The sequence below is a fragment of the Leuresthes tenuis genome, unplaced genomic scaffold, assembly GCF_036924035.1.
Source record: "Leuresthes tenuis unplaced genomic scaffold, fLeuTen1.0.hap1 SCAF_22, whole genome shotgun sequence".
Taxonomy (NCBI): Eukaryota; Metazoa; Chordata; class Actinopteri; order Atheriniformes; family Atherinopsidae; genus Leuresthes; species Leuresthes tenuis.
Genome location: NW_027325376.1, coordinates 7,489,451 through 7,547,624, shown reverse-complemented (window position 1 = coordinate 7,547,624; position 58,174 = coordinate 7,489,451). Strand labels below are relative to the sequence as shown.

Below are 58,174 nucleotides of genomic sequence, written 5' to 3'. Positions count from 1 at the left end.
TTAAACAGAACCATAATGTCTGTAAAAATGAAGGGTTCTTGATTGTGCTGTACAGCTTCATAGACTTACTTAGCTTTGCTTTTGACACTGTGATGATGCAGGATTATGTGTACTTGATATGAATGATATAAACGTTTCAGTACTTTCACGATGCACATATGATTAAGGTTTAGCTTTCCTTTCATGACTTCACGCGAAGCAGCTTTGCAATCGCAAACAGAACATTGTTGGATGTAATAGATGTCTTAAATTAAATGAAGAAAATATTCAGCTCATAAAAGGTTGCACATCTCAACCCTGACTTCATGTGTAGAACTTGATTAAAGATCATAATGTTCATGATGTGTATTCTAAAAGAAGCCATTTTCCTCCAAGGTATATATGTAATTCAGTGTGGTAGATGTTGTGTTTCAGAGAGTTGGAACTTTGAGCTGGGAATGATGTCACAACTATTGGAAATCCAGAAGGATTTGGTCATTGTTGAGCTCACTCACCGGGCCAGACAGAGATTCAGTTATAATTCAGTGATATTAATATAGCCAAATCCCAATAAACGTCATCTAAAAGCACTTAAAAGATACAGTCTAATTCAAGTTATAACTTGTTATAACTGTGGAAAACTTATCAAAACTACAAACCCTTAGTTTAACTGGCAGCTTCAGCACAGGTACATACCAATGTCAAACATTTTATTCCATCATGGTCATTAAGAAAAAAAATACATTTAAATAGTTTTTTGAGGTGTAAGAGGCTTGGGTTACTACGGTAGCTATAATGTTTGCTATAAATCTGCAAGAATATTCAAACCTCTCAGAATATTCAAAGTTCTGCAGTTATTTATTTTTTGTGAGGACTGGATAGTAATATGTATGAAGAAATCTTAAAAACCCAAAGAAATAAATCAGCAACAGCTTTCACATAAGTGCTCAGACAGTCAAAATGTCACAACAGGGGCAAGAACTGACAAAAAACAGGTACAACCCAGATTTAAGCACCAGCCAAAGGTTTCAAAGATTTATGTTACATCCCTGTCTTAAGGCAAGCCTCTCTAACATTACCGTTCAAACTGAAATGTGATTAGAAAAAAAACATGGACAGATTATCAAATAACAGGGCCTTGGGCAAATCTGTGCAAAAGGCCCTTCAACTGTCCTGCTGCAGATTCAGACAGACGCAGACTGAAAGTGACACAACACATCATACAGATCTTTTGCATCACTTTGCTTCTCCTGCTGGTTGTTTTCCCCACATACTGCTAACGTTTTGCCTCAGTCTGACGGCTCTTTTGTTGAATATTTCGATCAGTCTTTGAGACCTAAAGACATAATCGTTCAACTGGAAACAAAGTTGAAACTCGCATGCATCATTGAAACGGTTTCAGTGAACACTTTCAAGATTTTAGACTAATATTCCTGCTCTGTTAATCATCTTGTTCCATAAGCTGTATTGTGTTGCTTTCCACTGCTCTGTACCAGCTCAGAAACGATTATGTGTCTGCTGTTCAGCGGAACCGGAAAAGGAAAGCTGATGGATTAGTGTTTACAACTCCGAACATCCTGAGCGCACCCGGCATTGGCCTGCCGTCCGAAATAGACCCATGCAATTTGCTTTTACAGGCTGCTGCAGCTTGGGACATAGCGTATCTTTTTCTTTAGGCCTGTTTAACTTATTTTGGCAGAGGGTTGGTGGGGATCTATTGTTACAGCTTTGAGATATCTGTCGCAGCGTCTGGCCACCCACCATCTGTGGAAGTGGGACAAGGGAACAGATGGCGCATCCAAGCCGGGCTGCATTGCTGCTGACGCTGACTGTTTGTGCAGCACCGAAGACGAGTTTCAGTCGTTAAAATAAACGCCTGCTGTTGCTCAGTACCTTTTCCACAACCAGCTATGTCAGAGGCACTACAATAAAAAGGGGTGACGGGAAGCCAATATTGACTGAATTGATGCGCGACGACTCTACCGCTGGCATCAACTTAATCCCTTTTGACGCGAGTCTGTCTTGGTGAACAATGGTCGACAACCGCTACGCCACAGCTCTGGTTATTGCCTGCGTGCTGAGCTTACTGGCCACCGTTTACCTGTCGGTGGCCATCGGGACGCAGCACTGGTACCAGTACAGCAGCCCCACCGTGCGCGGAGAAGCCAACGTGTCCGAGCTGCGCTCCCTGTACGAGGAGTTCATGGACGGAGAGTTTGATGAGAAAACCTACAGCGACACCCTGTTCCGCCTCAACGGGACTGTGGGCCTCTGGTGGCGGTGTGTGCTGGTCCCCGCCACCGCTCACTGGTACAAGGAGCCAGGTATGTTTATGTAACCGGCTTCACCTTATATGCAGTCATGCGAGTCTCAGTGTCAAACCAGCCTTTCATCCGATATGGCTCATTGCCAGGTTAGACTGGAAATCCATTTGTTTCGATTGTTATCACAGTTGACTTGCGGATATCAGCTAAAGATCACATCTTTCATGCAGGCTGCTGCCAAAACGCTTCGCAATGCCATGACCAAATGAAACAAGTAAAATGTTTAACTGATCAAGTTAAACTCACTCAGTATTATTCCACTAGTAACACACTGTCCCAACAACTACTTGAATTATCCGAAGGTCTGGCAACAATACTCTAATCTACTGCTCTTGTCAACACATGAAGCTCAAGTTAGTTCAGACTCCCAATAGGTGTATAGTTTACTTTCATAAAAAGCTAAACTAAAGAGAAATTATGAGCAAATATTTTCCCAAACAAGCCAATAAGTGCACACAATTAAGAACAATAAGATGTTTAAAATAAGAATGCAACCATCTACAACCCTCATTTCAAGAAGACAACCGAATAGTCAATATGAAATGGATTCATTCATGTAGCTCTTCATTTAACAGACACAGGTACAAGATAAATGTTTTGCGGTCCTCACTATCGTCATTAGATTTACAAGATGGTAACAAATTTGAATTTTAAGCCAGTAACACATTGAAAAATAGTTGGGAGAAGCTAAGAAAGGCAGAAAAGTTTGTAGATTGTGCAAGAAACATCTGTTCTAGCAGATTCCAGGATAATCAGATTAAGTGGTGACAAATGAGAGTGTCAGGATTGGTCATTAAAGGAAAATCTACAAAGACCAGACTGTCCAAGCATGAATGGGTTGTGTCATCGCTTTGTCCTAAACTGGGTCAGAATAATCATATTTGCAACATCTACAGTGTATAGATGGACCGTATATCAATGCAGCAGCAGACCGTAGCAGCCAAGTACCCTTTAATCAGTATTTTGCGAGTTTCACCCCCACCAGTATGCATAGATTTAACAGACCACTGTTAAATCACACACACACACAAACACACACAGTACTGCTGCACCCAGAACAGAGAGTGGTGTATGCAGGCTGCTGTTAGTGGATTACAGCTCTGCGTCATCAAATCCAGCAGATTCTTCTTCAAGAAGTCAGACTTAGGCCTCCAACACTTCATCTGCCATCGGAAACAGGACTTCTGAGTGGGCCCAGTGAGGATTCTATATTTGTTTAGATTTTCTAAATACATTAAACATTTCTGGGTATGAGATTAGTTGTGGCTAGTACTGGGTGGGGTATAAAGTGCTAAGTAACTGACTCTACCGACTCTTTCAGATGTCAAGTTGGTGCTGGAGTGTCGAAGCTTCACTCTGCTTGAGCAGTTCACCCCTAAATACAAAGAACCAGGGAACCACAACAGTGGAGAGGACATGCTGCGTACCTGTAAGTTCAACCTCAAAGTTAGTCCTTTTCAGCTTGTAGAGAGCGCATCAAGCTGCCAGACAGCTGACACCAGAGTCCGCCTCTTCTCTGAGATGTTGATAAATTACGTGTGATGTTTAGTAATACATAGGTGCCAGTTATGGCACTGATTTCTGTTATGGCCTCATTTACTAAGAAGTCACATCTCCCTGTGTCTATCTGTGAAGATCTATGGAGGTGCCAGTTCCTGCTACCGCTGGTCTCTCTTGGTCTGGTGGTGCTGGCAGGTCTGACGGGGTTCTGTGCCTGTCTCTGCCAAAGCCTTGCCCCAACCCTGGGAATTGGAGTGCTTCACCTGCTAGCTGGTAAGAACTGTTCCACTGCACAACTCAACCATTATAATGATAGAGTGTAGATAACTGTGAGATCTAAATCTAAGGTTAGATTTTTATCTTTATCTTTTTTTTCCCTTCTCTTGCCTTGAAATCACGAGAGCTAGTCACAGATTTTTTTAAGGGGTTATTGGATGAAACACAGCATGTCCAGAAAGTCAAATTACAGCTCTCTTGGAAAATCTATAAAAGCTTTGTCTCAAAATAGTCATTTTGTGGAGCATTTGGTTTTCCAACATGCAATTAACCAATGGTGCAGAGAGATCATTTCCGGTTGTTCACCAACAGCAGAACAACATTTTTAGCTTTTGTATTTCCTGCCAGATATGACATATTCCGCTTCTGTCAGGGTTGTAGTGTTTCCCACACACGCACCTATATATGGGAGATATATACAGGAAAAAAAGTACAGTTTGACAATGAAAAGCCAAATCCTCTGAAAGGACACACACAAAGCAAATACTGGTGTAACGTTTCATGTTGTACATTAGCATTTACTGGATTTGGGCTGAAACATGCACAGATGGATTTGAGAAGCTGTGATTTCTAATGAAGAACAAATAATTATGTTCCTGAGCAGTTCTGATGAGTGTCTGCAAAGAGTTGGACGCATTAAAGAGACAACAGCTAAAACATCTAGTTTCTGACGGCAGATAAACTGAGGCGCAGTCAGTGTAAGGAAAGAAGGCTGCTTTGAAATGTGAGTCGGGCAAAGCCTCTCAGGTGGAGTCCCAAAATAATTGGAAATGAGCACAATAGGTCCTCTTTAAAAAGCTTGAGAAATCTGATTGCACTGATCCACATCTGATCATTTAGAGTTTAAAGTTTGAACTGAATCTAAGATGGTTCTGAGCCGCAAGATTAAATTCACGAGACTCAAAGTTTAAAAAACAAAAAAGAAATCCAGTAAATGAATGTAGAATACACAAAGAGTATTTATAAAGGTATCGCTCAACCTGTTTCATTGTTGTTGTCATCCATGAAAACAAGGTCTACATGATGCTTGGGAGTAATTGTACTAATTCTGTCTGACAAATACAGACTTTATGTTTGTGTTTATGCATTTGGCAGATGCTTTTATCCAAAGCGAGGCAGATAGGGTAAGGGGGTCTTGCCTAAGGACCCCTACTGGAGGTAGTACGTTTAATGCAGGGGATTACCATCATACCACTACACTATCCAGTCCCAAATTAAGTGCCACATCAGGAGCCTATGATGAAGTTAACATCTGAATTTAATTCGGCTGCTTCAGTTTCCGGGTCTTGGTTTAACCTTTGTTAGTTCTCAGTCCTGACTTGCTTGTAAAGGAAAAGAAGAGCCATTGTTACTGTTATTTGTAACACTTGTGCTGTGCCCAACGAGCTGTGATGGAAGCAGTGTTTCTGTGACAAAGAAAAGATAAACACATTTTAAAAAGAGATTACATTTGTGCTTGTTATGTTAAGAAAATATGCACCAATGGAAATTCTCAATCACAGAGACTACCATCTGGTTAGTAAGGAAATGCTGAGCAAAACTCTGCACACTCCTCTTTATGTGCCCTGCAGGTCTCTGCACCTTAGCCACAGTGTGCTGCTACCTGGCGGGGATGGACCTGCTCCATAGGGTGTCGATGCTTCCGGATAAGGTCGATGGCTCCCTGGGCTGGTCCCTCTACCTGGCTCTTATTTCCTCACCTCTCCACATGATGGCGGCTGCGCTGCTGGTGTGGGCGGCACGCAGCCACAGTCAGAACTACTACCGCATGACCGCCTACAGGGTGGCATAGTCAGAGATTCATCTCTGGATGTCAAAGCCCGTTTATATTCATCCCCCACCCTGACGCCAAGATGCATTTTATAATGATGTCAAAGGAGCAAGATGTAGGTTAATCTGCATTTTTCCCCCAATAGATTAAAGTGCACATACTCGACAAAAAAATGCTGCATTAGTATATTTGCTCTTTTTACTGATCTCTCTCTGGTTGGTATGATTTGAAAAGCCAGACAGAAAGAGCTGTGCAGTTCAGCTCAGAATTACTGACACCCTGAAATAAGTAGATGTTTTTCAGGAATGAATGCAAATAAACCAACTCTACATCATCACATCATTTAAGAAGAAAACTCAGCAGCAACAAAGAGGCTTTGCTATAGTGGAATAAAATCTGCACCTGACACAGTTAGTTTCAGTTTTAATAGTTATTCTACTAGAAAAAGGCAAAAAGACTCAGTTAGACATAATAATCCGTGTTCACGTGACCTAAATAACCAATACACGAAAGTTGTAGTAATAAAAATGGGCCGATTACCTCAATTTTTTTTCTTTTATCTACAATGGTGAAGACAAATCTGTCCAAAAAGCTACAAGATAATGTGAGAAAGAGTTCGAAGTCCCTGTTCGAAAAATGTACTCTTATCAAGAAGCTTTACAGGGAAATTGGCTGCAATAATATACGCTTGAACTTTACTGTTTTTCCAAAAAGATGCAAATACGTAAGCCCATTTCAGTCCAGTTGACAGCTGAATGAGAGATTCAACCCCCTACTGCATTATCTGGGTGTGTTTGTCCGGTTTTGAGAAACCCAGTTTAGTACTTTTTTGCACATTAACCAACGTGTTTAGGTTAGACTAAAACAAATTTTATTTTCTAGTGTCGTGTAAACGTGCTCAGTGTCAGAAACAAGAGTTGAAGTGAAGGTCTTTTCTCTTTTCATCAGGGCACACTTTCAACAGCAAGAATATGGACTGTTTTCAAAGAGCCCTGCAATGAGTCCTGGCACAAATCTCACTGCAGAACTTTAGAGAGAGCTCAAATCTGCTGTTGTAAAAAGGAGAAAAAGGGTACAGCCGCTGATGAGTGACAACTGCAAGCAGAAAGCTTTTAGGTAGCTGCAAGAAAAGTTTACAGGCTGTTAATGCGGCCAAAGGCTCTGCGACTAAATATGTATGAAAGGTGCCAATAACTGTGCTGTTTTTATATCACCGTCATGCAAGCCTTTTTTGTTGTTGTCTTTCAATAGCTTTGGGTAGCTTTTGGATTGGATTATTTGCATTTATTTCTGAACGTGTTCTAAATTCTGTGCCCGTATGATAGGTTCCTGTTAACGTAACACCAAGCAGAAAGTGTCCCAGTTTCATACTACACAGAAGTTCAGTCAAATTAGGAACTGCAATCTTACAGGAGACTTTTCAGCTCTATACCCCAGTTTTGGGGACACAGGCTCAGTTAACCTTCCCAGTCTTTCATGTCCTTTCGTATGATTACAGGAAAGTCACTGCCTCCTTTTTGTCATTTGTACAGTAATAGAGCAGTAGGTGTGGGCAATGTGTTGTTATCAATCCAAAGAAATGACAAATAACTACACAACGTGAGTTAAGCATTATCAAAAATTCATGTTTTAAAACGGACCGACTGATATCCGGTTATATCACCAGTTGACTTCTACCGCTGGACGTTTTCTTCGTGCTGCGCCTCCAATCATGTCGCAACATTACAGATGAGCATTTTCCCCCTTTGTTGGACTTCTAACACCATCTGTCAGGAAGACGTAGGTGTACCAGACACACCCAGAGTGTGTTTGCAGCAAAAGAAAAATCCCTTGGCGTTTTCTTTCTCTGACAGCAGTTCGCTGCTTTTGTGCTCACTCAGAAAACGGGACACCAGTGAGAATATTCCTGTATTTATGTTTCTGTTACGACACAAGATTTTCATTTCTGCCATGTTTTTTTAAAGGAAAATGTATATATTCTTTGCAGTTCTCAATGTGAGGCTGTGTTTCTACGTTGTTTATCTGGTGTTTTGTTATTTTCATGCATATTTGTAATATTTTCACAGGTTTTTGTAGAAAAAGGAATTTTTGATCATTTACTCGACAGTTGTGCTAAAATACCAACATTTTTTTTTTACCTCATAGACTCATTCATCTCTTCTTTTTTTTGTAAATTTGGTTTCTCATCTGTTCTTCATGTCATTTTATTTTTATTTATATGTTACGTTCTGTTATTGTCATCAGAAAAAGTAAAAAAGAAAAATAAACCGTTAATTTCAACAGGCTTTAAGGGAAACTTCCCTTCTTGGCATTTTGAATGTACTACAAAGGCCATGTTATGATAAGCTACTGTATTCCTTTGCACTTAATGAACATATCCTGAATATTGCTCTTGTGGTCTGTAGTGAATTTCTATTTTTTAAAATGTAAATATCTTAGTAATTAAAACCCACACCATTTTAACCCGTGAAGCCATGCTGCGTGTAAATAGATTAGCAAGTTTCATGTAATCCATGGATCCCTGTGAGCGATGCCCTGTTTGTAAGTGTGACAGGTCCCATGAAGAACCGGACTGCATTTCATGCATTCAGCCCTCAAACACAAGAAACTCTTCTCTCCCCGGATGCGTTGTAACATTTGACGTTTGTGACTCTCCGGTGGAAGTGATGCTGAAATGGTTAATCACTGTACATGTGCCGTCATTTCAATAAAAGCTTTCTCGAAAGTTTATTTCATATCAGTCTCATCATGTTGGCAGCGTCTTTTTACTCCTCTTCCTCTGATGCAAAACCCCGCTCACTGGCTCGTCTCTCCTCCTCTGCTGTCTGCACCCGGATGGCAGGAATCGTCACGCGCCTCTTCCTGGCCAGAGAGAGCGCGATCCCCTTCTCATAGTAAGCGCATTCATTGATGAAGAAAGGGTAAAGAGGTTCATTGCCTTTGTACCTCAGGGTTTCCCCTGAGAATGTCTGAAACAGGGGTTCCTCAGGATGGAGCAGGCAAAAGTCTCGGTCCTGGGAGGAGAAGCAGACGATTAGGTTGATTGGTAATAAGATTTTTACACTGTAGGGACATCCCTGCTTTTTATAGGTTGGGTTTAACAGCACTGGGGAACAGCTAAACACGAGTCACGTAATGGGCAAAGATTACAGCATAACTATTCCTAAATGTTTGTGTGCCAGTTCTCATTATTTTTCAGTATTCAGCTAATGTAAGAGGACAACACCAGACTTAATACCTTAAAGTGAAATCCATCAACACACTCTTGATGACTCTCCAAAAATGTCCCTCGACTTCCATGCAAATTTTTTCCCTTTAGTGAGTGACTCAGTTGCTGCATTTGGTCACTAATGAAAATAAAAAACAGAATGCAACGATTTGCAGATAACTTCAACCTCTACATTTAACTGGAAATGGTACAAAGACAAGATTTCAAATGTCGAAACAGTTTTATTGAGGTGAAACATATCTGCCAGAAGCATGTTTCCAAACAGTTTAGGAAACATACCCATCTCTAAGTTTGTCTTCTTTTAACAACACTCTGTAAGTGCAACTGATTGTTAGGATGTCATTTTGTTTAGCTCCAAGGTTCAGCAGCAGAGACAGCAGGAAGAGGAAGAGGAAGAATGTCCATATTTGGCAGCACACTAGAACAAATAAGGGCAGCTCTTTCTGTAGCAAAGCTAGTGTCAAGATGCTCAAAATTTAGATTGACGACTCACTTCACTATATATAAGTCATTAAGCATCTGCTATCTCAACTCGAGGTGTGTTCTTGTATTAAAGTGTCCCAGTTGAAGCCTAATGATATCTTCTCTTCATTCTTTTGAAAGGAATCATCCATAAATATTCTCAGGGGCAGGATAAAACTCCTCTTTTCACTGATCAGTAGGCGCTGTTTTTAACATTAAATATTTTTCAATCTTGTTTCATGGCGTATTTCAGCTGTTCTACTTCCTCATATCTTGAGTCATCGGACCTTAGGACAGTTTACCACTTCACTGCCGTCCATCTTCGACTCAAGTCCTGAGAGGACAGCAGCGTTTCCATGTAGACTTTGAATTAACTGGCCACATATCAATTCACAGAGGGGAGAACTCCCCCAAATCTCTACTTCTAAAGGACTCATACTCTCCGGGATGCTCCTTTTATAACCCAATCATGACTACTGACGCACAAGTAGTTGTGGGATGTTTCAGCAGGTGATTTGTTTTTGCTGTCTTAGCGTTTTCAAATCAATTCATTAAACTCAAAAAGAAATTTCAAAGTGATATTTTCTCAGTTTTGACCTTTAATATGTTGTTTTTGTTAAACGTCAATAACAAAATCATTGGAAACCCAACAGATTGCAGGTATTATCTGAATAATATCAATAATACATCAAATGTTGAAAGAGGGATATTTCAAGATAACTATCGGATCATTTTGAATTTGAGGGCAGCAAAAATGTCTCAAAAAGGTTGGTAAAAGGCCACGTTCACCACTCTTGTGGCGTCATACATTATGATAGGTTCTTCTACCTTGTGGAGATTCAGGTTAAAGAATCTCCACCCTAAGGTGGAGTCCACTCTTTCAACTATCTGTGTAAACTACCAGCTTGAACAAAAGATTCCTGTAATTAAAATCATGTAACAGATGTCATTTGGCTTCATTGCTCTATAGTATGAAGCCATTCACATGAAAATGTCCAACCCTGTGTTGTAGACAACATGATTCATGATGAAAGTGCTTCACAAACTGACTCACAAACTCAAATGATTTGTGGGCGAGACACTGAATTATTACCAGGATTCATAGGAGAACCTTTTAACAAAGGCTAGTTGTTATATCTGGACTAAAGGGATTTGTCTGTATTCAGTTGTGTCAATACAATATGCCCTGTGATAGTTTATAGTTTCTGTTTATTTTGTTAGATGTTTATGTTATCTTAAATAAATTTAATTGTAAACTACATAGATAGGTTAAGTTGTAATTAAGTCTTTAAATCCTAAAGCCATAAATACTTGTCAGGCCATACCTGGAGTTGAGGATGAATGGCTGCTGTGATGTTATGAGTCTCGCTGTCTCTCGGGTAGTCGATGTTTTTAACCATGGTGAACACGTCCACAAATCCTCCTTTAAATACAGTCCCTGATGGGTAAAGACAGAGCAAGCATTAAACTGTTAAGGCCAACTCGATCTTCAAAAACGCACAAAGCTGTCAAGACTTGTGATCTTTCCGAGTTGCACAGCAAAAATACTCAGCTGCTAACCTGGCACCAGATGTACCTGAGTTAAAAAAGCGCACCCAATCCAGCATGTGCTGCACTCCCACTCTCATTGCTGTGTAGATGTTTGACCTCACCACGCCGTGGGGCTGGGGGCCGATCTCCATGGCTGCAGGGAGTGGGAAAAACATCAAACTTTTTTCTGCATTTACATGCCTTTATTATGTTTTTTAAAAAAAGGAAAAAACAAAAGCAAAACACACCAAAGCCGTGTTTTCCTACTGAATCAAGGGAATATGATTCTTTATTGGTGACATCAAAATTGATGAATCTCATTGGTGTGTCCGGCATCTGCCTCTGAAAAAGTATGATAATCACTTTTAATTATTTGCTTCCTCCCCCACCAACACACACACGCTCACTCACTGAGTCCATTAGTGCTGTGGGTGTTAGATTGATGACAGTCTCTGTTTTAGTACAGAGTATATGTAAAGAAGTGCTCTGCTTCCACAGAAAGTACATGTAAAGTGGCAAAAAATAACCCACTAAACAACCACAGGAATGACAACCATAAATGTTCCTCCATACAATTACATGATTTTAATGGTGATAGTGACTTGGTCAGATAACTTATTACCACACAAAGCAGTGGTGTTTAAAAAAAGGCTGTTTTTTTACTTTTTTGTGTATTGAATGCAATGAAAGAGGCAGATTATTTTACCATTGTTTGATAAAGTATACGATGCTAGTCCAGTAAATGCCGTGAATATAGATATCCTAATATAGATATCCAAAAAGGTACTTACGCTTTGGCTCTAGGTGTACACTATTAGGGTTTAGCTTGAAAAATGGTAAATCTTTCGACCTTTGAAGGAACTATTTAGCAGCCTGACGCAAACGTTGCTTCATATTTATATTCAGCTGTATGGATGTGAAAGAAGCACGTTTTTTTCTACCTGCAGGTGATGGAATATGTGAAGACATATCCAGTCGCTGTCAGAGTACGCAATGAAGCACAGGCCCATGTTGGCGGTGGTGTTGTGGAGATCACAAACGAGATCCACTGCCTCCTGGCTTCCTTTGGGGCCCAGCAGGGTGTTCAGTTCTCGGGACCGGATGATCTCGTAGGGAGCCATGTCTGATATCGGGCCACTGGGAGACAGACAAGTTATTACGATCAGACTTGTTACCATGAGCAACATCACCTCCTCTTACTGCCTTACTTGAGAGATGCGTGGGTGAAACAGCGGTTCAAATCCGTGTTTATGTATCTGCGGCACTGCTGTATTGCTCTCGGGTTGGACAGCACCATCCGCACAGACATGGGCTCTTCATCCTCTTCTCGTCTCTTCTCTGTCCATTTCCTCTTCACTTTCAGAAGCTCTCTCACCAAGTACACTCCAGAGAGCTCATTGCCATGGGTACCACCACACACAGCGACCCGGGACAACCTCGGCAAATGCACCAGCTCTTCTACCTCCATCTGACTGAGGGCAAGCCCAGTTACAGCAAATAGAAGTATAAAAACAGGGAGATGAAACAAAATAACAGTTTGGTCCCTACAGTTTAGATGTCTTTTTATAAAATGAGCTACATTTATTTCCCTCATTTGTTTCACTCTGTGGGATGTATCAGCTGTGCCATAACACTGCAACACAAGCACAGATATAGATTTGTGAAATCTTACCTCACCTCACTGGCTTGCTGGAAACAGTAAATGGGGCAGTTCCGACTTCAAACCATAAAAAGTACTGTACTCAAAATCAGCACTGAGATTAAAGTCAATTCAAAGTCTCTTTGGGAAATCTTGAAGTAAATCAGAGTGAAATTGCAGCTCCACAGATAATCGATGAAATGAATGACAAGGAATCATGCCGTGCATCTTTCCCAGTCTGCCCTGGCTGTTACCTTTCTCTTCCCTCCCCGTGCCGTTCACCCTCTTCCACCCTCTCCCAGGCTTTCATGCAGTTTCACTGATTCAGCATTCCCATCCCTCCCTCTGTACAGACTGTGGCTGCCTGTTATGCACTCTCACCGTCTCTCAACCAACTCTCACACGGCACTGCACTACACCGTACCGTAGGAAGGGTGTGTCCCGAGTGTGATGTGGTGCATCGGTCCCTTCCTTTGGTCACAACAGCTGTGAGGTTAGCCGAACCCTAAGCCCCTCCCCCAACTTCCCCCAACTCCCCATTTCTCTCTGCACCATGTATAGGATGGTAGGTTCCAGTCTGCCTTTCAGAAAACTGGCTGAAAGTAAATCTGCTGGCATGACACAGCAAGGGGGGGGCGCCTGTGATGTGTACAGTGGAAGAAACAGCTCTCCTGCAGGGAGAATAACAAGAGCAGCACGTGAGGATTAAAAGACAACACTTATTCAAGCTCACTGAACACAGAGGTTGACAGCTGCATGAAAAATTTAACTTTTTATGAAATGCCAGCTACATTTGCTTCCACTGTCAAACAGTTTTTACATTTAACAATTCACATCAAGAGTATTTTATTCAAAGTGCAATTTAGTTGCACTTACCCATACACATTCAAATGTTTTTTTATTAAGGAGGATGTCTTGATTTGGCTTTTTAACATCCACCCCAGCTGTTAATAAATCCCCTAAAGACCTCAACTGTGCTTCCCAAAATTGGAGATTTGATAGTTTCTTTCATGAAAAAAACTCCTGTGGCCTTAGGGTTGGACTCCATACCTTTTATCATAGTGAATTCACCTCATTAGAATCTATGAATGGGCTACAGGCCAATACTGGTGTGCAATACTGTAAAATCTGTTTTTTTATCCATCCATACATTTTCCATACCTGCTTAGTCTAATTCAGGGTCACAGGGGGCTGGAGCCTATCAGGCATGAGGCCGAGTGCACCCTGGACAGATCACCAGAAGGCCAACACAGATACAAACAGCCGTGTAAACTCACACCAATGCGTGTTTTTGAAGGTGGGAGGAGGCTGGATTAAATACAGGGTTATTATCGCTCATACTGATGCCTTTTCCAATACTTTCCAATATGTTTTACTGTTAAAAGCAGCTTATGCACTTTCATGAAGGGAAGATTTATGGATGCATTTTCACCTCATGCCCACTGAATGATTTAGATTTCACTGTAATTTAGTTAAGTGTGTCCACTTTTAAAAGCCACCGCAGAGTTTCAGTAAATGAAAGGGCACCATGTCCACCACTTTGTTTGAGCATTTTTGCATGCAACCAACTTTTATTAAAGTTGTAAAGTTCAAAAGAGGTTTTTAAGAATATCATTCAGTGATCTGGTGTTTGCTATAAACAAAAATGTAACACAGATGTAAGATTTGACCCAGTGATGGTGCAATTGTTAACACCTCGCACAGAACTATTTGCTTCACTGATGGCCTGTTCAGATACTTTTGAATAAGCCACAAACTGAGGCCTCGATTTTGGAATTTGGTCATCCATATTTTGGAATAAGGGACGATACTTAAACAAGAGAGTGGAGCCTGAGAGCCTGAGAACACTGAATGAAAAATGTAATGATCTTGCATTTTACATGAGTAGTTGATGCCTTTTGAATGCGGCCATTTGAGCAAAGGATGTAGGAGACGACCTCTAGTGACCGTCTGACGTATTACGTCTGGGTCAGTGAGTAAATTCACATGCATCTACAGTTTATTTTAAATGTGTATTCATGTTTTCCTCAGCTAAGAGATATCTGTGTTGCCAGATCTCTCAGGCAGGATTTAAATAACGTTAATCTTCCACATACATTTTTTCTAAAATAAGAACTCATAATTAAATTGCATAAGTTACATAATTTGTTACTAAAATAATAATCACTATGAAATAATCACTACTTTGTCCTTATTTCAGACTTTACTATCGGTGGTGTTTAGAGGATAAACTACGCAACAGCATCACTATTGAAAAACATACACTTTTGTATCATCAATGCTAAAATTTAGCAGTGATATTAGTTGATATAATAGCCTGGTTAGGCTTTGTGACAATGACTCTGCATGGTTCAAACCAGGTTTTGCAAACAATGTTGTACATAATTAGAATGATGTACTGATCTGGTAAAGTACAACACTGATATACACGAGAAAAGTGAAATTAAAGAGCAGCATGAGAAGGCATTTGTTCGACATCACAGCATTTATTACAGATTTTTTCTGTTTCTGTTAATACAAAATACTGAACAATGTCATGTCTCTGCTGAATCAAGAACGAAAACTCCCTTTTTTCTGAAAATGAAGACAGTCCCCTTCCAAAATATCACAAGAGGAACCAGAATTACAAGAAAAAAAAACTACAAGTTATCCATACTATATGAATTTCTATACATTTATAAAATCAGTTATTTGCAATGACTTTTAAATTCTTTGCTTCTTTATTCTTCATTTTAAGTACACTTACAAACAAAATGATGATTTTCACACACACACACGCACACATAATTCATGTTTTTGGTGTTAAAAAGTACTTGCATATGTACGAACTCCTCAGCAAAACACACGGGGGCGTGATGTTCATTTTTACTACTGAATTAGCGTTTTGTTTTCCTAGCTCGCCCGTCTTTTGTCTGACTTCGTGAAAAACGATTTTAACTGCAATCCAACTTGGTTACTTTATTGGCAAAACGTCCTTCCGTCTCTGGGAGAAAGCGTCATCTCATTATGAGTAATTTAACACGACTACTTGTGTGATAATTTCCTTAACACGTCTGTACACAAAGCCAACTATGAATTGAAGTCATTTGCTCACACGGGTGTGACATAAATGCAGAGCGGGTTGCTCGGGTTTAAGGCAAAGGTACATGATGTCAGTGTCTTGTATTCAGACCCAAATTTCTACCATTATTTCCATTAGGCCTACATGAAGAAGAAAAAAAGAACCTAAAAAACATGACAGTGTGGGTGGTCAACCGGTAATTCTGGATTCTTGAGCTCGCTGTGAAGCACATTGGCCGTGTTGAATAAAGATGGAAGAGCAGATAAACAGTCATACACACGGACACATTAGAACCTTCACTTCATTACATTAAGACACTAAATCAGAGATAAACAAAAACTTCTCGCTAATATTTTGAAGGCCACCAGTTGACATTTTAATGATGATTATTTTAAGCATATTTATATTTCAATGTATATATTAACCAGCTTCCACCCAACCCACCTTCTTTTTTTTTTTTAGAGTTATGACTAAAGCAGACAACTCTATGGATGACAGTAGGAATACTACATTATCACACAGGCATCTGCTCCAAACTTCTTTTGCTCCTGATACCAAGTTTGAGTCTCTCCTGAGACTCAGAGAATCATGTGCAACAGATTTGGAAGCACTTGCTTTTTTTTTCTTCTTTTTTTTTTAAAATCTCCTCCTCTTTCTGCTGACCCAACTCAAACACACCATTTTTTTTTTATTCCAGTCCTTTCAGATACGTGACAGCGACAAAAAGGTAGATGCTGAGGCTCAAGGAGACGACAACCGAAATGGGATGCATGAGGGAAAATACTGCTCTCCCACTGAATCAGACAGCAGCGACTGTCCGGAAGATCTCTTAGAACAGAGAGCCGCTGGAGAGAAGCAGCCATCCAATTAGGGGACAAGCAGGGCTTTGTGTAGCCGTCCAGCAGGCAGTTATGTTGGTTAGTCTCTTCTGGGCACTTTGCAGTCAGTGACGAGGTCAAAATATATCAGGGCAGTTTTCCCAGCTGCCTTGCTCCTTAGCTTCCCAGTAGCCTCCTTTATAGATGTGAACTTGCTCACCTGTGATTCGGTCCTCGCAGCGCTCAAACCAAAGTGCTTTGTAGCTGTCATGAGGTGCGCCTGGAAGAGAGGAAACTTATGAAAAACAAGAAACTCAAAGCCGACAAAGGTGAATGAAAACGTGAAGAAGTGACAGCTGATGAGATTAAAGAGGAATACTTGCTTTTCAAGGAAGGATCAGAAAGAGGGTCTTCATCGACGGCTTTTAGAAGAAAAAAAGAGGAGGGGGGAATCACAGTTTTTTTTTTTTACCCCTTAATTCCAGGATATTGCCCCAAGCAAGGGAGACAGGAATACTAACACGCATTAACGCGATTGATTCTCACCTTCTTCCGATTGGCTGGAGGTGCGTTGGCTCACTGCCTCCCGCTCCTGCCTCTCACGCCGGGCGATGCGCTGCTTCTCCTCCAGCCGCTGCTTTTCAGAGTTGGCTTCGTCCCAGCGTCCGTCCTCCATTAAACGCTGGTCAGGCCTGCGCCGACTGTCAGTGGGCGCCACGCTCTCCTCAGACTCGTTGAGGGTCAGAGCCAGGGCGGTGAAGTAGTACATGGTTTCTGTTCCCTCGCTGAGCACAAAATTAGAGGAAAAGCAGCACGGCGAGTCAAAACTCGCTCAAATCTACATCACACATAACTGCACACAATCTTCAATGCTAATACTGCTAATACATACACAAAGTGTGGAAAGAATCAAATTCTGAACTATTAAGTAATAAAATAGAACTCTCATAGAACTTTAGTATTTGTAGTAGAGCTTCTGTACCCACTAACGTGAGATGATTTTCTTACTTAACAACCCGAGCATGAATGAACTCCCACAGAGGTAATTACACTCTAAAAGTCTCACTCAGGCTACAAGACTGCATCAGTGGCAACAAAAACTAATCACAAGAAACAAAAACATGAAAAGAAAAAGGAATGAAAAAGAAGAAGATTGACAAGGCGCAGCGCATGTTTTGAAAAGGGTTGACCAACAGAAATCGACATATTTTGCAGCATTTTGCTGCATCTCTGCTGCTTCTTAGGATGCGCCGGCTCATTAAACAACACGGATTATGTATGTAAATGAAAGCTCAAGTTCAAGCTGTTTCTTTTTGAAACAAGCATTGAACTGAGCATTGAAACTTTGTGTTCCAAACTCACTTTCGTTGGAATGACACGTGGCATGACTTCAAAATTAGAACTGGATCCAAAGACATGCTAAGTATAGTAATAAGTCATTTATTTAAGATGGTCTACCTGCCAATTATCAACTTAAAGACTACCCATGGTGTGCAAAGTACTCACGGTAAAGGGTTCCTCCTCCACACCTCTCTGGCTTTCAGAGTTTGATAGACTGTCTTCTGTTTGCCTTCTGTGCCATTCTCGCCTCCACGACTGCTCTGCATTACTCTGGAGAACTCCATCTTTTCATCCCATGTGCCCGACAGAACGTAGTGAGCCTTTCCGTCCTTGTCCATCACCACACCGGTCACCTGAAAACGGGAGAGACGGGGTTAACAGAAAACAGATACAGGCAAAAGCTTATTAACCCAAAAAGAGTAAGAGACAATGAGGAGATTTCTTTGTAAGGAAGAAGCAAAACAACGAACACATAAAATAAGATGGCCAAAGGCCAAAAAAAGCAGGAAGGACGCAGAAGTGTGATAAAAGACAACAATATGCATGAAATGAAGTGCCAAGCTGTGTAGAAAACTAAGCAAGTCTTTGTCGGGGAGGGTATAAGATAAATAAATTTGTGCTCTATTTTTTTTCAGCACAGTTTCCGCTTCTTTCTCACCTTTCTGGCTACATCTCGAGAGAAGTAGCTGTAAGGTGCAAACTTCAAGTGGCAGCGGTCTCCCGTGGTGTGGTTCACTACGTCGATCTCTCCAGACTAGAAGGGGAACAGAATGAGTTTGAGGAGAGCTGCGGCGCGGACATTATCCTTCTTATTCAAAATAAAACAGCGCCGTAGTTTTATTTGGACGATGGCAGGTTATAGCTGAAAGGAAAAGTGCTTTTGTGTGTGGCAAAGAAATGTTGCCACGGCAATATGTGTATCTGCTGCAACGAAGCACCATTATGTGTCAGGTATTCATTGATGTTTGCCATGTCTTATTCGAATTAAAACCATTTCAGATGATTTTGAAGCAACTCTCCTGTTTCATATGCCATGAGGGTCCAGCGGTTTATGTCTTGTACAGGCAACTCTCAGTCCTACCTGGTCGATCCAGAGTTTTCCCACGATGATGTTGTGCACTGTAGTGGTAACTTTCTTCCATGTGTAGTGATTATTGCCTTTGTCAAAGATGGCATGAATTGTGCCTGCGTGAACAGAAGTGATAAATCAGATCAGGCACAAAATCAACAGAAGCTTTCACATTCAACCGTGTGGTCACACCCATTAGAAAATTACGCAAACTACTTCAAAGTCATAGGTGTGACTGACCCCATTCCAAAAGCTTTTGTCATATGTGCTTAGTCATAAAATGTGCCAGTGGTTTGGTATGTTTTAAAAAACCACAACATTCATACCACACGCAAACCGACTGCTAAAGGAGCCATAACAATATTATTAGTCATAAATCATCCCTCACCTAAAGGCATAATGGAGAGATATTTTCCCCTGAACTTGCTGGCAACGGTGATTTCCTGTCTCAGGGTCCAGCCACGATCAGAGATCACATGATGTGCTGCTGCAGGGGGGTGGTGACTCACCTGCAAAAGGAAAAACGAAAGAAAAACAACGCGGTACTTTGATCGTCGCGCTATTGTTTGTAGGTTTGAGCCGATCCCTTCTGGGTATGACAACAGGAGTGGTGCATCACTAACAACCAAAGCAGAGGATATCTAAATTAAAAATATAGTATACTTCTTCAATTAATTGAAATTATTAGCCATCCTCTTACAAAAACAGGCTTTAGTCCAGTGTGCATCACATCCAAACGAATGTTCAAATTGTTTTACTTGCAGTTAAACCTGTTGCTACCTGAGCTCTCTACAATCATGCATAAAATGACTGAATGAACGAGAAAAACAAAAGAATCACCACCACTGCTCCACATGAACTCAACTTCTGGGTTAGTATGTGCTCACATGTCTCAAAAAAAAGGAAGCTAAATTCTCCCTAAAGGCTTAGTCAGCGGGATCCTTCAAGTCATTTTCCCTGACGCGGATTCTTTTCTCACTCTCACCTCCTGGCTCAAAGCCCTCGACACTTCACTTTTCTTTCCTCTTACCTGCTCACAGAGGGAGCGGTAGCCACTTTCTCTCCTGCGATCCAGCTCGAACGTCTCTCCCAGCAGAGGGTTGAAGGGCTTTCCTGTGCGATAGACGGTGGTCGAGTAGGCGGACACGCAGAAAGCCGCTACGTAGCACATCTGCTCCAGAGAGCTGTGACTTTTAGAGGCTTTATCCAGCAACTCGTGATACTCGAGGTCTTCCGACAACCGCTGCAGCATGGAAATCGGCTCGTTGAAGTTTACCTACAGGGCAGGGAAAAAACGTTTATCCATACTTATTCTGGACAAATGCATAATCACGTATGGGCAAAATGGACACTGAGCAACTATGGGGAGAATAAAATGTCTGCACCAGACAAGTGAATAGTCGATTTGGTATTGAGCCATATCCTATAAAAAGGTTAAAGATACAAAGGTATAATAAAGGTTATCGAAATAAACCTTTGAAAAAGTCTTTTAGCAAGTTTATCCAAAGATAAATACAAGTGAGATACAACAGTCAAGCCTCAGCACAAAAGAAACTCTGGTCTATACATGAAAAGATTTGTTTATTATCATAGTATTATAAAAGCAAAGCTTTCAATTGTAGCCTGGCATAGTTTCCTAAATGCACAGTGACATGACACTCGCCCTGCCCCAAGTGGCGCCTGTCTCCGTCTATTACAATGGGAGACATATGACTTTTATTTGGCCTTTTCGATTTAAACCAGTCCTGCTGGTGATTACTGGTAATTACTGGTAATTTGCATCAATGTATTCTTAGCGTGAGAGATTAATAAGAACACATTCAGGCCTACAAGTCTTGTTAGTCGGTGTTCCTTTCAGGTGCTCAAAAACCAACCTAGAATTCTTTGTTAGATTTAAGGTTTTTGTGATACCAGCAGAAGCATTAAAGAACCAAAGAAAACACCTCATATTAAAACACCAATCAGCAATAGAGTCTAATACATAGTGTAATACAAATCTTTTCACGTGATTTTCTAGTCCTTAAAAACACATCAATCATGCAAAAGAGAAAACCCTTTCTGCCCTTCACTGTTGCACCCAACTAGCGTTTAGAAGGAGTAGATTGTAATATTCTAATGTGAGTCGTGTCACTTTGTCAGTGAAATAACTGCTTGACAAAGATGACAGTGAATATCACTTGGTTTTTCTACACAAACGTACCAGTGTTACTGGTTCCTCAGCATCTTTGTTTAAGTTCTATTCATCACACATGTAGAAGAATGCTGTCGGACCCGTCTTGCAGGAATAAGGATCAGTTTCATGACGATGGTGAAATTGTAGTATGACACAGCTGCTAAAAATGTTCTGAGGTTATTTCTGATGCAGTAATTAGCTTGTCAGGGCAGTTATAGTTTTGTTGTAATAAAAGAAAGTTGTGACTAGCCCAACTGATGCATTTGGAGATAGACTAGGTTAAACAATACAAATCTTCCTGCTGCTTCTTGCACGATCTATGCATAGAAGTGTGTGCCATAAACTGAGTTACAATGAGCAACAAACTGCGCTGACCCCTAAACGATGTAGTTCATGCAAAATGTTGATGAAATCAACAGATTTTCTTCCCGTCCAGCTTCAAAAGCCAAAGGAAGAACGAGTCATTTAACTTTGTAACATTCAACACAATGAAGAATGCCACGCTGTCATTTAGCATTGTGCAAATGTTGCAATGGCTTTTGTTAAGGCCACAAAAGACATTCTCCACTGCTCTGAGGAAAGAATACTGAAAGCGTTTTTTTTTTTAATTGCTCAAAAACTCACTGGCATCGGGATCTTGGACAGTTCTTTGCCTATGCAGTTCTTCATGATGCTCCAAAGGTTAAGTGAGTAGTTGGGCTTGTCTGGGATGCGTGTCCGTCTTTTTTTCAAGGGCACCAACTCCTGGGTGGAAGACTCCTGGTTCATTGCCAGAGGCTCCTCATTAAGCTAAAAACCAGAAACGTTATCAATAAACAGCATAAAAGTTCCTGGAAACAAGCTTTAAAACACATAATTCATGGTATTCAGCTGAGTCGCTGTCATCAAGTCTAATCTGATTCATCACTTTAGTACAAGACTCACACCCAGGTATTGATTAATACCTCCCAACGCAACTTTTCTTCACAAATGTGCAATTAAAGAGCAGAAATTATTGGAATTTAATTAAACTGGCAGGAATGGGACCTACCGACTGATCATCTGGACACATTTCACTGTTGAGACAGCTGGCGTTACTGCTTGACCTTCTGAAAGAGATTAAAAAAAGAATTCAAAATTAAACACATTATCAGTGTCTTAAGAGCAACTATTTCAAGATGCACGCAAAAAAGCAAATGGTTGAGCACATCTTTAAACCAAGAAAATACGACTTCTAACGGAGGAAACAGAGCGACAACTCTGCAAGACTTAAGCACGCAACAAACTGACATGTCATAACAGGATGTGGGATTAATAGATAAATAAGGGCTGAAAGAGAAGACACTGACTTGTGGAACTGTGGGTCTGCAGGTACAGTAATAAACTCTGGAGCCTCCTCCATGGCATCAAAAAACTCATTGTCATCATCCTCATCGCTGGCTTCGCCTTTTCCTGGCCCAGCAGCACCTTAGAAATAAGGTTATATTTTCTATTACACACTCTTTAAACCTTTAAACTGCTGCCATTACTCCAGCAGCTAATCACTTAATAATTGTTTGGCATATAAAATAACAGAAAATAGTTTGCAATCAGAGGCAAAGGAAGAAAAAACATATCACAAGTGACATGGTGTTGTCTTACTAAACCACTGAGACCTGATGTGACGCATTAGCATACCTGTGTCAAGAGTACAAGCTAATTAACAAAGCTATAAATATTTGTTGGCAGTGATCTAAACACATTGTGCGTCTACTTTTAAAGGTAGTAAAAAGAAGAAAAGTGAAACCGTACACTGTAATTATCATTCTGTAATTATCTCTGAGCTTTTGCCCTGTTTGAATTCCCAGACAGCTTTCCTTCAAGTTGATCTAAATAAATACATATAAAAAAAATAATAATTTAAATTTTTTTTTTTTTTTTAAATAAAATAAAATAAAATAAAATAAATCGGCCATTTTCCAGTGTGAAGCGTTGGTGTCACAACTTACTTTTATTATCAGAACTAGCGTTAGCCTGCGCGGCCCCTCTGAACGCTCGCTCCAGGTGATTGTGTTGTTTAGCCAGCTGCTCTAAAGTCTCCTCCAGCCTCACTCTCTGCTCCCGCTCTGCCTGCAAGGCCTTCTGCCACCGCTTGCTGTGAGCTTGAGCCAGGGCGAGGAAGTCTCTGCACGCCTGAGGGCACCGAGATAAGAACTTTTAAAAATCAAAGAGCCAGGATGTGTGAGCAGCTCTGACCAGTACATTCGACCTGCAAAGTAAACTGGTCAAGCGTGCTCTGGAGTATGACCGAATGAGGCTTTCTCTCTGCGATATCACACGACAACGAAAGAGCGGCGAGGAGATAAACTGCGTAAGGAGGTTACACTCACGTTAATCATGGCATTAGAGGTGATGCGGAACAATGTGGCTCTTTCTGTCACCTGACGGATCTTCTCACCGGCCTCTCCAGTCAGACGTAAACTGTCCAGTTCAGATAAAGACCTGAAAGAAATAATAAAATGCAGCACATGGATAAATAGTTGAGACAATATTCAACCAATTTAAAAGAATAAATGACCACAAACATCAGATTCTATTAGTTTATCAACAGAATTAATATAGTTTTGGCTTTCAGTTGCAGCATGCTGATTATGCAGCAGCCTCCTTTGTAAACAACTGACTTAAATTCAGCATCTGAATGTCAAAAATTACATTAATATGAGTTTTTTTAATTTCATTATGAGCATGTGACGGCAGGTGTAGAAAATAGATGGATTATGAGCAAGTCTGAGTCTTGAATACTTCAATAACAGGTAAAAATCACATGAGTCATGCGATAAACTGTGCAAGTCTGACCTCTGGAGGGCAGAGCCATGCTTTAAGATCAGGTCATTGCATGTGCTGAGATCCTCCACCTTGCTGCCAAGTGTTCTGAGAGCAGACTGAACTTCTGAATTTTGTGACCCCCCACCTTGCCCGGGGGCCACTGGTGGAGAGAAGTCGTCACCAGAGTCATCTGTTTAAAGCAAAGCCAGAAGGAAAGAAAGAAAACATTTGATAAATTCACTGCCTTTTGCTGTTTTAAATAAGAAAATAACTGATTGTTTGTTTTTAAAGTAGAGGGGGTTCACACAGCAAGAGCCCCTACCCTCTGGGTAACTTCCTCCCCCACGTCTGTTTTACCTGACTCAGCCTGCATGCGGGCTGCTTTGGCTTTAGCCAGCTCCAGCGCTGTGATCCATCGTTGACGCTCCACCTCGCAGCTGGCCTTGAGGTGATATGTCTGAGCTCCGCCATTGGATATGACAAAGTTGCATGCGTCATCCACAGTGATCGTTGCTGTGGCCAAGTTGATTGTGCCCCGACAAGTGTGACCCATCTCTGCCTGGGTCCTAATAATCAGAGGAGCTCCGCTTAGATTTTCTTTTAAAAAAACAAGCACTTAAAAGAAAACAAAAGAGGTTTTCTTAAACCTCACTATGCTGTCCCTGCAGAAGAGTGTGGGATTGGTGTGCAGTAAATCTACTCAGCTTTACTCCGATGGGTAAATTAAACTAAAATAAGGCTATTTGTTTAATGCTTCAGGTGTGATAAATCAACCTTTGCAGCAGACCAACTCTGATTTATTTTTATCTGGTGTAATAACAAAGGTTATAGCCCTCCTTTGTGATATCAGCGGAAAAAAACATACCTGTAGTATGACAAAAGCCCATTGCTCAGGACAAACCACCTCCGCTGATAACCCTTGATGTAATTTGTCCACTTGAAGACCCATCCTTTGTATGTGTCGCCAGCAGGGGTGGTAGTGGGGGTCTTCGGTTCTGACATCACACCCCCCAAATATCAAGATACAGATCTGAGGAACCTTGATAGAAATGGGACAAATCATTGCATTTCACAGTTCACACAGAATAGAAGACCTGCACACTGTCATCACTGTGAATTTAAACACCACCGCTCCTTTGTGAGTGATAGAGACATTTTTTGTCTGTCACCTGAAAAACTTTTCTTTTTGAGTCAAAAAAATCTATCTGGTTGTCAATCCCTTCACAGACACAAAATGAATAGATAAACAATTTTGATCATGTGAAATTTACTAACTTTTGCTTTTCAAATGCAAAACAGAAAGTGTTCTTCTGCCATATTAAGGTGGCCATTTTTTTTAATGTGGAGGACACTTTCATATTAGCTCAAGTTTTGTGACATTGCTTTCTCATTTGTCAAAAACAGAGAACAGACTATACTATATTTAACTGCTAATTATCATAATTGTAAGCTTACTGTAACCCTGTTACTATGAGTCATGTCTGGGCGTTTAAGTAGATTTTTCAATGTGGTATGAGGGGTCAAAGGTCAACTTCAGTATTAATGCACGCTAACTGTGAACACATTTTTACAAACAAAATAATTATTTCAACTTTGATCTTTTATTTATGAAGGAACGGACGAATAAAGAAAACATCTATTACTGTCCTCTTGATTACAAATTATCTACTGACTGTCCTGCTATTTGAAGACTTATAAAAAACTGTTTTCCTTTTTTTTTTAAGAAAATATGATAATAGATCAACTGTAACAAAAAATAAGCTGAGAATAACAACACACTCATTGATGTAGTGTTTAATATACTGACGAGCCTGACAGGAGAAGCTAGCCTTCGCTGGCTATTTTGACTACAGATAAAACTTCAAATTGCAGTAATAACAACTCACTACTGACAAGAGACAAAGTGGAGAAAGACAAACTGACACGTCTGTTCAAAGTTTTATCTGTTGACGAAAGAAGTGAAGGTAAGATTCGCCGCTGAACACTCGTTTGCTTACTAGCTAGCCTTCAAATTAGCTGATAGCTAAATGTTTACCTTGACGTGTCCAAAATGCGAGATGAGGAAACCAGACAACCGGTGAAGTCACTGCTAACTCTGACACCCATACGCTACTGTACCTAGCTAAGGAGGCTAACACAGCTAACTAACCAGCACGGGAAGGCTGATGCTTAAAATAACTAAACCGAGGCCGTCGGCGACAACTGTAACTTAATTGAAAAATTAAGAGGCGATACCTAGTGTTACCACTATCGCTCAATAGTATTGCTTTTTTTCTACATCTGCGTAAGATCACAATTACCTAAAGCTAGCTGGCTACATCTAACTAGCCTAATATTAGCTTGTAAGATACATCCGGTGCAACACGATTAGATCCCGTGTGGAAACTCAGCTAAGGCTAGCTACTTTGTTTTCCGATTGGCTGCATCAAGCTAGTTGGTAACTACACTTAACCGGCCCAAGCCGGTGTTTTGCTAAGAGTATGATAACACATTATGTCCGTATTTAACACATGATGTCGCTGTAGACGTTGACAGTATCCAAACAACTCTTGTGTAAACCTTTGTGATACGTTAACTATGGAAAAGCGTAATTTAAAAGCGTAATTGTCATCAAGTCAGTTTTACGATTGTGTAATTTTTGTCTAGCACTGATGTCGTCTAGCTTCATGGTAAAACTGGTAAGATGATTCTTCCAGATGCAATTCTTTTTTTTTTTGCTGCCACGTAGAAAGAAAAATGCGACTCCGGTGGGACTCGAACCCACAACCTTTGAATCACTTCGTTCATCTCCTAGAAGTCCAATGCGCTATCCATTGCGCCACGGAGCCACCTGTTGATATGGCGTCGTACAAGTCTATTTGAAGTAACCCTAACCCTAACCCTAACCCTAACAGACGTGTTTTTTTCTCATAATTGAAATTATTCCTACTCCAGTACTATCCAATTACTTTCCATACTTCAGAACATAGTTCCATGTAGATGTTAAACTGAATTTACTTTGTACCTAGCGCTTATTAGTCACTAGGTGGCGCTCGAGTCATGGCCAAAGGCCGTTAGGAAATGTATGCAATTACGCACTTTCTGTAGTAATTGCTTATACTTGTGATAAAATGCAACTTGACAAAATGTACATAGTCCTACCGTAACTCTAAATGTTTTTTATTTCTATTTCATTATATTCAGAAATAGTTTGACGAAGTTGTTACGAGTAATGTAGTCAAAATAAATCAAAATTAAAAAGTTGTAGTTGTACTAACCTCAGCTCCATTCATCCATGGGTTTCAATATATATATATATATATATATATATATATATATATATATATATATAAATATATCTTTAGCATTTGTATGAAACTTGTTTTACGCATTTTTTCATCGGTAAAGCTATACACCTTTTCTGAGTTAAATGCCATCTTTTATTTTAGGCAGGTGCGCACACATATCCCGGCATGCCAAACAGGGCTCTGGGAGTAAAGGGAGATAACCATCTTGTCCCCTTTGTGTCTTTGACACATCCTGCCATGAGCGGAAGTGTCTGGGATTCTGCTCAATCCATCGCTCCAAAAGAGGCGTCTGTAAAGGGGGACGAGGCGAACAGCATCTACATCGCTTCCCATACCATCACCGTCCATCGGGCTGCATTCGCCGTCGCCGTGCATCGCTTATTGTGGCGTTTATTAGCGCGGGACATGCGCTGTCAGGTTAGACTTAAACTGCAAGAGACATGCGCAGTTACTAGGAAACCAAGAGGAGGGCAGCCGGGAATTAACCAAATGTAATAAACAAACAAATGAAGATAGGTTATTTCATCCTTAATAATCATATTTTATTGCAGGTCTGTGCAATCGCCGTGAACGCTTGCCTGGACACAGGAGAGGATTAAGTTACTGCTGCTGGCGGTGGATTATTTTATTGGCCTGCTGTCACGCCCGCGTCTCTGGTGATCCCTTTTCCAATTAAGAGGTCGCTCAAAACCCAGGTATGTTGTTGTACTCGGGGAAAGAAAATCTTTTGAAATGATTGTGGGGGTTAGCCGCGCCGCAGCGTCCATCTTTAATTGCTCACTCGTGTAGTCACTCTTTGAAAGCGCAGTTGGCGTATCCACTCCTCGCATTATGAGCAGACAACAATAGACATCCAAAGGGGAAACGCTGTTGAGAATGCGGCTCATTCTGCAGGAATGTGCAGGAATTCTTCAGGCGTCACCGCACAAACAACACATACCCAAACATTTGGGCTGTTGGGCTCCTCTGCGTACACGTTTAGAAGCGATTGTTATCCTCGCTCGCAAGTTGTTTTTCTGCATCCCTCTCAATATTCAATTTGCTTTGACAACTGTGAAGCTTTATGTAGATGCCATATAGAGTTACTCTCCTGCCTCAGCGGCTTTGGCTGCCCAACCCCCTTCCCCTCGGTGCCTCGGCATGTTTTGGTTTCAGGCAGATCATGCCCTTTTGTCCGCTGAAGCCTGGCTGTAATTTTCAGGACGGATCCAGTATGAAAGAATTTCCCTGTTATTTTAACAACCTCCATTTGTCTCAGTGATGCTGAAATGATGACACCGATTCACTGAATCAACTTTGAACTCATTTCCTTCCTTTTTCTTACCTCTAACATCCAACATGGTCTTCCTGAATTGTTTTAAAAGGCAAAATTTTAAATTGTAAATTTTATTCATTTTCAGAAGGCATATTTGAGCAAATTGTTTCTCTATTTATACCTTTTATTGGTATTGAAATATTGGAAACTTTGATCCACTTGATAGTTAAAGCAAAAAATGATCTCAAAGCTGGAGATGACTTTATATGCATTGTTATTTTGGTCAGTCTGCCATTCAAATGAAACACTGTCCATAAATAGAGTTAAACGTGACATACTCCTTGTTTCTTTACTTATAAAAACTCCCTTTTTGCCTCACTCAGGAAGCAAGAACTGAGCAAGTTGTGCTTAATACCTGACTCAAACAGTGATTAATTTGTTGTGAACTTCTTTGCGGTCCGTCAGTTATTTTGCTTCAAGTCACGTTTTACTCATTTAAAGAGGTTACGCTTGGGTTAATAAGTACCGTTTTGTTCCTTGTTTTTGTCTGATCAGTGTTTTTTTTTTTTTTTTAATCTAATTTTGTCTTTCTTTCTCTTTCTTTTAACAGATATGTCTTTCCGAAGAGGTGTGGTCAGGCAGAGCAAATTCCGCCACGTCTTCGCGCAGGCCTGGAAAGCTGAGCACTGCATCGACGACGTCCGAGTGTCCCGGGTGACGTGGGACAGCCCTCTCTGTGCCGTCAACCCCAAATTCATTGCAGTTATCATCGAAGCGGGCGGAGGAGGTGCCTTCCTCGTTGTTCCGATCAGCAAGGTTCGACCTCCTACTTCCCATTGAGCGTCAGATGAAGAGCGGATCAGTAGTCGCAAAGCCGACTGAAAGCAATGTGTCGGCCGCTCTGACCCCTCGCTGCATGTCTGTGAAATGTATATGCAGCAGTTTTACACGTCTGGAACAAAGTACCTCCCGAAGCCAGATGATTTAAACTCCTTGTTTCCTCCCACAGAGCGGCAGAATTGACCAGTCCTGCCCCACAGTCTGCGGACATGCGGCGCCTGTGCTGGACATCCAGTGGTCCCCTCATGATGACAATATCATTGCAAGTGCCTCAGAAGACTGCACAGTGAAGGCAGGTTACCAGTTCAGGCTTCCCTACCTACTGTGGCGGCGGTTTTTGGCCACATATCAGATAAGTGTGTCATCACCTGGCACAAGCAACTCTGACCACAGATATGTAAACCAGTTTTTTTAGATTACTCTGAAGAAGAAAAAAAAAACATCTGGTTCTTTTGAATAGCTGCCAATTTGTTAAGGTGCATTAGTTGAGGTAAAGGAAGGCTGCTCAGTGACCACAAGAAAGCAGATAAGTGCTATTGATGAAATGCCACATTGGTCTTTTAAAGTGCTCCTGTAGGAAAGAACGGTTGAACACAGAAAAGAAAACATTGTTTAGGTTGTGCTGTGAGGCAGAGCGAGGAGAAAAGTCCCGATAGAAGCTTTTTTTTCTGCGATCTTTCCCAGGCTTTTAGAGGGTCCTAAGGAGGGACGAAATGGCTTGATGGAATATCCTCAGCACTGTATTGCTTCTGTCTCAATCGTCTCACATTTAATCTCTTCCTAGGTCAAAGAATAATTAATCTCTAGCCCACGGACATGTGTAACATTAACAGGTTTTGAGTTGATACAACTGAAGCTCACTTCCTGGTTTTGCTCCCCACCGCAGCATGCTCTAACTCAAACTGCCATCCTGACACTCCAGCAAGGAAGGACGTTTCACATTTCAACAAACATCATTTGCCTAATCTACCCTGTGCTTTAGAGCGGAAATGCAAGAGACCCACGACTGGAATAATGCTTTTAGCTCCTTGAAAAAAGCTCTGTGCTGTTAACCTGCTGAGAGCTCAACCTGCCTCACCAGACCTAAGGCTAGTTTTAAGACATGGAACCTGTAGGATGCAACAGACTATAAATGGGTCTGAGATTTGGATCCGAATGCTGCACCTCATTTGTCCTGCTTGTTGTTTGAAGGTGTGGCAGATCCCAGATGGGGGGCTCATAAGTCCAATGACTGACGCCATTGTGACACTTGAGGGACACAGTAAAAGAGTGGGAATCCTGGCTTGGCACCCAAGTGCCTTCAACATCCTCCTGACTGCAGGTGAGATCAGTTACTGTCCCATATGGAAAACAATCTGGATTGTCATGTTTCTCTGCACTGCAAAGAGGGCGTTTTGTAAATGAATCAGATGTTGTTTTCCATATATTTACATGAAAATATGATGTAAAAGAAAAGCTTGTCCTTGCAAACCATATGAAATTAGTCTTCTTTTAGTTTTATATAAGAAATTAAGGTCATATTGCCTTTTCCCAAATTTCTAGGGATACTTATCCTTTTTTGTTAAGCAACATGTAACCTCAGGTTATCTTGTAAAAAGTGACAGTTGAAGTTCTCATCTCATTGTGTTCGATGACAGCCGGTTCGAATACTGCTGCATATATACCCCCCCCCCCCCCACCCCCACCCCCCCGCCGCCGCCGCCGCCCCCTTCTCAGCAATTCACTGCGGCAATGTTTCTCCCTTATTAGGGAAACGTGGTCATTGTTGTCAACAGAGCGTTGTCTGCAGCAACTTAGTGATGCAAACTGACATCTCTTATATGAAACAATCAAAGCTGTTTGAACATGTGCAGCAGAATTATGCGGTTTATAAGTGACCGTGTTGCATCAGCGGGACAGATGGAACTTTCTGCGTGACACCTGAGCATGTTGTTAGGAGATGACTTGCTTAATGCACCCCCAGTCATAACACCACTGAAGAAGAAGCTTTAAACCAAAGCGCATCTTTGCACTGACTCATCCTTACAGTTATTGATTCATAAAGTGCTCTCGTTCTGCATCTCTGCCTCAAACTACTTGTGTCTCACTCCACAGCAGTAAAGGCTTATCTTTCAGTCTGTCCTGTTGACTTCTTTGGATGTTGTCTGTTCCCCCTCTCAAGGCTGCGATAATGTGATTTGTGTGTGGAACGTGGGCACGGGGGAGCTGGTGTACCAGCTTGGTGACATCCACCCAGACCTCATCTACAGTGTCGGCTGGAACAAGGATGGCAGTGTCATCTGTACTGTGTGCAAGGACAAGGCCCTGCGCGTCATTGACCCACGAAGAGGCACTGTCCTTAAGGTGATTTACATTCGTAGCTTGTGTGTAGAATATGGCCGTCAAAGGGGGGACTTACTGAAGTACTCGTATAGTCCTTATTTCCTGGACCTATGTGGTTCGTCTTTAACTTGTTATTGTTCTACCAGGTCAAAGAGAAGGTCCACGAAGGTACGAGGCCCATGAGAGCCGTGTTCCTGTCTGATGGAAAAATCCTCACCACAGGCTTCAGTCGTATGAGCGAGAGACAGCTTTCTCTGTGGGATACAGTAAGTCTCCATTACGTCCGTGCTTTGCCTTTTCCCTCTGCTCAGAGCGCATCCTTAAAGTTCGAATGACGTTTGCGTAACAAAGAGAATCAAATGAATGTCTTTTGTCTTACAGAAAGATCTCTCAGAGCCTATGGTTGTACAAGAAATGGATACTAGTAATGGAGTTCTTCTACCCTTTTATGACCCTGACACAAACATGGTCTACCTGTGCGGAAAGGTGAGACCTCACAAGCACACGGAAAACATGAGTTAAGCTTGTAATGCACAGCATCATTTCACGTTCCCGCTTGACTGAGTGTCTTTGCTCGTCTGTCTTTTAGGGGGACTGCACCATCCGATATTTTGAAGTGACAGATGAATCCCCGTTTGTTCACTTCCTCAGTTTATACAGCAGCAAGGAGCCTCAGAGAGGCGCGGGCTTTCTTTGTAAAAGAGGTGTCGATGTCAACAAGTGTGAAATTGCCAGGTAAGCATGGTGTCTTTGCTCAAAGTTATTCTAAAAGATAAAGTGGCCCATCGGACCACCGAGAGTGGATGTCCTACAAAGTTCAGCTCAGGTTCAGACCGTGCACGACATGGACCCCTTGCAATCACCACCATGAACTCCTCTGTTCACCAAAGTGTTCTAAAGTCAAATGTGAGGCCATCTGTCCGACAGCTAAAGCTGGGCTGAAACTGGCTCATTACCAGGACAATGATCCCAAACACAGCAGCAGATCTACAACAGAATGCCTGAAAAAGAGAAGAATCCAGGTGTTCCGGTGCTTCAGTCAAAGTCTAGACGGGAACCTAAAGAGAGCTCTGCATGAACAAAATCTCACAAAAGTTAATAAACTGAAGCAGAAACATGAGTCTGGCATTCCTCCACAGCGCTGTGAGAGATGGATAACGTCATACTTGAAGCTATTGCTGCTAAAGTAGGTTCTACAAGCTACTGAATCATAATGGCTGCTGTTGCCGGATACTTTTCTTAAAACTACTCTAGACTCCAGAATTATGGGACCTGTTGCATTAATCCACATTTGCTTTAAACAGCAGGAACAATATCTTCAAGACTTCCTTTCTAAAAGCTCAGAAAGCGCCCAGCTGTTGCTGTTTGGAAGTAACTCAGCCTGAACGGTGTATTTATTTCACACTTACTTTGAACACAATTGTTATCCTTCTGTTCATCTTCAGGTTCTTTAAACTGCATGAGAGGAAGGTGGAACCCATTTCAATGACTGTGCCACGAAAGGTAAGTCTCACAGCCAATAAAAGGATATTTTAAAGCTGATTTATAGAACCACAAAACCTATCGATTGGTGGTGAAAAGTGACAGTTTTCCTCCTTGGCTCTCCAGTCCGATCTGTTCCAGGGAGACCTGTACCCCGACACAGCTGGCTTGGAGCCAGCTCTGCTGGCTGACGAATGGATTGCTGGGCAGGACTCGCCGCCCCTGTTGGTCTCCCTGAGCGGTGGGTACACGGCTCATCCATCCAAACACAGAGACACCCTCAGAAGCAAGCCCAAGCTCGTGTCTCAGGACTCCGGGGCTGGATCCGCCCCAACTTCAGCAGGAAATGTAGCTGCCGTGACCACATCTACACCTGCCTCTGCTGCCAAGGAGATGGAGGAAGAAACACCTCAACAGCGAGTGGCTGCAAGGGAGACAGATGGAAATACAGAGAGGCCGAGGAGAGAGGTGTGCTGACAGATACAGAGATGTTAATCTTACACATGTTTTCTCTTCTTTGAAGCTATTGTCTGACTTGTTTCTCTTTCAGGATGAAATGTTGACTGAGTTGTTGGCAGAGATGAAGGCATTACGGGCGGTCGTGCTCGCTCAGAACCAGAGGATCGAGCTGCTGGAGAGGCAGCTGGCCCGGATCGAAGACGGGGATGTATGAGAAGGCGGGAGAGTCACTACATTCGGACAGCATTACCTATAAACCAATAGACCGTAGCCTTACTAGAGTCAACAGTACCTGAAGCTGTGGGAGTGGAAGAATGTAGTGTAGCGACTAACTGAATCACAATGGCTTAGATTTCCGTCAGCTGTTGTGATCCAAATCACAACTTGAGTTTGAGTTGGTTTTCCAGGTTGTGGTTGAAAAATTGGGTGTTATCTGCAGCAGAATAACATTGTTTTTCATATGAAGGATAAGTTAGCAGTTGTTTGATGGTTTGTGAAATCATGCTTGAATTTTGAAAGACTCTAAAGGAGTTGCAGTAACAGCACTGCCTCAAATTAATGCAAAAAGTGCTAAGCATCATATTGACTCTAATGAAGGTTGGCATAGTATAGCAAAGCAGTTAAGTACCTCTTTTTTGTTTTCCTCTCTCTTAAACACTCACACATGTAACCATTAGGGCTATTTAATCAGGTAGTTTGAGCTGCTAAACTGTGATGTCATATCCTGACTCATCGTGTGACTAGTGCTTTGTTTTCATTCTCCTTTGTGGGTCGCTGTGTTCAGTTGTGACTAGAAAATCTTCTGCAACACAAATCAGGACGGTGAGAACAGTGTGAGTGATAGGTGATGAGAATGTAGTTAAATATTTACATGTATTTTAATTCTAATTAGTCTTTGCAACCAGCAGAAAGGTGCAAGACTTGTGATTTCTGTAGCTCACACTTGCTGTATCCTTTTCTTTTATTTCTTTCTTACGTGGAGAGGCTGCAGTGTCACCCCCTCCCCTCCCAGAAGAATTAGGAAGTGCCCAGTTAAACACAAGACCTGATCTGACACTAGAGAGACTCAGTAAATCTCTAAAAGTCTCAGCTTTGTATTTATTTTAATCGGCAATGTCTGCAGTCACAAGAAAAAGGAAGCTAGAATGAAATGTGCAACATTTTCTACCATTTTCAGGCATTTGTATTGGTGTAAAAGATGGAAAGCACTTATGATTTTTATTTTTGATTTTATGTTTTTGTGTGCTGTATCTCTATTTGTTACGTATGTATCTGAGTTGTAGCATAACAGTGGTACTGTTCATTCCAAATCCAGATGAATCCTTTGTTACTTTATTTGTGTATGCACTGACCTCTGAACACTAACTGTAAAAACCAGCAGCAGGTTCAATGAGACTACATTGTGAAGACTCATTAAACATTAATTCCTACTTTTTATTGAAAATGTCTTTTCTTGACACTAATAATCTTCTCATGTTCAGGCGTAAGTATAAGTCAGTTTGTGCTTCCTGTACTGTGTTTGAGTTTGTTCAACTGATGCATGCACATGAATGCAAACACACTCCTCTTAGCTCCAGATCTGATATTTATTTTCATAGTCTGAATGCTCGTACTTATTTAAATGTCTTACACATATCCCATGTAGGCATTCTTGATTTCAGGAAGTAGCATCTGTAAAACATCTCAACAAAGTAAGCGAGCAGGATTGACAGAAGAGAAGACGATGGAATAAATTCTGGCCTGTACTAGAAAGCAGGAGGGACTTTTCATTTTAAGGTTTGTAACAAACGAGCGAAGAATGTGGAAAAATCTGTGGTATGACAATATGAAAGCTAGACCCCGTCAACTGTGCAAACCACTGTGGGGCGGCCTCCACGGTTCTGCAGCTCGCTGGGCTGAAGTACGATCCGGCATTAAACCTCTTTAGAGACAAAGTTTCAGGGGGAAAACCATTCTAACCTCTGGTTAGGGTGATGGGTCACTTTTATCCAGCAATTGCTGTCCAAACTGCTTAAGGCAGCATCCAAAATTCAGTCCTGGAAATCTCTTTAATTGACCTGAAGTTGACAAAGCTGCAGCAAAGGTACCAGGACTTCCGTGTACTGGCCTGAAAGTAAAAATGAAATAAAGCTTTTGTTAAACTTTTGATTCTAATGAATTTAAAGCTGAGTAGGGTGAGATTGATGAAAGTAAGAAGCAAGAAAAGAGTTCAAACTTTATGCTCCTAAAAGGAAAAAAAAACAAACATCTCTAGTGATTGTTGAATTTGCAAAAGAAGAAAATAATGATTCACCCTCATTTTAGCCTTAAAATGCAAGTTAAACAATCAATGGCCTTTGAGAGAGACTATTCATAAAGGGTTATACATTCAGATTATTCACGACACATTTCCAGGGGCGTACAGTGCAGAGTTACTGTACTGATTTGGTTGAGTTGTCTTTGCTTAATGTAGCAGATGTAAGTGAAGCACAAACAGGATGTGGCCGACTTGTTTCACACTCGCATGCTGTATGCATCTTTTGAAATTTACTGGTGGGTTAAAATTGCAGCTGTAATTATGACCTTAAGGTTTTTGCTTCAATCAAAGAAAGATTTGGGTCATGGTTTGATTAGTGGCTTATTCTGGGCTCAAAGATTCATGCTGTTGCTGCTTCAAGATTGTCACCAATGTTCATGGTGACATTTTGACACACTGGTGTCATGTTTGCTTCAGATGTCCTTTGTGGTGTCGAGGCTCCATTGACAACCCTTGGACAGATGTAACTGCACAGGAAACATAACTATATTTGGGCAAGGTGAATTTAAGAGATTGTTCTTGATTTAAATCCTGCATGCATTACAACACGTCTGCACCTGTGTTGCCAAATTAAAGTATCAAGTCAGCTTGGAAGGAAAATTTCAAATCTCTCTTCCTCTTTCTATATATAATTATGCTTTTTCTTATCTCTGCTCTCCACCACGCCCTGCTGCTGTTGTGGGTTCCTGCTGCAATTTTTTTCTTTAATCTGCGCTCTCACCCTCCTAAGCCTCCACCTACCTCAAAAGGTTTCAGTAAGCTTTTCTCCACCCCATCTCATGCATTGCCCCCATTCTCTTCTTCTTTCCATCTCCTTCACACACATGCTGTTCAAACACACCCTAAATGACATAGACCTGTCTCTTACCAATCTTCTCTGTTTGGCTCTACAAACTGCAGAGATACCTCCTCCTCACAACTTTGGTAAGTTCATTTAAAGAGTTTATCAATTTTCTTCTTTTTTTTTGCCTGCTACTTATGTGTTTTCTGATGCAATTGACTGGTTTGCTTTGCTATACACGATTTTAATACAACTGATCTAATTCACTTTAGAAACTTATTCAAGATACATGCGGAACAGTTTTATAATCACACCATTGCAGGCATTTCATACTGTTTTGGTCAGCTGCTCTCATGCATTCCAGCTTAATTTATTCTTTAAATGCACTTGCTTTCTTTTCTATCAGTAATCTTAAGTTCGATGTTGCAGTTTACAATGTCGCATCTCAGTTTCAGGAGCCACTGCTAAAAAGTTTTCTGTTGTGCAAAGCTGACTGACGCTGTTCAATTATCATTTTAACAGGAAGCCAGCAATGCTGCTAGCGGTCTGTTAAGCTTCCTGTCGTTCCAGGCAACACAGACAGCTTATGATTTCGATTTCAGGCGGCAAAGCAGTACAGACATCCTGTGTATGTAAAACACTTTAAGAACCTGCAAAATACATTTCTGCTCACAATAAACAGGAATTATTGACCACTGATTCTGCAGTTTTGAATGATTAATTAGAGTTTACCCTTTTATCTTTTTTAGCCCAATGTTACACGATCATTTAATTAATACATTTTGTTCTTTTCCTCAGGCCCTGAGTCTAAATGTATAAATGGATTTTCTGATGACAAATTGCCTGCTGCCTTGAAAGTACCAAGAGTTTGTGACTGCAACTTTCAGCCTGCAGCTCAAGCCCCAAACCATTTGAGATTTTTTCTTTTTTTACTTTTTGTACCCAACTGCAACTTTTTCTAAAGAGGTACAGTGCATTTCTATCTTATTCAAGGTAAACACAAGAAACTTGTGCTAAAGAAAAAAATGGACAAGGCCAGTGAATAATTCCCTATGATCCCTACATAGACCATTGAGCAGTGCTGACCAACATGTCATTGGGGTCATCAGGTGGGGAAACTCCTTTCATCAGTGTTAAATTGAACTGAGTATCGTGGGATATAAAGCTGGATAACACAGAGGGGTCTTCTTGCTTTGCAGGAATGAATTAATTGGATTAAGGCTTGGATCACCATTTCAAATCCATACTGTTCTTTTAAATCCAGTGGCCCGTTCTATAGAAAACTGCTGTTTGGGGAAACACTAGATTTAACAAAGTCTGCCTACCAGTAGTTCAAAAGCTCATAAATGCCCAATTTACAGGGTTTTGTGCCTCACCATGTGCTAGCTTGGAAATTTAGTACAGAACCAGGCTAGCCTATACTTTTAATGCTACACTAATCTAATAGTTCATGGGTTAAATAAAAGTTTCCAGAATCAAATCTGCTATTTCAAATTGCAAATACAGATAATCTCAATGTTTCTCAGCAGACTACAGCAACATGTAAAGGCGTGAGCCTTATAAACCGAAAGACAAGTCGATATTTGGAGGCAGGAGGGGTAGGAGTGGATCAGGTTAGCACACATTTGTCTGTAAAGCCATGCTTGGATTACAAATTGGCTGCTGTTTTTCCTGAACAGACTAGCAGAAAAACTTTTTTTACATTCTATTGTTTCTAAGAAGTATCTGCAAGTAGCATAGAAAGAAGCTTTTCCTTTAGTGACTTTGTCACTGGAATTGGTCTCACCTCAGGTAATGACAGCCCCACTTGTATGAAAAGGTTGGATATTCATTCAGGCAGAGGAAAACAAAAACAACCTCTTCTCTCTTTTCTGATAAAGTTGGTCTGCCAATATCATTTTTTCCTAAACAAAACAAAACTGTTTCTCACCCAAACTTAACCGAACACACACTTAAAGTACATCCACCCCGTATCTTGACAACCATGCTCCTTTATTCTCATGCGATGATTAATTTTCTAAGCACCCATCATATCTTCCAGACTGTAAAAAGAGGAAGAACGTCAAATATCTGATAAGCATCAGACTTCTTTAAAACAATTTTTTGCACATCAAAGTAAGAATTTGACACATTACATTGATCACTATCAATTCCAGTTTATCCAGGTCTAAAAATATTCATGTAAATATTACCATGAAAATCATTTATTTGCCTGAATTGGTAAGTTGTGTATTTAATTTCTAAATGACCAGTGATGGGCAAAGTGGGTCAAATGCTGTGAGATAAACACAGACAGGTTTGAGTTTGGAGGAACTGCAAGAAGGGAATTTGCTTGTTTAGTTGTTTTGCATATGACATACATGATGCCAAAGTTAATTTTGGCAACATTTTTTTATTTAGTATACACTAACTCTTTTGACAAAAATGGTTGTAAGCTTCAGTAGCATTTAATTTCAACTTTGGTGTTCAACAAATGATCTGACATATTGAAATCTAAACTTCATTTGGTTAGTATTATGTTGTTTAGTTAGCTTTATTAAAATTAATATAACTATTCAGGAAAGGAAAAGGGATTATTAAAGTAGGTTTTCAGAGATGTTCAGTATCAGATTTAATTAAATGTCCAGTTTACCCACAGATTACCCATGATTTGGATCAATTTACCCCAAACCTAGGACAACTTCAGCCTTGGGATGACTATATTTATCTTATAGATTCATTCTAAAGATCAGATTCAAAGTAAACATCCTGGAAGTTGGTTAGATGCTTTCAATGTACTTTTGTCTTATTTTCCCTGATCTTGAGAACCACGCAAGGAAAAAAAAAAAGAGGCTCATCGTAGCCCTGTCTGTCCTACGTGTCTCCTGTGAAAAAGCTGTTTTTGAGTTTCTGTGGTGATGCCATGTACATTTAAAAACATTATAAAAGCCACCGCGATTAAATGCGTTACTGCAGGCTTTGTGTACGCTTTATGCATGTGCTTTTTCCATTTTGCCTTGGATGTCCGTGTTAAAGTCTATTTTGACTCTGATAAAATAGCCTTTTTTATTGAATTACTGTGATTATCTGTATAAACAGTTTCAGACACATTCTTTACAGTACAAATATGACAGTCTTGTTTATTTCTTTTCTATAGAATCCATAATCTTAAATCCTTTAAAAGATAGCCTGACAGAAAAAATAAATCTTCACTGAAACTAACATATTTTATCGTCCATGTCAATGCTAATCTGACCTCTTGTCTCTCCTCTCTTCAGGTATGACTGTCCACACTGTGGCGATCCTTTTTGTCACCCTGATAGCCTTAATTCTGTTGCTGATTTTCATGTACAAGAAGTTGAATAGGGAAGCAAATGGCGAATATACAATCCAGCGCATGGTATACAAAGAAGGAGGGGTCCGAGACCGGATGAGAAGTGCAGTATTAACTCTGGAGACACGTCTTGGGATCCAGCTGTTGCCTCGCAGTGATGTGGAGGGAGCAGAGATGGAGAGCGTTGAAGAGGGACAGGTAGAAGATGGTAGTAATCAGGGTAGTGACACAGATGGGGAAGATCAAGAAGACGAGGAGGATAGCATCGATCAAAGTAATAACACAAAGGAAAAAAGTAATGATGATTCAAGTTTGGAGGGTTCGGATTCAGGAGAGCAGGAACAACTAATAGATGAGCCAGAGGTCAAGGAAGGGGAGAAAAGGGAGGAAAAGCAGGAGAAGGTGGAAGTAGATCAAGGTAAAGTGGATGCAAGTGGAGGGACTGGATTGTTGATAGACCTGAAGCAATTCTCAGGAAGTGCCATCTGGTCTGAAGAGGAGAGAGGTGAGGGAATGAGTGGTGATGTGACAGCACTGTGAAAGCACAATTCAGGAAACCAAGAAATAGAATTGAGAATTCATGAAAGACGATGGACAAGTTTAGAAATACAGTGGTTGTTATTCCAAGTAAACCCAAGTGGCTGTCGAGGTAGTTGTATTTTGTTTTCCCCACACAAAGGTCAGCATAAAAGTTGTCAATCAGTGATAGATAACATCACCTCATCTTCTTCATCTTTGTAACATAAAGGGGGAAAAAAGGGACTGATGAATGAAGCTGTTATAAATATGCATTTTAATGTTTATGTATGACTTGTGTAACTGTAGCATGTTTTTTACTGCTTTAAATGTTAACCCTAATTTGCATGAAAATGAAGAAATTAAATTGTGCTTTTAACGGTTGTTTATGCCATATATAAGACTGAAAATACAGACAAATGCTTTTGGTAGTTTTCAAAAAAGGCAGCTACTGGAAAATTATATAAAAGTTAGTTTCAACCTCAGTCACATCATTGCAAGTGGGACTTAGACATGTCAAAATTGCTCCAAAGTATTTGCAAGCCACTGAGCATCAGATGTCACTTCCGTGAAATGAATGTACCGTACTGAAAGACATATCATGTGTTGTTAAGAAAACGCTTTAAAACGCGGATTATGCGTTTCATGGCGCATTCTGTAAATAAAATTTGCAGTGAATAAAAAAAAGTGACTTTTCCAGTAAAACCATTTTTGTGTGTGTAATTTTTTATCTAAACATTAAATAGATTAAAAAAAGATAGAACTTGTCCTTGATGAAATTGATTCAAAAGATTAAATTTTCCTCCCATTGGTTATCGATGGGGATGTAGCTCAGTGGTAGAGCGCATGCTTCGCATGTATGAGGTCCCGGGTTCAATCCCCGGCATCTCCACTCCTTTTCTGTTTCGTTCTTTGACTCACGAACGAGTGAGTCGGCATGGTTGTAAAACCAGAAACATCGAGTGACAGAAAGGAACAAACATTTCAAACGAATATCTACAAGAAGCAAAGTAAATTTTTTATTGGTCAAAGGGGAAAATGCTCGAACCCGATTGGTTGTTGAAACGTTCCCATACAAATGCCAAACATTATTTTCTCCATCTTCATCAGTGGCGGATGAGGGCTTTCTGTATGGAGGCGTCACTGATGAACCAGTAAGTGAACCAAAGCTGAAAAATTAGGTCAAATTTAAGTGTTGTGAAAATTTAGGTTATCTTATCAATTATGTAACCAGAAACTGGATTTCGATCCTGAAGATGCTGTAACAACGAAAAATTGACAAACTCTTAGACGCTCCCACAAAACAGTGATTTAACGGGAGACGGTGGACCGTATGTAACCTGATAAATATTTTTTTAAATAGCATGTTTTTTTAAAAAAAATAAACAATTTATTGCATGATCAAAGCCAACCTGTCACAGTAACCTATTTAAAGAGTATCGCGCCACCTTCAGCATCCAAGTTGCATTTTCTCCTCTCACCCAAACTTGATTGTGCCTGAGAAATGCTTTCTGTTGACGTCACTCATCTGCATAGGGAGTAAAATGCAACCATCCTGCAAGGCTTCTTGCGCCCCGAAACGCTTTGTATCCTTCCCATACAAAGAGAAAGAAAATGACTCAGTGATTGCTGCAAATCTGAAACTACAAACATGGAAGGTACAGTTTGCATTGACTGTCATACTTAAATATATAGTTGTTATCACAGGGAGAGGACACATCTGGTTTGCAAGCTGTCCAAGATGGATGCAGCGCCGCTGTGCGCAGGGATGCGCGGTGGAGAGGCGGCGGCGTGTCTTTAAATGCCCACCACCCCCGCGTTTTCTAGTTCATGTGCATGCCTCACCACTGCCGACCTTTATTTCTTTGTCGCCTTTTGCAGGAGTAGGATGTTACTAGCATCCGCCGTGGTGGTATGGGAATGGCTGAACGAGCACGGACGCTGGCGGCCGTACAGCCCGGCTGTCTGTCATCACATCGAGGCAGTCATCCGGAGCGACCCGCGCTGTGGTAGTGTCGTCCTCGGCCAGGTGGACTCTCGCCTCTCGCCCTACATCATCGATTTGCATTCCATGCACCAATTCCGACAAGACACAGGTGAGCCTCAGAGGAGACGGGCAGAGACACAAGGCAGTGGGTGTAACATCACAGCTAGGCCTGATGTAGAGAGAGGCCTTTTTATTTCTCATGTGTCTGCTTTATCTTCTCGATCTCTTTTGATAATTTTCCTACAGACCATTGATGGTTTGATTCAACGCTTTGTTGTCGGGTGGCTTTCCCCCCTTATAGGACAGGGTAAAGATAATCTTCTAAATTAATTCTGTTATATTTGGTCTATTTTGAATTCCAAAATGTTGCCTTCAGTGGTTCCACCTGCTCCATTTCCCAGTTTCTCTCCTAAGATTAAAGATATGGGATGTGTTACACATTTGTAATTTTGTACATACTTGACTCAAATGTCTGAAGGGCACAAAAAGCATTTAATTGCACATTACCATCAGTTATCTTTCATTCAAGAACATGGATAAAAAAGAAATCTTTCTCGAAAAGAGGGCTGTGTAAGCCTTTAGCTTATTTTGACCAAAGCTCCAAAACTGCCCCTCTTTTTCTCTTTAAGCACTGGCTGACAAAAAGCCTTTGTGTAGTTTGTTTTCCCATATCCCAAACAGGCTGGAGTGGAGATGGGCAGGGTGCCCCAACTTAAATAAAAGAGAGCAGTGGGAAGAGGGAAGGGGGGGCGGTGGAGGAATTTGAGGACATTGATGTAATGAGGTTGACAGCAGCAGAATTTATAAATGAGCCTGAGCATTGTCCCGTTTCTATGTTTGCATCACATATTCAAAAGACTCCTTTATGAAACCAATTCAGATGCCACGACCAGTTTTGTTAAATATCGATAATGTAGATTGCCCACTTTTTGCTGACTGTTGTGGCAGATTAAAGAAAAAGGGAAACAGCACTGGCTCAAACAGATTCAAAACACGTTTTTATAGAAATTCTCCTCTCAAGCTCATTCATCTGAAAGAAAAATGTGCTCCACTCCCAGAGACAGGATTTGTTGTGTGGAGTCTTTACAGTTTGAATACACTGTTGAGTTTCTTTGGACACCCAGGGAAAGCAAACAGAGCCAGCTTTGGGTCAGATCAAGGCCGCCAACCAATCAGAATTCAGAACACCATGTGCTGTTACCAGGGGCAACCTGTCTGCCCAGATTCTTAGCAAGAAATAGCAGACATGTTGAATCTGGTAGGGTTGTAATCACCTTGATTAAAGCAGATCGTGTGGTCACTTAACTCCTTTTGCATCCTCTTTTCATCCCCCAGCATCCTCCTGTGGGTCAGTAGTGAAGAAAAAAATTATCCTCACAGTGTGTGCCAAAGTTACATTCTTCATATATTAGTGCTGACTTTAAAGGCCATAATACAATTCAGAGACACCACACTCTTAAAGTTGCTTGTGCTGTGACTTCCACTTCAGGCACCCTTCGACCTGTTCGACGTAGCTTCTACGATCCCACCTCGGCACCAGGCCAGGGCTGGTTGTGGGAGTGGGAGAACGACTCTGGTAGTTGGACCGCATACGACACAGAGGTGGGCATCGCCATCCAGGCAGCTCGTGATCGTCAGCAGCCCTGGCTGGACCTGGCGCCACTGGGTTTCTGCTACCTCATTGACTTCGAAAGCATGACACAAATCAATGGGCAAACTCAACGCTGCAGACGCATCCAGCGACGTTCCGACCTAGCTTACCCGCTTGTGTCCGGGCCCTTACCCAAGTCCCACCATGCCTGGGGCCCAACGTCAATGCCTGGACATGGAGGACTTCTAGGCGTTGATGTATCAGGTGTAGGCATGGGGGTCAGGATGAGTAGCAGCGGAACTGGAAACGGGAGTGCGTACCCCAGTGGGGCACTGCCCGCTTCAGCCATCACATCTTTGGGACAGCCCTGCGCCTGTCAGCAGTGTATGTTGGTGCTAAGTGTCAAAGCTGGCACCATGGCGACCGCTCACACTCTGGGTCGAAGACCACCGCAGACCAAACCACCCAGTCCCAAACTAAGTAGTTACCCTGTCCCAGGAGGTTCTTACTCACTAACACTCCCTCGGCCTCCAACTCTTTCAAGATCACTTTCCCCCCACAGGACATCTATGGTTGGGGCGACAGGTGGATTCAGTGTAGCTGGTATGGGTGGTGCTGGAGGTGTGGGTATTGTTGGTCCTAGTGGTGTTAGCAGTAGCAGCCTCAGTTTTGGAGGAGGCTTCGCCCATTCCCTTTCGCTTCTTGGGTCTGCCACTGCCACTCTCTCCATCTCCAATCGCCCTCCACCTCCTCCTCTCCCACCTCCTCCGCCCCCTCCTCCACCCTCCATCGCTCCCTCGTTGTCTGTCACCTCCCCCCCTCACCCCTCTGCTCCCTCTTCCCTCTCCATTTCCTGCTCTGCCCCCTCAGCAGCTGCCCCAGCCCCAACTCTCATCTCCACAGCTGCCTCCACTTGCACGCCGTCGCCTTCTGCCCGCGTTCTGGGTCCAGTGTCTTCATCTGGTGCTGCTGCCTGTGCGGCCCCTCTGCCGCCCCGGTCCAGCCTCGCAGGCCTCAGTCGTCCTGCACTGCAGCGTATCGCCATGGCTCAGTCGCGAGCCCTTATCGCCTCTGGGTGAGTACAAAAAAAAGTGCACCAGTGTGTCATATTCTGCTTACCTCCACCACGAAGGCTCTGTGGTTCATTGGCTTTGTGTGTATGCTTTTTTGTTAACAAAAAAGTTTTGGACCAATGCTAATGGCGAATTTAGCCAGAGTTGGGACATGGCCCATTAGGCACATTCCTACTGTAGGAACCTTTTGCAGTTACTATAACCTTTTCAGGAAATAGGCTGTTTTTTCACGCATTCGGACATACAGGAACTAGGGTCCACGGCCCTCAGTTCCTATAACCATTTTAGCTCCTTCTCCGAAGCAGGGTCTTTTTTGGGTTCCATAGGAACACATATGACGTAGGTGTTTGGTAGCTATGTCCCTTGTCTGAAATGTTTACTCATATAACACGGACACAACCGGCGCATGTTTAATAAGTTAATCTTACACATCGTCTCCTTTGTCTGCGGCGCTCTGCTCCCCTTCTTTCCTTCATGAAACGAAGAGGTATCACCTGCTGCTCGATTCTTCGTCTCCTGACTCTCGCTGTGTGCTCTTCCAGCCTCAATCTTAGATTCCTGATGTGATCATCCATGATTAATACTGCTGTCATATAGACCATAAACACAGTGGCCTCCTCACTCTCCATGTTAGCTTCTTGATGGTGTTGTTTTCTTCTTTCCATACTTTTCGTGGGTTTTGTTGTTGAGTGTGGCGCTACAGTAACACGTCACTGTCGCAGACGGTTGCATCACATCAGTCCTGATCAAGGTACCCAACTTATGTGCAAATGCAAAATGAAACAGTTCTCCTGGGAAAGGAGTTCTTATAAATTCGAGGTGGACAGTTCTTAGAACTCTCTGTCCGAATGCGCCTATTGTTAGATGAGATGTAAATCTGTATCTAAATCCAGAAATGTTCTGTTCTTCTGCTAAATTTGAAATATTTCCTCCACAAAACAGGTGTATGAGAGTGCTGTAGTTTTAAAGAGACCTGCTTTCCACTCTTATTAATGTAGGTTGTATAGATCAGGCATGCAGTTAGGTACTTTTCATTCAGTGGCATGTTGTAGTAATACATGCTGAATGTGGTTTGGCATTGTCTTGCTGAAATAAGTTAGATCTTCCCTGGAACATTGTCTGGATGGAAGTACATGTTGTTCCAAAACTTGCATATACCATTCAACATCAATGGTGCCTTCACAGATAGACATACCATGAGCAGTACAATCCCATACCTTCACAGTGGCGCTAACATTCAAGCTCTGAGCTGATAACAAGCCTGATGGCCTCTCTCCTCTTGTGCCGAGGGGATGCGGCGTCCATGATTGCTTAGAAAAAGAATGAGAAGCTGAGCTATGGTTTAGAGACGGTGGCATCTTTAGATTGTCCTAATATTTGCTCTGCAGTTTAGAGTTTTAACTTGGATTTGTGATTTGCACTGCAGATTAGTAACTGTTTTTAACTTTGTGCTACCTGAGGGCCCAGAGTTCATGGCTATTCAGTGGTGGTTTTCAGCCTTATCAGCCTTTAACCAAATTAGTTTATTTTCTAGATTCTTCTTTTTGCATCACACAATTCTTCCACTCTTCTGTCCCATCCCATTTTTTTTAAAGCATGTCGCTGGCCAAGCCAAAAGAAGAGTTGCACTCTAATTTGTTGGACCACATCGTTTCAGTGGTAATAATGATAATAATGTCAAAAATATCTTTTTCACTGTCAAAGTCGCACCAGATCTGGACTGTGTGGTGGCCGATTCATTTATGAAAATGATGTATAATCCTCTCTGGACCCCTCTTTCGCCATTTGAGCCTGACAAGTTCCTGCATTGTCATCTACTACATTTTCTACTTCAACGCTACTTCATTTTTGTCACCATACAACAGTAGTATTACACAACTCCTCCGTGACTGTCTGCTGTGTGCAGTATTTTTATAGCAGCAGCACTGAATTAAATGACTGTTTGTCAGCTGATGTGGAAAGAGTTGCTTCAGATAATTATGACCCAGAAAAGATCCTCTAATGTCCGTAAAAATAATTACCCGAAACTTTTACTGCAGCCTGTAAATTATAAAGGAACACGTGAATTATGATCCAATGTAGAAAGACTTTGGGAAGGTATTTAGTTTCGCCTGCAGGAATTAAGGTGTCCTGCTATCTATTGACAAAACATATTCTTAAAGGATTGTATGTGTAGTACATTACATTGACATTATTCAGATAAGATGCTTCTGATAATCATATTGTTATTTAACTGCGTACAAAATCTAAATGAGCCCAGTTATACAGTGGGACATGCTTCCTTGTTGATTGCAGGACTTTCCTATTAGTTTGGAGCTCTGGACACAATGCTTTACATCTGCTTTCATTAGCATTCCTGAGCCTTTAATCTTTGTGACAAAGCTCATCGGGCCGGTTCATTTCCATGGAACAACAATGATGGGCATTCATACTGAGCGAGCCGAGCTCTCAGAAGCGTTTCCCTCTCATTTTTCATGCAAATGTCCAATTATGGCGGTACTTGACAAATACAGAGGCAAAACTATGTGCCTTTGCCTTTGAAACAACACAAATTCACCTGCATGTCGGAGAACCTCTTTTTTTTTTTTTTTCTTGCCTCAGACTGACTCTGATGTTGAGTCAAAGTCTCTGCATGCGTGTGGGCTGATTGTAAATCCGAGGAATGTATTTGGGACACGGTGACACCTCGTGACGGTCCATGTTGGAGAAAAATCAGAGTATCTAATGTGCCTAAAACGTTTGCACGTCGCAACATACTTATACTCTGCAAAAAGTTTTTTTGTCATATAGTGTGGAGTTTGGGGCCTCGGGAATCATAAAACCCTGGAAAGACTCTGAGATAATGTCGCTATTGATGCTTGGGATGGTAACCATAGCAACACCTGTTGGCTTATTTAAAAAAAAAAAAAAAAGCTTGAGTTAGTTTGCTGTTTCCAGAGTCTATTTCAGTACCCATCCCCACATTTGGACAGGCATGTCATGTCATTACTCTTCAAGCATTCAAAAGCGGAAACCATTCAAACTATTAAAAGCCTAAATTTACACTCTGTAAGCGTTTTCACGTCAACACTGCGGTCCTGAAATCTTCTGCGGGCGGTATGTAAGGGCCAAATACACCAAGCTGATGATCTGCCCTCAGGAACATCTGGAGCATAAATGAATGTCTGTACCTTGCATCGTTGGCTCTGCCAGACCCCATCAATGCCTTTCTTTTGGTCGATTAAACATGTTGAATCAATTGCAACACAGGTTTTTGAGTCCTAACACATGAAAACATTCCTAACTGAGCAAAAAAACTGAAATAATAAGGACTTTACTGATCGCTTTGTTTATATTTCTACCATATTGTGCAGATGTAGTTTGCATGTCATAGCTGGCAGTTGGAGGTTGTCTTTCTGGTGTGTTCAAGTGCAATTTTTTTCCCCAGACTCTGGCATTGTGAGGAGACAGCAGAGGGTTCCGCAACCCCCTTTGGTTCTTGACACCGGTTTGGTGCGTGCTGGAGAGCCAAGTTTGAGACCAGTCCAAGACAACGTTTTTCACTGGCCTCTCAACACTTTACTCTCATTCACCAATCCTCACTTTTTTACTTCGCTCATACTAAATGTTTAGCATTAAATAATCAGGAATAAAAGAAAACTTATAATTCTCGGGTTGCAGTTCCTGACATGCCACAAGCGCACTACCCCACAGAAAGCAACAGGCTGTAGATGCGTTATAGTCTCACAGTCTCTAACTTTAGATTGTGAGACTATTACGTTCTGGGAAAACATGCCTATTGCACATTTTCTGGCGAAAAAGGAAGTTGGTTTGACTGAAAGAACAATCTAAGGTGCTTGTAATCATGTGGTTTTCTGGTGTTAAGTGACTCACTGTTTGCATCAGGAGAGAGTGATGATCGATAAGGAAAGTTATGTCCAAGGTCCAAATGTCAGTGATCAGTATTTGGAAGAAACAAACCCTCACCGTTGTTGCTCTCTGCTTTGCCGGCAGTTCTGTTTGTGTTGCCTGTTTCAGATTTTATGATCTACATATCACTGAGTCCCACTGAGTTGTTGATTTTATTTTTTCTATATTTATGCAGTTGCCAGGAAAATGAACTTGTCAACAGGCAGTAAGAATGTTAACAACAGAACTGTCTTATTCCTGATTATCCCTGTCATTTGTGAGTGGGTCAGCACAAGGTTAGTTGCCTCAGCTGTGATCAAACATTAAGTCATGACCGTGTGTTGAGGATAAATTCCTTGTGACCAAATCCAACATTGCCCCAGCACAGTAACCCAACTTAATAAATCCTTGCATTAGCTAAAACAAACCACTTTCACAACCACTAAGCCTCAGTAAAATACCAAAAAATGGCAGATTTAATACTTCTGCCCCGGTAGTCTTTGTGTTTTGTGTCAGGTCAGCCGTATGAATGACCTCTTCTCTGAACATACCTGGTGAGAGTGCTCCTCTTTCCAGCAGATGGTCGAACCTGCTGCTGCAGTAAAACCGCCAACGTCACAGATCAGGCGTGTCTTTGATCCCATCAGCCTGGGATCCTGCGCTCGCTGCTTAATCCCCAGATTCATTCATGACACCACAAAAGAACCGATGCACATGAAGGAAAATCCCCTGAAGGTGGTGAACCTGGAGTTTTACGCTTTGAATCCACACTACACGTCACTGGACAAACACAAGTTTGTTATTTAAAGCAGCACCTCTTTCTGTCGTGGTTTAGTGGCCTTTTGGCCCTGCAGCGATGCTACACCTCACACTTGATGTGTCATTCACAATTTGTTAAACATAAGCTGAAGCTCACGCAAAAAGGCGACAGGAACAATGACCAGTTTGACTGACATTTAGGGGGCAGAAATGTGTCCCAAAGGAGACATATTATGCCCTTTTTGCACAAGCCGACACAATTTCCTGAGGTCTTCATGACATCTGTGACACGCTTCAAACACAACTTTTTTCCAAATGGTGTCAAGCTTGTTTGGATGTTCCACTTTAAATGTCTAACACTGAATTTAGCTGAGGTCCAAGGAGTATTACCACTCTAGAGTCTAATAAATATTTCTCTCACAGTCAAAGAAAGGTTTTCGATTTGCTCTTCAAACAGTCCTCGGAGCTGTTTTCTTGAAAAGTTTTCTCCATCTTAGTTTGACCTCCACAGCTCCTGCTGTTATCTCATAATTATATTTCTAACTGAGCAAACAACTTCCTGAAAATACTTTTCTGTCTTTCTACCAGTGAACTCGGCATCAGATTAGAATGGAACGTGGATACAGTGTCACTTTCATTGTTTAAAGGACTGTCTTTTGCTGGTGGATGAGTGAATGAACGTTTGCTGTTGTTGAAAGTGTGACCACAGAGAAATTAAACTGATGCTCTTTAAGTGAGGTGTTAAAGTCCGAGGGGCCTCCAGCGTCACTGATTATCACAGTGACGAAAGTTGCCTTTGGAGCGAACACCTGTTGCACACAGCTTTCCCTTGTTGCTGCGCTGGATGTGATGTCCCTCACAAAGTGTACACTTAATCATTTGTGCCTGAGCAGAGGTTTAACTTCTGCTTCTCAGGTTTGTGTTTTTTTTATTCAGCTTGATTCAGGGTGTGAGCTTCATGTGCAAAGTGCACAACTGTTTCCGTACGTGGCAGCTTGAGTGTCCCCATTATTCAGCACTGCAGATGGAGGCTGCTCTAATGCCACTAGATTAGCTTGGGATCACAAAAACGTGACTGGGTGATGCTCCTCTCCTCTGGTTCCCCTCCCTTTCTCTGCTTCCGTTCAGCCTCCTTTAATCTTTTGATCATATCGCTCACGTTGTCCTGCCTGACAAAAATGTCCACCAACTTTTGCCTGCTCAGGCTGGACCCAACCAGCTGCATATTTTTCATTTTTAGTCATGGAAAGAAAACTCTCACAGGGAGTTAATGACACGTAGTTGGTAAACAAACAAATATAGTGACACAGTACAGTCTAATCAGATTGACCAGTACGGGAACTGAAGAACAAGGTTTCCTATGTCACCATTACATAATTCATTTACACCACACTACCATACATACAAACAAACCCGTTCCTCGTATTTTTATTCGAATAAGAGCAAGGTTGAAAACTGCCTCTTTTTTTAAATGATTTGATATTCTTCAAAATCTTCTAGATCAGGGGTTTTCAAAATGTGAGGCAGGCTCTAAATAGTTCCCCAGAAGAGGCTCAGTGGGGAAATATCACACTGAAGAGCCCAGATTGGGATATTTGTTGTTTTTCCCAAATTGAGAGATTAATACATACCTCAGGGTGGGTCATTTATGTATTTATTGTAGTCTGGCTGTGAAACGACAGTATGAGGTTATTTTTTCTCACTTGCTGTGTATGAAATGAAACCTTCAATGGCTTCACTCAGAAGGGTTGGCAGAGGAAAAAGGCTTCATTGCTTTTTTAATTAAATTTCCATGGGGTAACAATAATCAGAATCGTTGTTTAACAGATGGTTAAGATCTCACGTCACGGTAAAACTATCAACATTTGAAAAAGTAAAGACATAACCTTGTTCATTTGTCACGTCACATACCCAAACTAATTTGATCAAGATACAGTTTAATCACTGAAAAGTAAGTCCAACCAAACGGTAGTGCAGAACATTAAAGGGTTAAACAGCATTATATAGATCTGGTAGGCATCCAGGGATTCACCAAAGGTAAAACAGTGGCGTGAGTGTGGATTTTTTTAAAGAAAATGAATCTGAGGGAATGTGAGATGTGTTGTAGGAGGTGGCAAAATGGACAGAGAAAAAAAACTAAACGCAGGTAAGGAATCAAACGATTGAAGATGCTAATAAAAGTAAAAGCAAGTTGAAATAAAATCAAAGTCAACTGTGAAGATTTATCAAGTTAGACAAAGAAGAACACAGTAAATGATCAGCCACAAGGTTAAAACCGCTGACAGAAGAAGTGCACGACGCTGATACTTGAAATGTTAAAGATTAACGTAGAATGCAGTGTTCCACATTTGGCTTTCAGGCAGCCTATCCCCACCCCTACGTCACGACACTTTCCATTAGCAACAGTCCCCAAACAGGACAATGTGCCCTGTCAGCTCTAACTTTTAAGCTGTCGTCTAACTTTATATTAGGCAGTCAAAATGTGATCACAGTGAATTCAGTTTTGATTTGTGAGAGACAACAAAGAATTCAAGGCAATTTCCCACGTCTTAATTCTATTATATTGACATACTCTGCTTTTGAATCAGTTTGGTGCTGCCTGCTGTTGTACATGCTCATGTCTGTCGGCCTAATGACCGCCTGGCATTGTGACGTGATAACTGACAGGTAATCCCCAGCCGTAACGAATCCCTGGCCTATAACCAGAGTTCAATCAACAGATGGGAACAGGTGGCTTAGCCCTTTAAAAGCAGGACTGAGACGTGACAGCAGCTCAGATGCAGAGGAAGAGGAAGACAGGGACAGAGGAGCTGTCCCACTAAAACAACAAGAACCGCAAACAAGTGGATTTTGTTGCTGGAATATTTCGACTCTTCTCGTTGGTCTTTGGTCCTTTCGAGCAGCAGCGATGACGGTTATCAAAAGTGGTAGACCGTAAGTACACACCTCTGACGGCACAGCCGAGCTTGTGCTCATCACAGTCTGTTGTCTCGTTTCAGGTTTGAATGTTTTCACCTTTTGGTGAATAGAAATACTTAATAAAAGTAGTTTGAAAAATGGTCTGGCACCTAAAGAGAGGCTCGTTTTCTATCATCAGCACATTTCAGGAGCTCATTGAACAAATCAAACACCGATCTGGGTCAAGTCAAGGCTGTATAAGTTGAAAGTACCTCAGGGGATGTTGGTGGTCAGTGAATGTTGGCCAAAACATGGTCGTACCTTCTGCTTTGTGGCACACAATTACTGTTGATTTTTTTTTTTTTAATCAAAAAGTATCAGAATAACTCATTTCAAAGTTTCTCAGCAATATTTCACAAGCGGTTAAGTGTCTGGTGCGGCCCTGAATTCCTAACTTTAAGCCTCACACAGCAGGAACTCGTATATCTGGCAATTATAGGACAGCATGTCAAGCCGAGACGATCAACATCTGTGTGTGTCTCGGCATGACGCTGCAAAAGCCTCTTAACCTGGTGACATGTACTGAACTAGAAATGAGCATTTGCGGCAGACAGCAGAATATAAGTCCACCTTGTTTACATGTGACTCAACAGATTTGACACCTCCGGTCTGGGCTTTGGTGACCCAGTCCGTCGGGTGCATTCTGTTAGTGTGTCAGCGATGTGTAGATTAATACAAGTTTGTTTTCTTGGGTTTCAGAGTGCCAACAGTTCCAGTTAAGAACCTGAATGGATCCAGTCCTGTACATCCTGCACTGGCAGGTAAACATATCCCTAAACAACATCCTATTTCTTTATGATGCCACCTAAACTGATCAAAATGAATATTATTAGTTCAACTTTAAAGTGGGACATTCTTCATACATATATATATATATCTATATATCTATAGATATATATAGATAAAGATATATAATCTTTTAGCCCAGTCTCCCACTAAATTAATCAGGATGGTTCAAAGAGTCCTCAGGTCAAACAGTTTAATGACTAAAGAATTAGTATTGCAGTATGTCATAATCCCCGTCTGTTTGCTATTTTCAGGCATTACAGGGATCCTAATGAGTGCAGCAGGACTTCCTGTCTGTCTGACTCGCCCTCCCAAGCTAGTGCTTCATCCTCCTCCTGTCAGCAAGAGTGACATCAAACCTGTGCCGGGGCTGGGCCACTGCTGTCGTAAGACCACAAAGAAACAGGCCCGGAAAGGTGGGTTTTCAGCAGGTAACGGCTCCTCTGCCTGTGACCTGTGCTCATGAGGTTGTGTGGCTTATGAACTAATAATTGTTTTCATCTCATAGGCAAGACGCCCGAGGAAGTTGTGAAGCGCTACCTTCAGAAAGTCCGTAATCCTCCAGAGGAGGTGAGTTTGCCCCCTCGCAGAGTAGTTTGGAAGCAGATTGACTGTAAAAACTGTTTTCTCATTAGTTTGATCATTTTGGTGTAAAGTCTCTGTACTTTCAGCTCAATCTGTTACACTTTAAATGGAAGAAAAACTGAATATTTGAATATTAAGTATAGTTTAAAGATAAAAAGCAGGAGAGAATGGAGATGACATTTTACCATGTTTACTTAAATCTGTTATTAGTTTAAGAAAAAAGTTTCATGTTCAAATATATGATGTGAATATTAAGGAAAACAAAACAGTAACTTTATATCGTAGGTTAACTTTTTCCTTGAACAAGCAAGTAGAGAAGCGCAAGTGTTGGTTTGGAGATATAATCTGTACTCGTCTGCCCGTGTCAGGACTGCACCATCTGCATGGAGGCCCTGGCAGGACCATCAGGCTACAAGGGCCCCGGCGTTGGGGGCATCTCCCGGGCTGAGTTGGTGGGCCGCCTGGCTCAGTGTGGTCACCAGTACCATCTCCAGTGCCTCGTTGCTATGTACAACAATGGCAACAAGGACGGCAGCCTGCAGTGCCCCACCTGCAAGACCATCTACGGAGTCAAGACAGGCAATCAGCCCCCCGGCAAGATGGAGTATCACGTCATCCCCCACTCTCTGCCCGGACATCCAGACTGCAAAACCATTCGCATCATATACAACATCCCTCCTGGCATCCAGGTAGATTCAGGACATCGGTGTTTCTGGGATACTAGCTTCAAAATCATCAATACAAGAGGCGTGAGTGTCCTCATGTTTTCTGGGACGATGTGGTAAATTTTGCCTCTGCTTTTCAGGGACCTGAACACCCAAATCCAGGCAAACCCTTCACCGCGCGTGGGTTCCCCAGACACTGCTACCTCCCTGACAGTGAGAAGGGGCGCAAGGTAAATAAATCATTCATCATATCAAAGCATCTCTTCTGTCTCATTTTCCCAATAGCTTGATGATTACATCTTTTCATCCCTCATCTCTTCCCTCAGGTTCTGAGGCTGCTTCTGGTGGCGTGGGACCGCAGGCTCATCTTCTCCGTAGGTACGTCCAGCACCACCGGCGAGTCTGACACGGTGATCTGGAACGAGGTACACCACAAGACTGAGTTCGGATCCAACCTCACGGGCCACGGCTACCCTGACCCCGGCCACTTAGACAACGTCCTGGAGGAGCTGCGGGTTCAGGGGATCACAGAGGAGGAGTGTCTACCCAGAGAGTGAGCAGAGACATTCAACGCACAGACGACACAAGAAACCATGCTGCAGTCTCCAATCACACAGTCTTGGGAGTTATTTTCTGACAAAGTGAACAGACGGAACACAACTTGAAAAGAGAACTGTTCGGAGAAACTTTGCAGAAAAAATTTCAGCTTCTTATGGCTGCATGAGTCAGTTTTGTCCGTCCCGATGCAGTAACGCCATCAAGTTTGCAGTGAGACATTCGAGGCCGCTGCGCTCATACGAAGCAGTGTTAGTTTAAAAAAAAAAGGAAAAAAAAAAGTAAATCATTCATTTATACTGTGAGACTTCATATCAAGAATGTAACTAAGTGATTTTTTTTCAGGAATGATGACGTTTACCACTGCTGCTGCTATGTGGGAGCGAGGGGAAGTTGAACTGGGGGAAAGAAGTGTTGGATTTTCGTTTAGTTTTTATTTATTTATTTTCTTTAAAGTGTTAGTCCACAAGCAGAAGCAACGTTTCGCTGCAGATAAATCTTTCAAGCGTTTAGCTGGATACCCAAGCATGGACATTTGCTGACCCCTAGTGGTGATCTTTCAGAACTACATTCCTTTTTAGGTTTGAATTTTAAATGCTATTACCTTATATATGATATTGTCTCCATGTATTCATGTTTTTATATTTTCATTTTACATTTTGTTTCATATGGTGCATCTCTTTACTGTTTTTTTCTGGGTGTGGCGGACTGGCTGAAACTGCCAGTTTAGATAAGCTGCTGCTGTACAGTGGTTTGCCTGTCACTTTATATGCCAGCCCCTTTTCTTAAAAAAAAAAAACAATCATTATCTGTATTTTGTATTTGATAAGCTCACAAACTGACATTCCTTAATTGTTTGGCCCTCAGAGCATGGGTGTGTCTCTAAAAGCTTTCTATGTCCTCCTGTATTAATGTCAAGGACTGATAGAAGGAAACCTAACATGGATTACAACCCCCACAGGAGGAGCAATTTCCCCAAAAGCTAGGATTGGACCCCCTGCCTGAGCGCTGATTTGCACAGTGCTTTCTACTTAGTATCAAAAGGAAACAACTCGTATCTACTGTATTTTTGTGTAGGACACACACCAGCCTCTAATCACACTACAGAATATGGTCATCAGATGTCACTATGAGCAGGAGCAGAGGACTGTCATGATGTGGATCCAGCTTTGGCCAAAGTGGTCCAGTCAGTTTGCATTCAGTCTGCTGCGGACCGGTTTATCACGAGGGGTGTTTGAGGCGATAGACAATGGCATGTGTGGACATGCTAATGTAGGCTGACATAAAAAGCATTTATACTTTACGTACTTTATGTATGCACTGTGTATGTATGTGTTTTATGTGCACAAATTTGCATTAAATGTTTTTCTAAGGCTCAAAGAGAAAACTGAGCCCCGTTTGCTCTTTTTTTTTCAATATATTATATACAGTGACGGTCGTGTTCAGTCCACAAATGTGGTGTTCGTTGCTTTTAAGGTGAGATGCTTTAAAGTCGAGAAAGTCAAACAGTTGATTAGGCAATAAATGTTTAATTTATAACTTTACAAATTTTTGTTACAATAAGCAACCAGTGACACAATTTTCTCATTTTAAAGCTGCAGTGTGTAACTTTTATTTGTCTATAAATATCCGTTTCACACAAGCCACTACAAGAGGAGATGATACAATGCTGATTAAGCCGTTCGGCTCCTCTGACGCCTCGCTGTATTTTTCAGAATTTCTTGTTTTTGTATTTGGTGTCTTGGGGCGACATTCCCGCACTGACGCACAGGAAATGACGCATTCTACTCGTTTTACTTGACAACAAGAAGGGAGGGGAGAGAGAGCGCTGCTAGAAGCAACACGGCGGAGAACCCGAAGAAGACCAAGAGGTTCAGAAGTGGATCGCACTAAAAAGAAGATTACTGATTACTTTATTGTTTTCTTGGAAATGGTGCTATGCATGCATGTAATGTATTGTTAGCACCTTGGTGCTCGCCACATTGTGTAACGAGCAGTAGGTTACAGGGTGTGTAGCCCGTGTTGCTGTGTGCTGTGACGAGTAAATTTACAGATAGAAGCTCTGCATATATGTTGCGGATGGCTGGCTGTTGTTCCGGAGCTGGGACACATCGGAGCTGCAGCCGGTGGAAGCTCTCACTTTGACAACAATAGAGACGTATCGCATGCAGTTACATCGTTGTAATAACGCAGGAATCCTCTAGGGGGCGAGATAAGTTACGCACTACAGCTTTAAGAATCAAATAGGATTATTTGAACTCACTAATTCCCATAACTTTTTTTTTTTTGCTTGCAGGAACATTCCCAAAAGTTAATTTGGATTTTTTTTTTTGTGGTTCACCAGAAAAGTTTATCTGGTGTAAATCTGATTTTAGTTTTTTTGATGCATGTTTTGGTTCCCCGAACGTTCACCAAACATCTATAACATGATCACCTTTGGGCGACCTTTGCAGAACAATCTAGTTTGGTTGTATTAACATTCACTTTTATGCTGTGACCAACCTTTGGAAATCCTTATGATAACATTGTCTCCCTGTGTAAAGTTATGTCATACACTTCAAGTCACGTAAATCATAAATTACTCTGCGGAATAGATTAGGTTCAGATGTGTTCCTGCCTCCAATTCATTGGAATCTTTGAATTAACATCTTCTTTAGATTCAGCTGGTTTTGCTGCTGACTTCACACAGAGGGAGCAACATTACCAGTGTTTGTGATATTTAGGAGGAGCAAGTCTTAGCTGCAAAGACGATAACTCCCAGCGCATTACCCTCTACTGACACCAACCACAGACTCAGTTGAACACCTGAGACGAGGCACT

At 41.6% G+C, this 58,174-nt stretch overlaps 5 protein-coding genes, 1 long non-coding RNA gene and 2 other non-coding genes across 12 annotated transcripts; 5 read left to right on the top strand and 3 right to left on the bottom strand.

Moving 5' to 3' along the window:
* Window positions 1–1,530: 1,530 nt before the first annotated feature.
* Window positions 1,531–7,574, top strand: LOC140282131 (claudin domain-containing protein 1-like). Its single transcript, XM_072376711.1, has 4 exons — window positions 1,531–2,303; window positions 3,625–3,732; window positions 3,939–4,076; window positions 5,651–7,574. The coding sequence occupies exons 1-4, from the start codon at window positions 2,012–2,014 to the stop codon at window positions 5,869–5,871; spliced, it is 759 nt and encodes a 252-aa protein (XP_072232812.1). The 5' UTR covers window positions 1,531–2,011; the 3' UTR covers window positions 5,872–7,574.
* A 959-nt stretch (window positions 7,575–8,533) lies between these two features.
* On the bottom strand, window positions 8,534–12,539 carry LOC140282133 (N-acyl-aromatic-L-amino acid amidohydrolase (carboxylate-forming) B-like). Its single transcript, XM_072376712.1, has 6 exons — window positions 12,280–12,539; window positions 12,013–12,208; window positions 11,320–11,413; window positions 11,118–11,225; window positions 10,867–10,979; window positions 8,534–8,864 (listed from the first exon to the last, which is right to left on the bottom strand). Exons 1-6 carry the CDS (start codon window positions 12,537–12,539, stop codon window positions 8,616–8,618), a joined length of 1,020 nt encoding a protein of 339 aa, XP_072232813.1. The 3' UTR covers window positions 8,534–8,615.
* Window positions 12,540–15,176: 2,637 nt separating this feature from the next.
* LOC140282346 (oxysterol-binding protein 1-like) lies at window positions 15,177–26,331 on the bottom strand. Of its 3 annotated transcripts, none has more exons than XM_072376924.1 (17): window positions 25,992–26,331; window positions 24,822–24,995; window positions 24,314–24,522; window positions 23,987–24,146; window positions 23,521–23,632; window positions 23,140–23,323; window positions 22,501–22,618; window positions 22,203–22,260; window positions 21,797–21,961; window positions 20,030–20,275; window positions 19,388–19,508; window positions 19,012–19,115; window positions 18,589–18,684; window positions 18,096–18,283; window positions 17,136–17,374; window positions 16,973–17,011; window positions 15,177–16,869 (listed from the first exon to the last, which is right to left on the bottom strand). In XM_072376924.1, the coding sequence occupies exons 2-17, from the start codon at window positions 24,956–24,958 to the stop codon at window positions 16,727–16,729; spliced, it is 2,319 nt and encodes a 772-aa protein (XP_072233025.1). In that variant the 5' UTR covers window positions 24,959–24,995; window positions 25,992–26,331; the 3' UTR covers window positions 15,177–16,726. The 3 variants fall into 3 exon arrangements, with proteins under 3 accessions (XP_072233025.1, XP_072233026.1, XP_072233027.1); XM_072376925.1 differs by lacking the exon at window positions 25,992–26,331 and adding an exon at window positions 25,736–25,976; XM_072376926.1 differs by lacking the exon at window positions 16,973–17,011.
* Window positions 26,332–26,695: 364 nt separating this feature from the next.
* trnar-ucu (transfer RNA arginine (anticodon UCU)) lies at window positions 26,696–26,784 on the bottom strand. Its single transcript is given in 2 exon segments — window positions 26,696–26,731; window positions 26,748–26,784. It is a non-coding gene; the product is annotated as a tRNA-Arg (tRNA).
* Window positions 26,785–27,454: 670 nt separating this feature from the next.
* Window positions 27,455–35,045, top strand: coro1b (coronin, actin binding protein, 1B). Of its 2 annotated transcripts, XM_072376079.1 has the most exons (12): window positions 27,455–27,660; window positions 27,795–27,938; window positions 29,109–29,314; window positions 29,508–29,630; window positions 30,530–30,659; window positions 31,500–31,681; window positions 31,807–31,926; window positions 32,042–32,146; window positions 32,250–32,395; window positions 33,106–33,163; window positions 33,269–33,610; window positions 33,693–35,045. In XM_072376079.1, exons 3-12 carry the CDS (start codon window positions 29,111–29,113, stop codon window positions 33,813–33,815), a joined length of 1,533 nt encoding a protein of 510 aa, XP_072232180.1. In that variant the 5' UTR covers window positions 27,455–27,660; window positions 27,795–27,938; window positions 29,109–29,110; the 3' UTR covers window positions 33,816–35,045. The 2 variants fall into 2 exon arrangements, with proteins under 2 accessions (XP_072232180.1, XP_072232179.1); XM_072376078.1 differs by lacking the exons at window positions 27,455–27,660; window positions 27,795–27,938 and adding an exon at window positions 28,298–28,454.
* Window positions 35,046–36,564: 1,519 nt separating this feature from the next.
* On the top strand, window positions 36,565–37,659 carry LOC140281828 (uncharacterized). The gene is made up of 3 exons (XR_011909795.1): window positions 36,565–36,821; window positions 37,201–37,306; window positions 37,477–37,659. It is a non-coding gene; the product is annotated as an uncharacterized lncRNA (long non-coding RNA).
* A 3,668-nt stretch (window positions 37,660–41,327) lies between these two features.
* trnaa-cgc (transfer RNA alanine (anticodon CGC)) lies at window positions 41,328–41,399 on the top strand. The gene has a single exon. It is a non-coding gene; the product is annotated as a tRNA-Ala (tRNA).
* A 532-nt stretch (window positions 41,400–41,931) lies between these two features.
* On the top strand, window positions 41,932–56,745 carry dtx4a (deltex 4, E3 ubiquitin ligase a). Of its 2 annotated transcripts, XM_072376618.1 has the most exons (9): window positions 41,932–42,165; window positions 42,389–42,603; window positions 43,984–45,160; window positions 53,463–53,524; window positions 53,804–53,965; window positions 54,058–54,119; window positions 54,503–54,823; window positions 54,940–55,029; window positions 55,126–56,745. In XM_072376618.1, the coding sequence occupies exons 2-9, from the start codon at window positions 42,396–42,398 to the stop codon at window positions 55,354–55,356; spliced, it is 2,313 nt and encodes a 770-aa protein (XP_072232719.1). In that variant the 5' UTR covers window positions 41,932–42,165; window positions 42,389–42,395; the 3' UTR covers window positions 55,357–56,745. The 2 variants fall into 2 exon arrangements, with proteins under 2 accessions (XP_072232719.1, XP_072232717.1); XM_072376616.1 differs by lacking the exon at window positions 41,932–42,165 and having other exon boundaries at window positions 42,207–42,603.
* Window positions 56,746–58,174: the final 1,429 nt, after the last annotated feature.

Bases quoted from the DNA above. Each gene is read 5' to 3' on its own strand.
- LOC140282131 (XM_072376711.1), top strand. From the start codon at position 2,012: ATGGTCGACAACCGCTACGCCACAGCTCTGGTTATTGCCTGCGTGCTG. The intron at 2,304-3,624 runs GTATGTTTATGT...CGACTCTTTCAG, and splicing joins TCACTGGTACAAGGAGCCAG to ATGTCAAGTTGGTGCTGGAG. The intron at 3,733-3,938 runs GTAAGTTCAACC...CTATCTGTGAAG, and splicing joins AGAGGACATGCTGCGTACCT to ATCTATGGAGGTGCCAGTTC.
- LOC140282133 (XM_072376712.1), bottom strand. From the start codon at position 12,539: ATGGAGGTAGAAGAGCTGGTGCATTTGCCGAGGTTGTCCCGGGTCGCT. The intron at 12,209-12,279 runs GTAAGGCAGTAA...TCTGTCTCCCAG, and splicing joins TTCACCCACGCATCTCTCAA to TGGCCCGATATCAGACATGG. The intron at 11,226-11,319 runs GTGTGTTTTGCT...CACTCCCTGCAG, and splicing joins AGTAGGAAAACACGGCTTTG to CCATGGAGATCGGCCCCCAG.
- LOC140282346 (XM_072376924.1), bottom strand. From the start codon at position 24,958: ATGTCAGAACCGAAGACCCCCACTACCACCCCTGCTGGCGACACATAC. The intron at 24,523-24,821 runs GTATGTTTTTTT...TCTGATTATTAG, and splicing joins GGGCTTTTGTCATACTACAG to GACCCAGGCAGAGATGGGTC. The intron at 22,261-22,500 runs GTCAGTGTCTTC...AATCTCTTTCAG, and splicing joins GCAGACCCACAGTTCCACAA to AAGGTCAAGCAGTAACGCCA.
- coro1b (XM_072376078.1), top strand. From the start codon at position 28,313: ATGCCATATAGAGTTACTCTCCTGCCTCAGCGGCTTTGGCTGCCCAAC. The intron at 30,660-31,499 runs GTGAGATCAGTT...CCCCCTCTCAAG, and splicing joins CAACATCCTCCTGACTGCAG to GCTGCGATAATGTGATTTGT. The intron at 33,611-33,692 runs GTGTGCTGACAG...TTTCTCTTTCAG, and splicing joins CAGAGAGGCCGAGGAGAGAG to GATGAAATGTTGACTGAGTT.
- dtx4a (XM_072376616.1), top strand. From the start codon at position 42,309: ATGCCCACCACCCCCGCGTTTTCTAGTTCATGTGCATGCCTCACCACT. The intron at 53,525-53,803 runs GTAAACATATCC...TGCTATTTTCAG, and splicing joins TGTACATCCTGCACTGGCAG to GCATTACAGGGATCCTAATG. The intron at 53,966-54,057 runs GTGGGTTTTCAG...TTCATCTCATAG, and splicing joins AAAGAAACAGGCCCGGAAAG to GCAAGACGCCCGAGGAAGTT.